The 62,309-nt window shown below is 43.9% G+C and overlaps 4 protein-coding genes across 14 annotated transcripts; 2 read left to right on the forward strand and 2 right to left on the reverse strand.

Moving 5' to 3' along the window:
- The first annotated feature begins 1,312 nt into the window (after positions 1 to 1,312).
- Positions 1,313 to 16,545, forward strand: LOC126981876 (uncharacterized). The gene is made up of 13 exons (XM_050833470.1): positions 1,313 to 1,945; positions 2,424 to 2,638; positions 3,557 to 3,717; positions 4,638 to 4,774; positions 6,857 to 7,080; positions 7,477 to 7,545; positions 8,891 to 9,200; positions 9,755 to 10,167; positions 10,463 to 10,745; positions 12,460 to 12,518; positions 13,038 to 13,328; positions 13,443 to 13,853; positions 13,992 to 16,545. The coding sequence occupies exons 1-13, from the start codon at positions 1,936 to 1,938 to the stop codon at positions 15,882 to 15,884; spliced, it is 4,476 nt and encodes a 1,491-aa protein (XP_050689427.1). The 5' UTR covers positions 1,313 to 1,935; the 3' UTR covers positions 15,885 to 16,545.
- Positions 16,546 to 17,330: 785 nt separating this feature from the next.
- LOC126981877 (flap endonuclease 1-like) lies at positions 17,331 to 25,096 on the reverse strand. Its single transcript, XM_050833471.1, has 8 exons — positions 24,918 to 25,096; positions 23,631 to 23,733; positions 23,112 to 23,278; positions 22,368 to 22,528; positions 20,310 to 20,462; positions 19,535 to 19,753; positions 18,516 to 18,713; positions 17,331 to 17,969 (listed from the first exon to the last, which is right to left on the reverse strand). The coding sequence occupies exons 1-8, from the start codon at positions 25,084 to 25,086 to the stop codon at positions 17,895 to 17,897; spliced, it is 1,245 nt and encodes a 414-aa protein (XP_050689428.1). The 5' UTR covers positions 25,087 to 25,096; the 3' UTR covers positions 17,331 to 17,894.
- A 1,063-nt stretch (positions 25,097 to 26,159) lies between these two features.
- Positions 26,160 to 36,577, reverse strand: LOC126981878 (cysteine-rich protein 2-binding protein-like). 8 transcript variants are annotated; one of them, XM_050833479.1, is made up of 13 exons: positions 36,432 to 36,577; positions 34,649 to 34,721; positions 33,941 to 34,167; positions 33,176 to 33,313; positions 31,812 to 32,016; positions 31,380 to 31,673; positions 30,982 to 31,274; positions 30,646 to 30,771; positions 29,340 to 29,517; positions 28,588 to 28,697; positions 27,799 to 28,004; positions 27,155 to 27,336; positions 26,160 to 26,710 (listed from the first exon to the last, which is right to left on the reverse strand). In XM_050833479.1, the coding sequence occupies exons 2-13, from the start codon at positions 34,661 to 34,663 to the stop codon at positions 26,537 to 26,539; spliced, it is 2,148 nt and encodes a 715-aa protein (XP_050689436.1). In that variant the 5' UTR covers positions 34,664 to 34,721; positions 36,432 to 36,577; the 3' UTR covers positions 26,160 to 26,536. The 8 variants fall into 8 exon arrangements, with proteins under 8 accessions (XP_050689436.1, XP_050689429.1, XP_050689432.1 ...); XM_050833472.1 differs by having other exon boundaries at positions 31,806 to 32,016; XM_050833475.1 differs by lacking the exon at positions 36,432 to 36,577 and adding an exon at positions 36,255 to 36,356 and having other exon boundaries at positions 31,806 to 32,016.
- Positions 36,578 to 38,436: 1,859 nt separating this feature from the next.
- Positions 38,437 to 56,274, forward strand: LOC126981879 (polycomb protein suz12-A-like). Of its 4 annotated transcripts, XM_050833483.1 has the most exons (14): positions 38,570 to 38,623; positions 41,397 to 41,443; positions 41,940 to 42,055; positions 43,967 to 44,065; positions 44,724 to 44,805; positions 45,092 to 45,186; positions 47,438 to 47,618; positions 47,889 to 48,401; positions 49,391 to 49,575; positions 51,042 to 51,292; positions 51,851 to 52,036; positions 52,647 to 52,823; positions 54,138 to 54,397; positions 55,793 to 56,272. In XM_050833483.1, exons 3-14 carry the CDS (start codon positions 41,957 to 41,959, stop codon positions 55,822 to 55,824), a joined length of 2,160 nt encoding a protein of 719 aa, XP_050689440.1. In that variant the 5' UTR covers positions 38,570 to 38,623; positions 41,397 to 41,443; positions 41,940 to 41,956; the 3' UTR covers positions 55,825 to 56,272. The 4 variants fall into 4 exon arrangements, with proteins under 4 accessions (XP_050689438.1, XP_050689437.1, XP_050689439.1 ...); XM_050833481.1 differs by lacking the exon at positions 41,397 to 41,443 and having other exon boundaries at positions 38,437 to 38,623; positions 54,138 to 54,401; positions 55,793 to 56,274; XM_050833480.1 differs by lacking the exon at positions 41,397 to 41,443 and having other exon boundaries at positions 38,437 to 38,623; positions 55,793 to 56,274.
- Positions 56,275 to 62,309: the final 6,035 nt, after the last annotated feature.

Below are 62,309 nucleotides of genomic sequence, written 5' to 3' on the forward strand. Positions count from 1 at the left end.
GTGGTGGTGGTGGTGGTGGTTACAAACATAACAAACTTTTGGGTCCGGGTCGGCGGCGGTGGTGACCCGTCCAGTGATGTCGAATACTCTACATATCATGAAAATATGAAATGGAAGTACTTAAATACAAAACAACATACATACATTTCAATATAATAATAATTTACATACATTTGCATTATGTACATCTATTTCGTTTGGCGATAAATATCTTTCGTTGGGAACTTGATTGATAGTTTATTGTTGCAGGTAAACAACAAGGGAGAAGGGAGGAACATGCCATCCCAACCCCCAGGCAGGACAGAGTGTGATTATACAACTATTAATACATGTGTAGGTAGCACCATAAAGTGTGGCACCAAAATTTGATGGGGCAGTGCGTTGGTGTGTTTACATTTAATCTAAACACACCCACAGCTGAAGTGTTCGCCTCCCCAGCTGAGTTCACACCTTCACACTGCCCAGGTATCCACGTCCAGACACAATTGCCCTCCAGACTGTATCAGGTATGTTACTACATTTCATATAGGATTCTGGTATTAATAATTGAGAAACCTAAGGACTGTGTAGCCTTTGCATAATAAACTTCATTTGAGGCCCGTATACAAATATTTATCAATAAGTGTTTATTAAGCTAGCTAGCTGGCCTCTCTTCTCCAGCAGCAAGCAAAGCGACAGCAATCAAGAAGTCGCTGTGGTTATAGGCCCTGATAATATTATCTAAATTCGCGTCTTAAGCTTTTCACCTCCCACCAGCATCAGTTTGTGTGTGATCAGCGGTCCGTGAGGTGCCATCCCGAAGCGGTCCCAAAGCTCCCTCGTGGCTGACATCGCCGCTCGCTGACCACTCGGCCACCGCCTCCCCTAGTGAATGGATTGATTGATTGATTGATTGATAGTTTATTGTTGGTTGAGTGTGTTATTGTACCAGTTTTACAGTCCAATTCAGCAAGTTTGTAAGCTCCCCAACCAAACACAAAATACTATGAACATTCTTTGTATAATGTTGAAGGAAACTAGAATACCGTAACCATACAGGAAATATCTTTAGTGTCTAGTAGGTACTGAGTAGAGATAAGGGATCATTGTGGTGAATATAATTTGGTTTCGACGCTTACAATGACTGTGTTGGACTGTCGAACTGCCCCATTGTACCTAAAGATACATAGAGAGAAACGCATAAAGACGAAAAGCCCCTCGTGTCCTTTACGGGTCTGGCAAGCACGAGTCCAGTACATGATCAGACCAATGGTGAACTGCACTCTCTGTAACTTGACGCGTGTGTGTGTAGGCGCATAATGAACCTTGTGTGGCAGTGTATGACTCAATTTCCGGCAGTTATCGAATCAAAACGTCTTAGAACACACGTCTTGCACATCAACATTTGTCAAGGCTTAAATTTTTCGTCCAGGTTGTGTGAAAATTTCCATGGTAGTGTTATAGGCCTAGTGATAGTTTGGGATATAGTTATCGAATCAAAACGTCTGAAAACACACGTCTTGCACATCAATATTTGTCAAGGCTTAAATTTTTCGTTGAGGTTGTGTTAGAATTTTCCATGGTAGTGTTATAGGCCTAGTGATAGTTTGACAAGGCTTCTGCTGCACCATTAACGTGAAAAGATACTCATAAGAATCTCTTCCTCATCTCCTTTGTGGCCCTTGTAAACAGTTATTGTGAGGGACGAAAGCACTTTTTTTTTTTACAGCAGAGGAGACAGCTAGTGCAAGGGCGTAAAAAAGAAAAGAAAATGTAAAAAAAAAAAAAAAAAGGCCCGCTACATGCACACAGCCTTCACTAGAGCCACCACCACCACCGCAACAACAACAACAACAATTAACAACAACAACAACAACAACAACAATTAACAACAACAACAACAACAACAACAACAACAACAACAACAACAATTAACAACAACAACAAGAAGTCAAAATGGAGAAAAGTAAGTTCAAACCCGAGCTCATTTCTTGATAGTGGAGCGGATTAGTTTATCAAATCCACGCTTACTGCTTTATCTTGATGGAGTTAGTGAGTGACTGATAAGGTTTATTGTTACGGCTATACAGTTAGTGACAATATAAGTTCTTCTCTGTATGTCTGTGTCTTTAGAACCTTTATATCCCAAGTTTTGATCTTTCGAAGCATGCAGTAATAGCAACAGCATAAATGATAGTGCCTAGTAGTAGTAGTAGTAGTAGTTGTAGTAGTAGTATTTTTTTTTTTTTTTTTTACAACCGAGGATTCAGTTCAAGGGCACAAAAAAGGTAACAAATGCTAAAAAAAAAAAAAGTCCGATACTCACTGCTTCTAAAAAGAGTTAGAGTACTAGAAGTAGTAGTAGTAGTAGTAGTCGTAGTAGTAGTAGTAGTAGTAGTAGTAGTAGTAATAGAGCTCTTATCTACAACGTAACCACCCTTCAGGCTATAACCACCACCCCCACCTACAACAACAACAACAACAACAACAACAACAACAACAACAAAAGCGGAAGTTTCTGGAGGACGCCGTAGCAGCCGCCGCCAAGAGTTTCGCCACCAAGTTTCGTCGCCGCTTCGGGAAACTCGGAGGTCCCCGTTTCAGTGAATATTCCTTATATGATATGAAGGAATGTTGTGAAAATTCTATGCAGCGGAAAGTACGTGTGTGTGTGTGTGTGTGTGTGTGTGTGTGTGTGTGTGTGTGTGTGTGTTCTTGTCATTTATCTAATTTTCGTTTTTTTTAAATATTGATGGAGGTGGTTGTTTTCCTATGCTTCTTCTTTCTCTTCTAGGTTCATTTTTTCATTTTTTCTCATTGTTTTCATTTTTTTCTTCTTTTTTTTCTTTTTTCATTTTTTCTTTCAGTTTCTTTCCTCTCTACTTTCTTCCCTTTCCTTCTTTTCTTTCCATTTCCTTCCTCCCTTATTTCCTACTGTCCTTCCTCTCTTTTCCTTCTTAATTTATCACACTTTCCTTTCTACTTCATTTCCTCCTCTCCTTTTCTATTCTATTCTTTTATTTTTACATATTTTCTCATATCTTCTCCTTTCCTCCCCTTCTTCCCGAGTTCCTTCCTTTCTTATTTTCCTTTCCTCCTCTTCCTCAGCTTCTTCCCTTCCATTCTTTCTCATTCCTTCTCTTCATCTTGACCCCAAATCCCTGACCGGCATTCCTTTCTTCCATATTGCATCATCATTTATTTATTTCCCTTTCTTCCCATCTTCCTTAATTAAATAGTCCTTCGTTCCTTCCCTCTCTATTTGATTTCCTCCTCATCTTTCTCTTTTCTATTCGCTTTTGTACTTTATTATTTTTATTTAGATTAAGCCCAAAATGCTTTCTTTTCTTTCTTTTCCTTTCCTAATTCACTATTCTTGTATCTATCTCTCCATTCCTTCCTCCCTTCCTTCAGGTTAAGATCAAACGCCTGACCTGCTTTCCTCTCTTTCCTTCCATATTTCACTATTCTTATTTAGTTATCTCTTCCTTCCTCCCCTTTGCTCCATCCTTTCCTTTCTGTACCTTCCTTCCTTTGTTCGTCAGCTTTAAATCTGTCCTTCCTTCCACCCCATCAGGTTAAGCCCAAAATGCTGACCCTGTTCCTGCACGCTGAGGACACCGACCGCTCGCACCGTTTCTCCGCTGACGTGCTGTGTCGTAAACCCGTCGCCGACTTCCTCAACGCGCACTGCAAACTCTTCGGTTGGGAGCTGGCCGACGAGCACCAGAGTAAAGGGTACGTATGCGTGTTAATTATAGTTACAGTAAAACCAAGGTAAAGAGACCCCCTTTGGCTCTCGACTCAACTCGATACAATCTTCCAAACACATATCCCCTATTCTTCACAACACTCAGCTGTCACCTTCTTCTACCCTAAACATCCCGGTCTATCGTTAACCCAAAATCTTAACTGGAAATTTTACATCTCTTCTCTTGCTAAATCAGCTTCCTCGAGGTTGGGCGTTCTGTATCGTCTCCGCCGGTTCTTCTCCCCCGAACAGATGCTGTCCATATACAGGGGTCTTGTCCGTCCTCGTATATGGCGTATGCATCTCACGTGTGGGGGGGCTCCACACATACAGCCTTACTAGAAGAGGAGCGAAAGGCTCTTCGTCTCATCAACTCTCGTCCTTTTACTTGCAGTTTTCTATCTCCTAAATTCCGTCGCAGTGTTGTATCTCTATTTTCCATCGGTATTTTCACGCTGACTGCTCTTTTGAACTTGCTAACTGCATGCCTCCCCATCCCGCGGGACCGTTGCACTCCACTTTCTACTCTTGCTCATCCCCATACTGTCCAAACCCCTTACGCAAGAGTTAACCAGCATCTCCATTCTTTCATCCCCTCCATTGGTAAACTCTGGAACAGCCTTCCTTCATCTGCATTTCCTCCCGTCTATGACATCACCTCTTTCAAGAGGAATCAAGACACCTCTCCACCCAAAACTGACCTCTCTTTACTTTTATCTTTTACAGGAGCAGGCTTTTTTCTACTTTTTTTTTCTTTGTTGCCCTTGAGTTGCTTTCTTTCCTGTAAAAAAAAAAAAGTCATCTTATTTGTAACCTCATCCTTTCTTGTTGATACATTTTCTTTCAACTTTTATGCTTCTTTTCTTCTCCACGAGCTACAGGCAACCAATATCCCGTTTTCTTTCAGTGTCTGGCAGGCGGTCGCGCATCTGGTGACACCTACGGTTGCCAGAAGCATGAGCTACCTTCCCCTCGAGGAGCTGCCGGTGCTGGTGGTGCTAACGCGGAATTGGTATGGCTGGGAGGTGCTGGCAATAATCAGAGGTAGGCTGCCGGTCCTGGTGAAAAACAGTATGTATGTATGAATTACTTTCCATGTAGTTATTTTTCTTATTCCCTTTTTCTCATTCTCTTGATAATCCTGTTTGGCATCTATTTTCTTAATTTCTTATGTATGAATCACTTTCGATGTAGTTATTTTTCTTACTCTTTTCTGCTCATTCTCTTGATAATCCTCTCTGGCATGTTCTGTCTCTTTACTGTCATCTATTTTCTTAATTTCTTATGTATGAATCACTTTCGATGTAGTTATTTTTCTTACTCCTTTTCTTCTCATTCTCTTGATAATCCTCTCTGGCATGTTCTGTCTCTTCACTGTCATCATTTTTCTTAATTTCTTATGTATGAATTACGTCCATTGTATATTTATAGTTTCCTGGTGCTACTTCCACATATATCCTTAGTTGTATAATCACACTCTACTGCCTGGGGGTTGGGATGGCATGCTCCTCCCTTCTCCTTTGTTGTTTACTTGCAACTATCAACTATCAATCAATCAATCAATACTTTCGTGGTAGTTATTTTTCTTACTTCCTTTCTTCTCATTCTCTTGATAATCCTGTTTGGCTTGTTCTATCTCTTCACTGTCTTTTTTTTTAATTTCTTCCATCTACTGCGTTTGCTTATCTTCATTCATGTTGGTTAGTGTTCTTTCTCTTCACTGATATCTTTTCTTTTACTTTGTTCATATGTGTTTGCCTGTATCCCTCATAACCGTTTTAAAGTCTTCTTCGTCAGGACACCTCTCCTCCCGAAATTGACCTCTCTTTCGGCCACCTCTTTTGATTCTTTTTTGGAGGAGCAGCGAGTAGCGGGCTTTTTTATTGTTTTCATTTTTGGTGCCCTTGAGCTGTCTCCTTTGTTGTTAAAAAAAAAAAGGTGAAAGCTGGGAGTGTGATGGACTGCTTGAAACTGTTTGAAGTGGAAGCCATCACCCTTTATTTGTTTTCATCAGCTTGCTTTCCTCACCTATTTTACTTATATTACGTAACCATTTTTCTTCGTCAAACAAGGTGAAAGCTGGGAGTGTGATGGATTGCTTGAAACTGTTTGAAGTGGAGGCCATCATCCTCTATTTGTTTTCATCAACTTGCTTTCCTCACCTATTTTACTTATATTACGTAACCATTTTTCTTCGTCAAACAAGGTGAAAGCTGGGAGTGTGCTGGATTGCTTGAAACTGTTTGAAGTGGAAGCCATCATCCTTTTTTTGTTTTTATCAGTTTGCTTTCCTCACCTATTTTACTTATATTACGTAACCATTTTTCTTCGTCAAACAAGGTGAAAGCTGGGAGTGTGCTGGATTGCTTGAAACTGTTTGAAGTGGAGGCCATCATCCTTTAATTGTTTTCATCAGTTTAATTGCTTTCCTCACCTATTTTACTTATATTACGTAACAATTTTTCTCCGTCAAACAAGGTAACAGGCGGAGGACTAACATAATAATCTGTTTACTTGTGATTTTCCTTTATCAATTTTGTTTCCATGTCTGCGTCTTTCATTTATCACAATATCATGTATCCATTTTCTTATTTTCTTCAACAAACAATTAAGGTGACAGCCGGCCAAGTGACATAACAATACTTTTTACGTGACTTTTCCTTAATTTCCTTTGTTGTTTCCATGTTTTTTTTACAATAAAGGAGACAGCTCAAGGGCACAAAAAAAGGAAACAATAACAAAAAAAAAAAAAAAAAGCCCGCTACTCGCTGCTCCTAAAAAAAAGAATCAAAAGAGGTGGCCGAAAGAGGGGTCAATTTCGGGAGGAGAGGTGTCCTGATACCCTCCTCTTGAAAGAGTTTAAGTCGTAGGCAGGAGGAAATACACATGAAGGAAGATTGTTCCAGAGTTTACCAGCGTGAGGGATGAAAGAGTGAAGATGCTGGTTAACTCTTGCATAAGGGGTTTGGACAGTATAGGGATGAGCATGAGTAGAAAGTCGTGTGCAGCGGGGCCGCGGGAGGAGGGAGGCATGCAGTTAGCAAGTTCAGAGGAGCAGTCAGCGTGAAAATGCTTCTCTGATCTATAATTTCCAGTATCTATGTTCTTTTTTCTTCCGCAAACAAGGTGACTGCCGAGAGAGTGAGGTAATGGACTGTTTACACGTGACCAAGAGGTTGTTTGAGGCGCAGGAGGCCATCAATGAACAGAGGGTGGAGGAGAGACAGGCGAGGGGAGAACTGAACCAATTGGACATGAGGCTGATGCAAATTGGAGCCACGACGCGCTTCAAGGGAGGGGCCGATCGGGTGTGGAGTTGCCCTCTTAGTCTGGAGCGTGAACATGAACAAGTAAGATTGAAGTTAACCCGGTAGCAGCGAGGTGTTTCATTTTGCGGGCGTACCAGCAACCAGCGCAGGCCAAATTTTGCCCCCAAAAAAAAGAAAAGCAAATGCTGATGACAAATGCGTTGATATATATTATGAAATGTTTTTCGTGAGTGATGATTTTTTCTCATTTTTTTCGTTTAGAGGAGCCTTAAGAAACATGATCCCCGCAGCTACCAGGTTAAAGTTCATTAGTTGATTGTTATTTTTCTCAATAGAAGTATCAATATGTTCTAATTTTTTTTCATCCAGTTTTTCAAAAATATATATATATAGTCTTCTAATGTACTCTTTTTCTGGCTTCATGTTTTATTTTAGTTTATGTTCACAAACTAAGGCAACTGTTATCCCGTCTTTCAGGATGCACTGTGGACAGAGATTCACGAGAAGAAGGAGGAGGAGAGTAAGAAAGAAAGGGAATGGGGCAAGGTGAGTGTATGTTGGGTGTGAAACTTAAATTTCCCGTATTCTTAAACATTTCTGCGCTCAAGTACACATATTTGACAAGGCTTTCCTAGGATATGTGGGTATTTGCAGGGGTACTTTTATGACCCTGGTGGTAGTTTGACCCTTATTCTGTACCATGAACCTAAAAAAAGACTTATTAGAACCAGACTGATTTTCCTTTTGGCCTCTAGAAATTGTTGATGTGAGAGCCGGAAGCGTCTGAAAATGCCGGCTTAAGGCCCAGAGAATATTTCAGGATTCACACCCACACACATTTGGCAAGGCTTTCGTAGAGGCCGTGGGTATTGCCATGGGTAAGAAGAAGAATGGGGCGAGGTGAGTGTATGCTGAGTGTGAAACTAAGGGCTGCATTATTAAACATTTCGACACCCAAGCACACACATTTGGCATGGCTTTCGTAAGAGTTGTGAGGCTTTCTAGGGGTAGTTTTTATTACCCTCGTAGGAGTTTGACAAGGTTTTTTGACCCTCGTAGGAGTTTGACAAGGTTTTTTGACCCTCGTAGGAGTTTGACAAGGTTTTTTGACCCTCGTAGGAGTTTGACAAGGTTTTTTGACCCTCGTAGGAGTTTGACAAGGTTTTTTGACCCTCTACGTAGGGGTTTGACAAGGTTTCTGTACGATGGGCTCAAAAAAATACTCATGATAACGCATTTTAGCTCTTTTTTTGGGCTGTAGAAGTAATTGAAGTGGGAAGCAGTAGCGTTTAAGAATACCACTATAAGGCCCAGAGAATATTTCGGAGCTCACACGCACATTTGGCAAGGCTTTCGTAGAGGCTGTGGGTATTGCCATAGGTAATTTTATGAGTCTAATGGATGTCAAAAACACTTATGAGAACCCAACTAATCTCCTTTGCGACCTTTGGATATAGTTATTGTGAGAGGCGAGACTACACACCATATTAACCCGGTAGCTGCGGGGATCATGTTTCTTAATGGTCCCTCTAAGTGAGAAAAATGAGAAAAAATCATCACTCACACAAACCACTTCATAATATATATCAACGCATTTGTGATCAGTTTAGGCATCATCTATTTTTAGGGGTTTATATCATGGGAAAAATTTGGCCCGTCGCTGCTACACGGTAAAGCCACAAATTTGGCCCGTCGCTGCTACACGGTAAAGCCACAAATTTGGCCCGTCGCTGCTACACGGTAAAGCCACAAATTTGGCCCGTCGCTGCTACCGGGTTAATATCCACATCAGGTGTTTTGGACAGGCGGATGGATGAATGGATGAGTGAATGAATGTTTCCTGCTAAGCAATGATCAACACTGTGAGTCAGCCAACCTTTGACCTCTACAGAAGGTCGGCAGTGCAGTGCTGAGCGGGGTAGAGGAAGCCATCACCCAAGCGCTGGCCTCGGGGGAAGGCGATTTGAAGGTGTGTGTGACGACGCCTTACAACAAACTGCAGACCCATAGCCTCCTGACCCTCGCTGCTCTAAAGGGACACGTCCACCTGCTGGCCCTCCTGTTGGATGCCGGCCTCAGCGTGGAGGGCCATGGCACCAGCAGTTGGACCCCGCTGATGGTGGCTGCCAAGGAGGGCCACTCGGATATGGTGAAGGCCCTGCTAGACCGTGGTGCCAAGATACATGCCAGGAATGATGAAGGTAATTAAGGGGCTATTACACTGGGCAAATTTTCCGTGGATCTTCAGTCAAACCACGATTTCCGCTGGCGTGGTTCTCATATTTCCGTGGTTTTCTGACGTGTCCACGATCTTCCAAGGCTGATTTCACTGAAGGACGACGGTATTACTCACCATCATCATCAGCAGCAATAACAAGAAACAACTGAGAACCACGACAGCGGAAATCGTGGTTTGACTGAAGATCCACGGAAGATTTGCCCAGTGTGATAGCCCCATTCAGTCAAACCACGATTTCCGCTGGCGTGGTTCTCATTTGTTTCTTGTTATTGCTGCTACTGATGATGGTGGTAATACCGTCGTCCTTCAGTGAAATCTACCGTAGCTTTGGAAGATCGTGGACACGTCAGAAAACCACGGAAATATGAGAACCACGCCAGCGGAAATCGTGGTTTGACTGAAGACCCACGGAAAATTTGCCCAGTGTAATAGCCCCTTTAATAAAAGTTTACGCATATGAGAGACAGAGTGAGAGACAGAGAGAGATAATAATTCACTGCTATGTATGTTTCGCAGGCCAGACAGCACTCCATCTTGCCTGCCAGGGTGGAAATGGGAGATGCGTCGTATTACTTATGGAAGGCACCCCAGTCGACGTCACAGACAATGAAGGCCGAACCCCAGTCCACGCCGCAAGCCTCGAGGGACATTATGCCTTGGTGAAAAAGCTCGGAGAGAAAGGGTGGAGCCTCAACGTGAAAGACAATGAAGGGAACTCACCTCTCCACGCGGCTGCTTGGGGTGGCAACAAGGAGCTGGTGCAGTATTTAGCGAAGGTGGATCCGAGTTTAAAGGTGAAGAATGAGATGGATATGACGCCCCAGGATCTGGCAGTGGCGCGCGGGAACCATGAGGTGGAGGAGTGGATCGTGAAGCAGCAGAGGAGAGTCCATCGCCCCAGCTCCCTGCAAGCCACCCTAGAGCTGATTGTGAGTTATTTTGGCTCTTCTTATGTTTAATTGGGGTTGTTTTCATTCTGGTTTCCTTTCATTTTAGTTCTTCAGTGAGGTACGTAATAGAGGTTCTTTCTCATCCTCCTCTTCGTGTTTTTTCCCTACAGAGACTGAGGTTCACCTTTCATCATCGTAGTTTTCCTCTTCCCTTCTTTATTTTTTTCTACTTCATCTTTTTCTTCTTTCGTTACCTTACTTTTCTTTCATTCTAGTTCTTCAGTGAGGTAATAAAAGTTCTTTCTCATCCTCCTCTTCGTTTCCTTCCCTACAGAGGCAGCAAAAAATAATCGACGAGAAAATATTTGAGCAGTACAGGATGGCGTATTTTGGGCATGACGTGAAAAGGATGAAAGACCTTTTGGAGGCGAACGACCCTCACCTGGTGGACAGCGAGGGCAGAACTATCTTTCACATCGTGGCCGTGAATGATATCGATAACCTCTTCCTCCGGCAGCTCCTCGGAACACATGTACACCCGCACACACAAACATACGACGGAAAAACACCTCTCGACTTAGTTCAAGACCTACTGAAACACCCCAATCGGCTACGGAGTATGTGTGTGTGTGTGTGTGTGTGTGTGTGGAGAGTAAAGAAAGGGACATTAGGAAGAGGGAAGGGAAGAAGGGGAAAAAGTAGAGAAGTTAAGGATAAAAATATAGGAAGTGGTGTGTGTGTGTGTGTGTGTGTGTGTGTGTGTGTGTGTGTGTGTGTGTGTGTGTGTGTGTGTCAGGAGAGTAAAGAAAGGGACATTAGGAAGAGGGAAGGGAAGAAGGGGAAAAAGTAGAGAAGTTAAGGATAAAAATAGGAAAAGGTGTGTGTGTGTATGTGTGTAATTTCCAAAGAACACCTCCATTTCCCAACCCCATTCTTTCCCGGCCAATGTTAGGCTTGTAACTCTAAATTTTCTTAACCATGAACCTCCTTATCTATCCTTCTGTGCAAAACAAGTGATGCAATATTCCAATTTCTTTGCCCCTCTTCACATAACATTCCCCCACACCTCCTTTGACCTCTATTCAGGAGCAGTAAGTAGCGGGCTTTTTTTTATATATTTTTTTCTTTACGCCCCTGAACTGTCTCCTTAGCTGTAAAAAAAAAAAAAAAAATCTCCCGAAACAGATTTCTCTTTTTGGCAACTCTACTCTATTTAGGAGCAGTAGGTAGCGGGCTTTTTTTTCATATTGTTTTCTTTTTTTACGTCTCCTCTGCTGTAAAAAAAAAAAAAAAAAATCCATGTCTCTACTCGTCTTTAATGTCTCTTCACACTAATTTCTGAACTTTTATCTACCTCTCTTCCCCTCTTTTATCTTGCCTGACTGAACACAACATTCTCCTGCCCTTTTCTACCTACCTTCCCTTCTTCACCTTCCTCTTCTAATCTATCGTATTTGACGGCTTATAAGACTCACCCCAATTTCGGCAGGCATTTGAAAAGAAAATATATAATAAGCGGGTTTGAACCATGAGTGTCAGATGAAGATTTTTCGTCCGACATTCGCATACCTGTCAAGCTACTGTGCGTCTTGCCGTAAGATTTTGCGTTAGAGACCATACGTTTGTGTATAAAAAACTAAGACTTTACACTTATGCATTCGCAGCCCTCTCCACTATCAGGTCATTATTAAAGTTTCACATGTATTCAGGTCCTTATCAAATCAGAATACTTTACATTTCAAACCCTTGATATTTGCTGGGACCTACCAGAATTGGTCCTTCTTAGAGACCCGAGGGTACTGCATTGAGATGTAAACAAACATGGCGGAGACAGCGGCATTCAGAGGGGTAACGGGTCTAAAGTTTGTGCATCATATTTCTTTGTTATTATTCTACATCACAAGTCTAGTTGTTGCAATGTTCCAGTACATTTTTAAAACATAAGGAAGTGTGAAATTTCAAACTTGAATATGCTGCAATGTTTGTTGAAATGTATGTAAAGTAAGAATGTTCCTTTTTTGTCTACTTCTCTTCCCCTCTTCATCTTTCCACCCTTCACACCATTCTCCCCTTTTTTTCATCTTCCCCTTCACATCACATTTTCACCCTCTTTATCTGCTTCCCTTCTTTACATCTCCTCACACATTTTTTTTACTATTCATTCTGTTTACATTCTCTCACCCTCTTTATCTGTCTCTCTCTTCAAGCCAGATTCCCCTCCCTATCCACCTCTCTTCCCTTCTTTAACTCCCTTCTTCAGTGTAAAATTAAGTTGGCAACACTGACCAAACAAAGACTGAAACCACACCTTCATCTCCACTTAATCAACAGGTGGAAAAGAAGATACTGAGAGGTCGCTTGCCATCCTGGAAAGTCACAGGTGTCGCCAGGTAAGAAAACAACTCCCGTCACCAGTAATTTGTTAGGAAAGTAAATGAGTAAGTTAACAGGTATTAGAAGTAACACCTGTCCCAAAGGCGTTAGTAAAGCAGTTTCCGGTTCTCCACTACAAATAGGTCAGTCAGTTAGGCAATCAGCTAGCAAGTCAGGTAGTCAGTTAGCTAGTAGAGTGATGGCCCATGCTCTCCGAAGTTCATGGAAAATGGGAAATCTCAACACACAGAAATTAATCAACGTACGAATGGGGAGCCGTGTAGTGCAGCGAGTTGCCTGATGGGCGAGCCTCCAATAACTCACTCTGCAAGGGGGGTACCTCTTTGGCCGACTGGTTAAGGAGTGGCTCTCCCGTCTCGCTGGTCGCGGGTTCGATCCCCGGCGCCGGCAAAACCTTTCCTTGTCTGGATTAATTTCTCAAGTGTTTCGCAACACGCAGTGGTCGTGTGGGAGTGTAGTAAAGACAAAATTCTGGCGTTTCACAAGCTCATGTAGTAAGTCTTCTCCCTTTACAGGAAGAAGGATCCCCGGAGAAGCTTTACCAGGAGCTCCTCAGCATCATCAGTCGAGGGGATGACTGGAAGGCTGTTTCCAGGCTGCTGTGTGCCGGAGTGCCCCTGGAGTTGGCTGGGGACCTCCCTGGGTCGGCCCTGCAGCAGGCCATCACCAGCGACAGACCCCGCATCACTACTCTTCTCCTGGCATGTGGCGCCCCCCTCACTCACAGCTCCCAGGGCCTTAACCTCCTGCAGCAGGCGTGGTACTCCCCCAACACCACCAGCAGGGTCCACAGCGCCATCCTGACGGTGGGTTGGGGAGGGGCTGGACAGGGACTCAGGTTGCTGTTGCTGTTGTTGACTCTGGGTTAATGTGGTCTACTTTCTTGTAGTGGTGTTACACTGGTATTTACTCTCTCTCAGGCATTCTCGCGCCAGCTCAAGAGAGAGAGGAAACGGCTGCCCCACGGCGCTACCAAGGGCCTGCGTAAAGACTTGGCTCAAGTGACGGAGGCCATGGACGGGCAAGAGCCATGGGCCGGCTGGCCTGAACAACGCTCCATGGCCACCTTGACGACCTACATGACTGCCGCTGCCCGGGCCAACTGTCCCCTCGTGGTCAGCTTCCTGCGGTGGGCCGGTGCCTGGCCCTTCTTCAGTGTGGGCAGCAGCGGTGCCACACCCTTGCACGCCGCCATCAAGGCCGGCAACGTCACCCTGGTGGAGGCCATGGTGCGGGACCTAGGCGCCTCCCTCTACACCCCTGACACCAAGGGCAAACTCCCCCGGGACATGGAGCAGCTGCCCTCAGGCCTCCGCGCACAGCTGGAGGAGGTGAGGTCGGCGTGGTTGAGTGGGGGCGGGGTGGGGGGGTGCATATGGGGGCAGCTACACTTGACGGTTTATCATGCCAGACTTTACCCCCCTCCCCCAAGATGCTGGCAACAAAGGTTAAACTGTCCCCCCTAACAGCTGATGTACCGGCGGGAGCGTGGCCGCCTGGAGGCCCTGGAGGAGAGGCAGAAGGACGAAAGCGAGAAGAAGAAGGTGGCAGAGGTGGTGGCTCTGCAGGAGACCCTCTTCATGCGGTACAAGGCGGGGCACCTGGCTGCAGCAGGGGAGGTGGCTGAGGCGGTGGGGGTGCAGGCCATGCTGGTGGCCTGCCGCAATGGCCTGCTGCAGATGCTGCACTTGCTGCTGGCGGTGGGGGGGCTGCCCCCCGACACTGTGCTGGACGCTGTGTGTGGCACCACCGCTTTGCACGAGGCCGCCGCCCACGGCAAGTCTGGCTCCGTGGCTCACCTCCTCCGTGCCCTGCAGGCCGCTGCTGCTGCCAATGCAAGTAAGGTGGCCGCCATTGCCACTGCTGCCGCCGCCACCAGTGTGAGGCCCCGGCATCTGGACAGGTACAGTCCACTGCAGCCAGACAGGTACGGCCACACGGCCCTACACCTGGCAGCCATGTTTGGCCACGGCCACACGCTGGAGCTGCTGCAGCACAGCGTGGGGGAGGACCCCCCCTGCAGAGCCGGCACCACGGCCCGGGAGGTGCAGAACAACTTTGTGGGGTACCTGCGGCGCTACCTGCGCTACGACGACTCCCTGCAGCAGGTGGCCTCCCCCCCAGTCCAGTGGGAGGCCCAAGATACCCTGAAGCGGCTGCTGCATGGCGTGGACCTGCGCAGGCTGCCTAGCAATGCACGGCGCGCCAATGTGGACTTCAGCGACGAGGCGGGCGAGGCGGCGCGAGTGCGGCGGGCGGTGCTGCGGGCGGCGGGCCTCGTGGTGGGTGGGGCGGCGTACATGCCGGGGCGGCGGGTCAGGCTGCGGCTGGTGGGAAGCAGCAGGGACGGCTCCAAGCTGTTTGCCCCGGATGAATTTGACATCAACGTGGTGGTGGCGGCGCGGGGCTGCGTGAAGGTGACGGTGCAGGAGGCAGACCCACTACGGGGCCACCCCTGCCTGCTGGAGGTGGAGACGGAGGCGCCGGAGCTCCAGGGGCTGGGGCTGGCGGAGGGGCTGCAGCAGGCTGTGGGCCGGGCCCTGGCAAGCGCCGTGCTGGATGAGCCAAGGCTGAGCGTGGTGCCGCCCGGCCTCACCCCCACCCAGGTGGGCGTGGCGCTGAGCCTGGCCTGGCAGGGGGAGCAGTACCCCCTGCTGCTGGTGGGCGTGGACCTGGTGCCGGTGCTGGAGGTGGACTGGCACCAGGACATAGAGCGGCCGTCCCTCACCCCCCCGGGCACCGCCGCCATGCACCTCAGCGCCGCCAGGGACGGCTCGTGGCGCTGCAGCTTCGCCCAGCTGGAGGCGGAGGTGCTGGCCGGCATGGCCCCTGGGCAGCGGCTCGTGCAGCTGTGTGCCAAGCTTCTGCTGGCCAGCCTCAAGGCGGAGCGCTGGATGCCACGGCGTGTCAAGGCGCTCAGCACCTGGTGGAGCGGCCGGGCCTGGACGGTGCCCGTGCCTGGCGGCTTCTGCCTCAAGAGCTGCATCTTCCGCCTGCTGGAGAGGTGGCGGGCGGACGGCTGCCTCTGGGGAGAAGACGACGCCATGCTGGGGGTGATGGATGTGCTGGAGGAAATGTGCCAAGACAGGGCGACAGGCACGCTGGGGCAGATCAAGGCCTACTTTGGGGGGGACTTTGAGAAGGCCAAGGACTCGCCCAACGCCCTCCTCATCCTGCAGCACCTCCAGCGTGCTGCCACACCACACAAGCGCTCACTCCTGGGCCTCAGCACCCTCAAGCGCTGGTGGTGGCGGTGGATGGCTGGGGTGTGGCGGGGGCTGCAGCGGTGGCGGGCCAGGACATGGCATGGGGTGCAGCAGCTGTGGCTGAGAGAGCTGCCACCACCGCCACCACCACATTGACACCCTCCTCCCTGCTGGCTGAGTGTTGGTCGTGGCTTTAACGACTCACTGTACTTGTGGTGTCTGCTACCCCCCCCCCCCCCTTTAACATTCATGGGGGGAAGGCCTTCATACAACCATCTTGTACTGGCCTCTCAAAATGGCCAAAAAAATACCCAAAGATGCAAAAACATACTGGAAAGTGCAAGAAAATGACGAAAAACACCAAAACTTGCCTTAGAAATTCCAAAAGGTGCCAGAGAACAAAAAGTCAGAAAATATATTTTCACTGAATGACTTACTGACCGGATGACTGACTGAGTATCAGAAACTCTACTTAAGTAAGGAAAAAGAAAAGATTCTGACTTATTTCTTGACTGAACCACTGACTAACCGACTGATTGAATGCTTAACTGACTGACCAACTGACTGCCTGGCTTGGAATGGTCTTTGGTGGTACAGAACCTATTTATTTGACTTTATCCTAAAAAAAAAAAAAATAAATAAAAATAAAAAAATAAATACAATTAAGAGGCCAAATTAGCTGAATACTGTAAAGTTTTCAGAAAGGATAAATGTGCTTAAACTGAATAACACTGAATGTTTTGTTGGTCATAATTTCATTCCATCCTGTGTTAACATGAATCGAATGATATTAAATGCTAAAACAAAAGAAAAAAAGTGTTAACCCTGTAGCAGCGACAGGCCAAATTTGCGGCTTTACCGTGTAGTAGCAACAGGCCAAATTTAAGGCTTTACCATGTAGCAGCGACAGGCCAAATTTGCGGCTTTACCGTGTAGTAGCAACAGGCCAAATTTAAGGCTTTACCATGTAGCAGCGACAGGGCAAATTTGTGGCTTTACCGTGTAGTAGCAACGGGCCAAATTTAAGGCTTTACCATGTAGCAGCGACGGGGCAAATTTGTGGCTTTACCGTGTAGTAGCAATGGGCCAAATTTAAGGCTTTACCGTGTAGCAGCGACGGGCCAAATTTGTGGCTTTACCGTGTAGTAGCAACAGGCCAAATTTAAGGCTTTACCGTGTAGCAGCGACGGGGCAAATTTGTGCCATAATATAACCTCCCCCCGAAATAGATGATACATAATTTGATCACAAATGCTTTGATATATGTTATGAGATGGTTTGTGTGAGGGGTGATTTTTTCTCATTTTTCTCGCTTGGAGGGACCATTAAGAAACATGATCCTCGCTGCTACCTGGTTAAAAGCTCCCCCAAAAAAATTTAAGATGCCAAAACTGAATGAAAACACGCCAGATATATATATAAAAAAAAAAAAGCCAGAACAGCAAAAAATATCAGAAAATCCCAAAAATGTCAACAAATACAAAAAAATGTTAAAAAAGCAAACACAGAAGAAATATCATAAAACAACATAATAGCATAAAACCACTTGCATTGTTCCTCTGTGTTCTCTCAGGGTACACAAAAATGACAGACAGACGGACAAATATTTTACCTTTAATAATATAATAATTAAACAATGAGAAAAACGTCTTAATAATAACGTTGAGGGTAGTTATGAACGACAAAAGCTTTCGCTAACCTCTGAATGATGATACAATGGCTTCCTGACAAACTGGGTGGCTGTTGTGTGTTCGTGTGTGTGTGTGTATTTACCTAGTTGTATTTACCTAGTTGTATTTACCTAGTTGTATTTACCTAGTTGTAGTTTCACAGGGCCTGGGATTTACGCTCGTGTGGTCCCGTCTCCATATCTACATTTATCCAACTTTTCCTTAAAGCTTTGCACACTCCTCGCCGATACTACATCCTCACTTAGTCTGTTCCAAACCTCTATATTTCTTTGCAGGAAGCTATATTTCTTTGTCTCTCAAGCATCTTCCCTTCCTCAAATTTTTACTATGTCCTCTTGTGTTCCTAGTGGTATTTTTTTTCTTTTAGTAGTAACTTCTTCTTGTCTACTTCTTCCATTTTGCTCAATAATTTGTAGAATAGTATTAGGTGTGTGTGTGTGTGTGTGTGTGTGTGTGTGTGTGTGCCCCCACCTACCTATCTACCCTTGCTGAACTTCCCCTTACCACCTCCACCTCTGGTCTTCTTGGTGCTGCCAGCCTTTTCCTCAGCCTGTAAAGAAAAAATAAAATAAATAAATAAATAAATAAATAAATAAATAAATAAATAAAAATTGTCAGCTGTTTTGTCATTTTTCTCACTATTTTTTTACGTATTTGCCTTTTTTTTTTTTATACAGCAAAGGAGACAGCACAAGGGCACAAAAAATAAGGAAACAATAAAAAAAAGCCAGCTACTCGCTCCTCCTGTAAAGAATGGCACTGGTAGGCTCTCTTGATGGGGCCTGATGGTCGGCCCCAGCCCATCGTGGCACAGGCAAATGTTTATAGTGGCGCCATCTTGCACTGCCTCATGCTGCCCCCCGGAGCTCATCTTTAATCCAAGAATCTAGAGTCCGGGTTGATAGGTGGTCTTCTGGACAGCATGTGGGTAGTCTTAAGCCACTCGACGGTGACTGAAAATTCCTGGCTGGTGTCACGCGAAGCTATCCACTCAGCCTTCCTTTTGTTATTACCCTCCTCATCATTATAATCACCACCAGTATTTCTTTTAACCATCCTTTAAGTACCATCATTGTCACCATGTCCATCTACTCACCTTCCTTTTGTTGTTATTCGTGCCGTTGGTCTTGGGTGATGGCAAAACCTTGAAGAAAGAGTCGAGTCGGCCTTGCGTGCTGGCGTTGCGAGCCTTCACCAGCTTCTTCACGCCGTTACGAATGCGCTCCTCGGAAAAGCCCTTCTCCCCGCACATGTAGTCCACCAGCTTCTCCTCGTCGGGTTCATTCCACTTAAGCTGATGTGGCGTGAGAGGAAAGTGAGAGGAGGAGAAATCCGTCGCCTTCATAGCTACCGTTGTTGTGACCATCGTAAGTGTTGCCATTTAAACCATTACCGTCATATCAGAAGAAAGATTATAAATATCATCATTATCATTAGTAGTAAAAGTAGTAGTTATTTTGTATACCTATTTTTTTGTTATGTGATGTCATTTTATGCTTTCTTTACCATGACAAAATATGAATGAATAGATACATAAGAGATTTCAATATACGTACATTCATGAATAAACAAAATCATAAATAAGAATATAAAAGTAAGAGAAATTTACATAAAAATCAAATGCCTCATATATTTTCTTTTTTTGTATAACACATGTATTCATTCATATAGACTTTTTTTACATCCACATATTTAGAGTGTCTGTGTATTCATATATACAAACCTTAATTTCCTACCTTTCCCTTATAATACTTCTATCTCTTACTTGAACCCTAATCCGTTGTTTTGTTGTTTCTCATCCTTTCTCCCACCCACACCCCTTCCTTCCCATACCTCCCACCTCTCTCTCCTTAACATCGTAACCTCAACACACCTCAATCTCCTTCACAGCCGAGAGAGCCCGGGTTCGATTCCTGGGCGGAGTGGAAAAATTTGGGCGGCTTTTCCGATACCCTACGCCCCTGTCCACCCAGCAGTGAATGGGTACCAGGTATTAGTCGGGGGCTGTGTCCCGTCTCCTGGGATCTGCTCCCTTCTATAATTCCTTCCCCTTCTGTCTGTCTCCGGCACATGACCACAGATGTTGCGCCGACTAAACGAAACTTTCCAACTTACCTCAATCTCCTTGGGGTCGGCCACCTCCGGCTCGACAAACAGCTGCCGGGCCTGGGAGAACGGCCACTCCTCTGGGACGGGGTACTTCTTGCCGTCCAGCTGCTTCACCACCGCATCAATCTTCCGGTGTTGGCGAATCAGCTCGATGGCACGCTTGGGACCGACGCCCTTGATGCTGTCACAGTAGTCACAGCCCAGCAGGATGCACAGGTCAATGAACTGTGGGGTATTAACATTAAGGGGTGGTTAGGTTAGGTTAGGGGTTAGGTTAAATTAGGTTAGGTTAGATTTGGGTTGGGTTAGATTAGGTTAGGTTAGGGGTTAGGTAAAATTAGTTTAGGTTAAGTTTTGGTTAGGTTAGGGGTTAGGTTAAGTTTTGGTTAGGTTAGATTTGGGTTGGGTTAGGGGTTAGGTTAAATTAGTTTAGGTTAAGTTTTGGTTAGGTTAGATTTGGGCTGGGTTAGATTAGGTTAGGTTAAGTTAGATTAGATTTGTGTTGGGTTAGATTAGGTTAAGTTAGGTTAAATTACGTTAGGTTAAGTTAGGTTAGATTTGGGTTGGGTTAGATTAGGTTAAGTTAGGTTAAATTAGTTTAGGTTAGGTTAGATTTGGGCTGGGTTAGATTAGGTTAGATTAGGTTAGGTTAAATTAGGTTAGGTTAAGTTAGGTTAGATTTGTGTTGGGTTAGATTAGGTTATTAGGTTTGGACAATTAGGTAAAAAATCAAAGTAAAAGCAAAAGAAAACTAGATAAGAACACACACACACACACACACCTCTTCCTGGCTCAGCTCAAGTCCATCCAGCACTTTAGACAGGTGGAACTCCTTGATTGGCATCTTGCGCGCCTCACTGAAGGTCATGTGACGCAGCAGGATAGGTGTGCCAAAGGTGAGTGCGTCCATGTCCTCCGTGGCCACCCCATACACCTGCAACACACACACGTACACACACACACACGTTATTTATCTCTACACACACACACATGTATATCTATCTACACATTATTATTATTATTTTTTTTTTACAGCAAAGGACACAAAAAAAGGAAACAATAAAAAAAAGCCCGCTACTCGCTGCTCCTGTACAGAATCCAAAGAGGTGGCCGAAAGAACAGCCAATTAAGTGAGAAGAGGGGTCCTGATACCTCCCTCTTATACATTATTTTTTTGCATCATTCACATATATTCATTCGTACAGACTGTTTTTTACATGGACATACTTATACTATCTGCATATTCATATGTAAAAACCTTAATTTCCAACCTACCTCTTTCCCTTTTAGATCCTTTACCAGCCTTATAATACTGCTATCTCTTTCTTGCATATATATACTAAGCACTAATTTCCTACCTCACTCCCTTTTAGATCCTTTACCACACTAATTTCCTACCTCTCTCCCTTTTAGATCCTTTACCAGCCTTACAATTCTTCTATCTCTTTCTTGAACCCTAATCCATTGTCTTGTTGTTTCACCCTTCCTCCCTCCGACACCCTTCCTTCCCATCTCTCTCTTCTCTTTCTCCTTAAATTCTAACCCATTCTTACCTTTCCTTTCCATCCTCCCTTCCCTCTAGCACCCTTTTCATCTCATACTCTCTCTCTTTCTCTTTTTCTAACATCCCAGACCATTCTTTCCCTTCCTTTCCCTCCTCTTTTCCCTCCCACACCCTTTCTCCTCTTAACCCACGAAGTGCCAGCTATTTTTAACTATGACCTCTTCGTAGTGCCTGCCGATTTTCTTTTTTTCATTCGCTCAAAACATCATATATATAAAATGGAAATAATGGGCAAAGAAGTAATATGTGATTTGGCAAAGTGAAACAATTTTAAACTCACCTTCAGATTGTGTCGTGTGGCTACGTAACCTGCGAAATGGCGATGCTGGCAGTGAGTGTGTGGGTACCCGCTAGTGGCCCTTAGGATGCGGCCACACCACGCGGTTTGCTGGGAGGGTAGAGGGTAGCGGGATGCCTAGCGGGTCAGAGGCAAGAACAAGCACATTATCTAATAGGAGTGGCCATACAGGATGCGGGTAGCGGGTAAGCTTGGAGGGAACCTGCTATCCGCGTCCGGTATGGCCATTCGTATTAGATAACGTGTTTGTTCTTGCCTCTGACCCGCGAGGCATTCCACTACCCTCTACCCTCCCAGCAAACCCCATGCAGTGTGGTCGCACCCTTCATGTTGCTGAATGTCGCCTTGGTAATGGTTTCCACACCGCCGATACGCGCGTGTTTCCTAGGCTACTCATAGTGACCGAGAGAGCAGCAAGAATTGTGCCGATTCACGAGAGGGGGTATATTTTCTTTGTTCACATTACTGTCGTTGGGTTGCATGTAATCATTATGTGTGTGTGTGTGTGTGTGTGTGTGTGTGTGTGTGTGTGTGTGTGTGTTTATAAACCCTCTCTCCCTCTTTCTAACATCCCCCCTTCTCCCTTCCTCCCAACGTTGCCAAACTGTCGTACACTGAACATTGCATTCATCATTTTTAGGCTCCAAGGCTGTCGCAACCACACAAATAACGTAACGAAATTAAGGTTAGCGTTAAAACTGTTAAATATCGATGGGTTGCGTTCTCTTTTCCTGTAGTTATCGACCAAAAAGTACAAAAATGAGATGCGCTAAGTACGATAATTTGACAACGCTTTTTTCTTTTTTTTTACAGCCGAGACAGTTCAAGGGCGAAAAAAGAAAAAAAAAGAGAAAAAAAAAAAAAGACCACTACTCACTGCTCCTGAATAGAGGTCAAAGGAGTGTCCAAAAAGAGAGGTCAATTTCAGGACGAGAGGTGTCCTGAACCCTCCGTCACATCCAGTCGCACACACTTACCTTACCAGCCTTGGCCAGGGCCGCACACTGAGCCTCTGCCTCACAAGGGGCCTCCACGTAAGGGATGCCCATCAGTTCCAGCAGCTTCTTGGCCTCTTCCGTGTGGGTTTTCGTGACCTTGACGAGGCGACGGCTGAATTTCTCCACGTCCTCCACATTGCCTGTTGGGTGTTTGATGTTAACCCGGTAGCAGCGGGGGTCATGTTTGTTAGGTTAGGTCAGGCTAGGTTAGGTTAGGTTAAGTTAGGTTAGGTTAAAGGCCCCTCTAAGCAAAATAAAGAGAAAAAATAATCACTCACGCAAACCATTTCATAATATATATCAACGCATATGTGATCAGTTTATGCATGGCAGAAATTTGGCCCATCGTTGGTACACGGAAAAGCCACAAATTTGGCCCGTCGCTGCTACCGGGTTAATTAGGTTAGGTTAGGTAAAGTTAACATAATGGGACAAGATGAAAAAAATGGGATAAAGGATGTATGTAATGAAACAGTATGAAAAAATGAAGATTAAAAAAAATAAATAAATAAATAATAAAAAAAAATGGTGTATCTGTGTATAAATTAGATAAAAAAAGTTAAAAAGGGTATATATAAAAATGAAAATAAGGATAAAAAAATCAATAGCAAGGGAATGGATATATATAGTAACGATTAAAAAGCTGACATAATGAAAAATAATTCCAACAAAAACAATAACAATAGAAATGCTAACAATAATAACAACAGCACCAGCACTCACCCGCCTCCTCGGCCTGCTCCAGCGCCTTCTGAGCCTCATCGCGCCGCTCCTTCCGCTTGGCCAGCTCGCCGCCCTTCATGGTGGGGGGCTTGCCGTCAAACACATACACGGGCTTGATGCCGTTGTCCACCATACGGATCGTGCGGTAGAAAAAGCCCATCAAGTGACTGTCGGAAATAGGGAAATAAACATAACCATTAAACTTACTGAGAGAAATATACATGCATTATCAAGTGTCATAAACTCATAATGTAGCTTTTATGCATATTTTCTGCCTAACCAATGCTACAACTGACCATACCATAATTTTTTTTATTTTTTATTTTTTACAGCAAAGGAGACAGCTCAAGGGCACAAAAAAAGTAAACATTAATAAAAAAAAGCCTGCTACTCGCTGCTCCTAAAAAGAATCCAAAGAGGTGGCCGAAAGATAGGTCAGTTTCGGGAGGAGAGGTGTCCTGATACCCTCCTCTTGAAAGAGTTCAAGTCGCCTGTATAGTTATCAATACACTTCTATACCTGGTGGTCTCGCCGTCCGCAGTGGTCAGCATCTGTCCCTCCTGCCGCACCGCCACCAGGAACTGATACAGACTCATGGAGGCATCCACAGCAACCTTACGGCCTGCAGAAGGGAAACACACGGCGGTAAATAACTAGTGGATGTGAATGGGAAAAATACACCTTTACTGGACACCTTAACCCAGCAGCAGCGAGGATCATGTTTCTTAATGGTCCCTCTAAGCGAGGAAATTGAGAAAAAATCATCACTCACACAAACCATTTCATAATATATATCAAAGTATTTGTGATCAGTTTATGTATCATTAATTTTTTTGGGGTTATATCATGGCACAAATTTGGCCCGTCGCTGCTACACGGTAAAGCCACAAATTTGGCCCGTTGCTGCTACACGGTAAAGCCACAAGTGTTTTGAATCCAACCAGCAAATAAGATATTACTCAGTCGTAATAATGTTAAGTTCTTTCGAATACTGGTGTCCTTGTCCGCTTTTATCGCCCGGTTAGTGGTAGCAGTAATGGTAGTTCTTTCCTCTTTCCTACATAATTTCCAAGCAGTTTTTCCAAGCCTTTGCCTTTGCTATCCTTCATCTTCCACCTTTGATTAGATAGTTAGTGTAGCTTGTCACAAACAGCCTCGTAAGGACAAGCAGGTCTGCTGTTGTTTGTTCTTCCTCTGTGTCCTTATCTCTGTACCTTTGAGCCTGTGGTGGGAGAGAACCCATTACCTCGGGACACAGGGCCGGTGAGACATCTGGGTTTATCACAGTTTGCAAGGAGAGAGATACCCGCGGAGAGAAAGATGATTATTGCCTAGAAGATAAAGACAACTGTACCATGATCTTAACTAAGGAAATAGCTAGGCACCCCCATTACCACATAACCATATTTTCCCTCTGAATAAGCCGTGACACCCACTTAATATCAAAGACGAGAGTGAGATACCCGCGGAAAGAAAGATGATTATTACCGAGAAGATAAAGACAACTAACACGATCTTAACCATGGAGATAACTACAGTAGGCGCGCTAACCACTCCCCAATTGCCACATAACCCTTTATCTCTTTCCTTATACCATGACACTAACTTAATATCACCTACGAGAGAGATATAATGGTGGAAACACGAATGGTTACTGAATATCACCTACGAGAGAGATATAATGGTGGAAACACGAATGGTTACTGCAGAGAAGATAAAGACAACTGACATACGATAATTAGAGAGACAAAAAAACCAGGAGCTTAAAGAAAGGCCATAACGAGCTACTATATGTCGACGCCTCACCAAAGTAATTCTTCATCTCGTTCTCCTTGACGGCTGCAGGGGCCACGTCGGCGATCAGCTTGGAAAGGCCCGTAATTCCCATGGCGGCGTGTAATTGTAAGGCGGGGAGGAGCACTGGGAGGAGGCCGCCGCGGAAGGTAAACAAACGCCGGGAAAGCGCGCCAACCATGGAGGAAGAATTAGTGGAGTCGACCAGCGTTACCAGATTATCGTACTCAGAACATCGTATTTTCCTGTTTCTGATCTACAAGAAAAAAATCGATAATTAACCATTTGAACTCTAATTGTAAGTGTATATCGTTATCAGTGTAGGCTCGACAGTACGACAATGCCAACCATGGAGGAATCATATTTTCCTGTTTCTGATCCATAACAATTGCAGAAAAACATCGATAAATAACCACCTGAACTCTAATTGTAAATGTATATCGTTATCAGTGTAGGCTCGACAGTTTTGGCCTCAAGCAGACGAAAACATTATGCCTAGTACGACAATCTGGTAACGCTGCCATGGAGGAAGTGAATTGAGTGGAGTCGACCAGCGTTACGGCAGGGATTATTACTTATTTAATCTGATTTACATGCGTTTTTGTGATTGTGTTTAGCCTTTTTATTGTATTTTGAATGTGATGCTTGATTACTACTTATTTCATCTGATTTACATGTTTTTTTAACAAATGGAAAAGCGCGCCAAAAAAAAACATTCGATTCTGGGATTGTTATTTATTTTATCTGATTTACTTGTGTTTTTGTGGGTGTGTTTAGTCTTTTTATCGTATTTTGAATGTGATGCTTATGTGTTATATGTCTTACTGCTTAAATCGCGCATATACTTTTTTTTTTTTTTTATCTAGTAGGTCCTTAACCCTTTCAAAATCACCATATTTCAACTAGCTCCATGTCAATAGCTAAATACTTCGCTTAATCTATTGGTTTATTAAGTTTATTCAGAAATCTCTTTAATGTATTTGTGAACTTTTTTATTTAGCGCCCACTTTTGAATTCCAAACCGCGGGAAAATCAAATCATACTAGCAAATGCAGATTGCTATGCCTAGACAATATAGATGATTTATGTAACTCACGTATTTCATTTTCCTTTTATACACACCATTTTCCTTTATTTCATTTATTTGCTCAAGAAAATTTGGCCGTAGAAGTAGCATGAATTTGAGAGTAAAAAGTAAGATTTGTATTTGGCAACTTACTCTTTCCAATACAGGGACAAACACAACTATTGAACTTACATCAGACTTTATTTACAGGTATCTAACAAATGAACAAACATCAATTATTCTTCACGTTGCAACTAAACGATGACACACACACACACACACACACACACACATAGGGCCAAAAAACATACACATGACTTCTAGCCCAACCTGTAGAAGAAGTAAATTGGGCGATAGGACAAAACGATACCTTTCCTCCGTGCATTTATTTACTTGGCTACAAACAACACACACACACACACACACACACACACACACACACACACAATGAAGGAAAGGCTAGATAAATGCCGATATGGAGACGGGACTATTAGAATTTGGGCTCGGTAGACTACAAATAGGTAAACACACACACACACACACACACACACACACACATACATCATCACCTACCTAGCCGCATATACATGGCATGCTTACACTCAGGGCTGTCGTCTGGGAGGTACTTGTCGTAGAAGTTCGAGAGAAACTCCTCCACCTTGAATCCGAAACGCTGGTACAGGATCAGAGCCGGGTTGGTCGCCGAGACATGCAGGGTCACGTCCTTCCCCTGGCAGCTCTGTGGGGGGCAGGGGGTCAAGCCAGGTCAGGTCAGGTCATACTGCGTCTCTCTCTCTCTCTCTCTGACACCCTAAAGCACCCAAACACCCTCATCCACACACCCAAACACAAAACAAACACCCACACCCAGCCACACACACACACACAAAAAAAAAAAAAAAAAAAAAAAAACTCCCTCCAATCTTCAATCTTCCTTTCATTTTTTCTGTTTTTTCTACTTCTATCTCTTTCACTCTCTCTCTCTCTCTCTGACACCCATGCACTCCCACACCCACCCACACACTCATACCCCCCACACCCACCCACACAAGTAAACACACACCCACACACACAAACAACAAAAAAAAAAAAACACCCTTCCTCCTTCACACACACAAACGCAAGCAAAAAAACACCTATGCCAATCGCCCCCCACCCACCCCTACACCCACCCTCTACGCACCTGTATCAAATGGTAGAGGAGGAAGGTCGCAATGCCCGCCCGGCGCCACTCGGGATGCACCAGCAGGAAGGAGAGATAGGCCTCGTTGTAGCTCGTATCCGGCACCAGCACGCCAAACCCGACCACCAGGTGACGGTACAGCACGACGCAGGTGTGATCGGGGTACTGCAGGACCTCGGACACTGCGGGAAAGGGTGGTATAGGTTGGGTTAGGTTAGGTTAGGTTAGGTTAGGTTTGGTTAGGTTAGGTTAGGTTAGGTTAGGTTTGGTTAGGTTAGGTTTGGTTAGGTTAGGTTAGGTTAGGTTAGGTTTGGTTAGGTTAGGTTTGGTTAGGTTAGGTTTGGTTAGGTTAGGTTTGGTTAGGTTAGGTTAGGTTAGGTTTGGTTAGGTTTGGTTAGGTTTGGTTAGGTTAGGTTGTAAAAGATGATGAAAAATAAATAATGTAAATAAGATAGAAAGTAAGACAGAGAAATACATAGCAAAGATAATACAATAGATAAATAGCAGAGAGAGAGAGAGAGAGAGAGAGAGAGAGAGAGTCAGAATTAAAGGAGAAAAAGAAGAAAATAAAAGAAAGAGATAAAAAAAAGTTGTGAAAAAGTAAAAGAAGAAAAAACTCTACAATCACACCCAAGTCCACTCACAGTCCACCCCAGGCCAGAAGAAGTGATGCGCCAGCTGGTTCATGGCGGGGATGTGCCGAGGGGTGACATAGCAGTAGTCTATGGGGGGCGGGGGGGATGGGCGCCACCCCTCCTCCCCTCGGTGGTGGTGCGCGACAATCTCCCGCAACAGCTGTAGCTTAGGGGGGGTGCAGCTGTGGTCTCGGAGAATGTAGGGCTTGAGGTACCTGTGGTGGTGGTGGTGGTGGTAGGAAGAAATGGATTAGTGGTAGTAGTAGTAGTAGTAGTAGTAGTAGTAGTAGTAGTAGTAGTAGTAGTAGTAGTAGTAGTAGGAATAATGCTGATAGTAATAATAATAATAATAATAATAATAATAATAATAATAATAATAATAATAATAGTCATAATAATAGTAAGAAAACAACAACAACAACAATAACAATACAAAGATGCAGAAGTAGAAGAAGAAAAAGAAATAAAAAGAAAAACAACAACAATAATAATAATTAGTTTACATATATTTACATTTTAACCTCAATATCACTTTTCTTTCCCTCTCTCTGTGCCTGTTTTTCTCTCATGTCTGTATCTATCTATCTACTTCTACTACTGTCTCTCACACATCTACTACTCTATCTACATCTATCTACTACATATACTCTCATACATCTACCCTATTTACAGCTATCTACATCTACTATGCTTTCTCATATATTTACGACGCTATCTACATCTCTATCATACTCAATCTACATATATCTACAACATCTACTCTCCCTCATACACCCCCTCACACCACCCCATACCTACCTGAGGGTGTATGGGCTGCGTATGACAGCTGGCGTGGCATCGCTCCCGCCCAGACGAGCCGCAAAGCTGATGTTGTGATCCTCCCTGTGTTCCTTGTACTGCCGGGCCACCTGGCGACGCGGCAACACAAGAGCGTCAATAGAGGTGTTGCGGGATACTCAGACACACGTACATGTATATAACTTAACCCGGTAGCCGCGGGGATCGTGTTTCTTTAGGGCCCCACTAAGCGAGAAAAATGAGAAGAAATCATCACTCATGCAAACCATTTCGTAATATATATCAACGCTTTTGTGATCAGTTTATGCATCATCTGTTTTTGGGGGTTTATATCATGGCAAAAATTTGGCTCGTCGCTGCTACACGGTAAAGCCACAAATTTGGCCCGTCGCTGGTACACGGTAAAGCCACAAATTTGGGCCGTCGCTGCTACACGGTAAAGCCACAAATTTGGCCGTCGCTGCTACACGGTAAAGCCACAAATTTGGCCCGTCGCTGCTACACGGTAAAGCCACAAATTTGTCCCGTCGCTGCTACTGGGTTAAACATTATAAGCACATACATACATATATTTTTTTAATACATACACAGACACACACATATATAAGCATACATATACATATATACACATTCAAATACAGACATATATACATAAAAATTATGCACAACACACATGTATATTTCAATACAATACTAACTACTACTACTACTACTACTACTACTACTACTACTACTACTACAATTACACCCACCTGGAACCTATCAAGTATCCTAACACCAGAAGCGGATGAGTGTTGGTGGATGGCGTCCCTGGCAATCCCCTGCTGGGTCATCCGCTCCCTCTTGGTCCTCATCCGCCCATACCTCCGCCAGTGCTCCATCTCCTCATCCAGGTTAAAGAGTGGAAGGCCGTGCTCCACCTTCTGCCGTCTGAATATGTGGATGAGAAAGTGGATGAGCATGTGGATGAGGTGGATGAAGAAGGGATAAAAAGGTGGATGAGGGTGGATGACAATGTGAATGAGGTGGATGGAGAGGATAAAATATGTGGATGAGAAAAAGCTTAGGTGGTGGATGAGAAAGTGGATGAAATCATGGATGAGGTGGATGAAGAATGGAGGAAAAGATGGATGATGGTGGATGAGTATAGATGTGGATGGAATTGTGGAAGATGGATGAAGGAATATAAAGATGTATGGATGAGGAAAAGCTTAAGTGGTGGATGAGAAAGTGGATGAAATCATGGATGAGGCGGATGGAGAAGGGAGGAAAAGGTGGATGAGTATAGGGGAAAATGTGGATGAGATTGTAAATGAGGTGGATGAAGAGAGGAAGAAAAGATATGTGGATGAGAAAAAGGTAAAGTGGTGGATGCAAGAGCGGATGACAACATGGATGAGGTGGATGAAGGAATTAAAAAAAAGATGTGTGAATGAGGAAGAGGTGGAGCAGTGCATGGATGAGGGTTGATGGATGAATGATGGATGAAGGATAAAAAAAAATTGAAAAATAAGAAAAAATAAGATATTAAGTAAAAAAAACAAAAAAAAACATTGAAGTATATAAATATTAATTAAACTTTGCCTCCTCCTCCTCCTCCTCCTCCTCCTCCTCCTTCTTCCTCTCTCTAGAAGAAGAAGAAGAAGAGGAAGAAGAAGACAAAGAAGAGGAAGAAGAAAGAAGAAGAGGAAGAAGCAGAAAAAGAAGAAGAAAAAGAAAAAGAGGAAGAAGGAGAAAAAGAGGATGAAGAAAGAAGAAGAGGAAGAAGCAGAAGAAGAAGAAGAAAAAGAGGAAGGAGAAAAAGAAGAAGAGGAAGAAGAAAAAAAAGAAAAAAAAGAAGGAGAAGAAGAGGAAGAAAAAGAAGAAGGTGACGATGATGTATAAAGAAAAAAAAAAATAAAGAAAAAATAAAAATAAAAACAATTAGGCCTACATACAAAATAAACACTAAATCACAAAAACAAAAACAAGCAAAACAAGAACAAGACCATAAAACACACACACACACACACACACACACACACACACACACACACACACACAAACGGCTCATCTCACCTGACCGCCAGCTTGCGCCGGAGTCGGTACAGGTGAGGGGGGAGGGGGCGACCGGGGGCGGCTGTGGCCTTCCTCTCGAGATGACGCAACAGGATCTTCTCTTCATAGCAGTTCATCCGCCGCAGACTGGTGAAGGTGGTAGTAGTAGTAGTAGCAGTAGAAGTAGTAGTAGTAGTAGTAGTAGTGGTGGTGATGGGTGATATAAGAGGAGGAGGAGGAGGAGAGAACTTTCAGAATAGGAGGAAAATACTCACTTTTGTAAGAGGGAGTGGAGGAGGAAACTTTGAAGGAGAGGTTGAAGAAGAGGAGGAGGAGGAGGAGGAGGAACATACTCACTTTTTGTAGGAATGAGTGGAGGGCGGAGAACCAGAGTGGAGGAAGAGAGGCGGAACGGAAGAGGAGGAGGAGGAAGGGAAGAGAGAGAGATTTTTGGATAAATATTTAATCTCTCCTCCTCCTCCTCCTCCGTCATCCTCTTCCTTGATATTTCCGAGTCCTCCTTCCTCTTCCATGCCCTCCTCGACATCACACTCTTCCTCCTCTTCCTTTTCTTCTCTCTGCGCGGTATTTTCAAACCCTTCAAATGTTGCTTCTTCCTCTTTTATTGTAATTTCCTGCTTCATTTCTGCCTGTGGAGGGAAAGAGAGAGAGAGGGTGAGAGAGAGAACACACACACACACACACACACACACACACACACACACACGCACACACACACACACACACAAACTTACCAATCTTTTATGGAAATCAGTAACACTTTCGCTCTCTCCTCCTGGTCCTGGTCCTCCTCCTCCTCCTCCACCTCCTCCTCCTCCTGTCCTCTCTTCCTCCTCCTCCTCCTCGTCCTCCTCACACCGCTCTTCCCCCTCAAAAAGAGCCTTGGGGGGGAGCGAGTTCGGGGTGAGAATGCCACGCTCGGTGAACCAGTTGGATGCGGAGGGGTCGGGGTAAGTCCATTCATCCGCCTCCTGTGGTTCACTCTTTATCGTGGATGGCGGCGGTGGAGGTTGGTGCACGGATGAGGGCTGGAGTGGAGGGGAGAACGGGCGGATGAGTAATGGGAAGAAGGGAAAAACAAACAAACATACACAACACATTAGCTACCCACCGCAACACACACACACACACACACACACACACAAACAACCACAACACACCTCTACCTCTCCCGGCATATCTTCCGTTCCCGCTTCCTTGCCCCCAAGCCCCGACGTGACCCCGAGTAGAGCCCGGGCGGGAGGCACCACTCGGACCAACTTGTACCAGCCCCCTTCATCCAACAAGGACTGCCCGCTGACGAAGAACTTGGTGTAGTGTGAGAGCTGGCCACTAAGGGAGTTCTGAATCAGCTTCTTCCTCTTGCGCGGCCTGGAGATAGGGGGAGAGAGGCTTATAGGGTGTGGGGAGGAGGATAGGGAGGGGATAGAGAAGACATGGGAAGGATAGGGAAGGGATAGAGAGGTAGATTTATGTGAATGATTAAGTAGGTTGTCCATTTAGTGAACTGTCTGAAGGGTGTGAGGGAGGGGATAGGCAGGATAGGGAGGAGATAGGGGAGCGATAGGGTGACAGATTTATGGCTTAAGGGTGAGAGAGTTGTCTGTATCACATCCTCCCTCTTGCACTGCCTGGAAATAGGGAGAAAAGTTAATAGGGTGAGGGAGGAGAATAGAGAGGATAGGGAGGAGATAGGGAAGGGATAGGGTGACAGATTTATGGTTTAAGGGTGAGAGAGTTGTCTGTATCAATATCCTCCTCTTGCACTAACTGGAAATAGGGAGAAAGGTTAATAGGGTGAGGGAGGAGAATAGAGAGGATAGGGAGGAGATAGGGAAGGGATAGGGTGACAGATTTATGGTTTAAGGGTGAGAGAGTTGTCTGTATCAATATGTTCCTCTTGCACTGCTTGGAAATAGGGAGAAAGGTTAATAGGGTGAGGGAGGAGAATAGAGAGGATAGGGAGGAGATAGGGAAGGGATAGGGTGACAGATTTATGGTTTAAGGGTGAGAGAGTTGTCTGTATCACATCCTCCCTCTTGCACTGCTTGGAAATAGGGAGAAAAGTTAATAGGGTGAGGGAGGAGAATAGAGAGGATAGGGAGGAGATAGGGAAGGGATAGATAGAGTTGTCTGTATCAATATCTTCCTCTTGCACTGCCTGGAAATAGGGAGAAAAGTTAATAGGGTGAGGGAGGAGAATAGGGAGGATAAAGGGAGGGTATAGGGAGAATAGAGAGACCAGTTTGTGTATGTTATAGAAGTAGTTGTCTATTTAGTGAACTGTATTAACTTCTTCCTACTTTTTGCTGCCTGGGAATAGGGAGAAAGATTTATAGGGTGTAAGGGAGGAGAATAGGGTTGACAGGGAGGATATAGGGATGGGATAGGGGGACTAATTTATGCTTTAAGGGTGAGAGACTTGTGGGAGAGCTGTCTGTACCAATTGTCTATATCCTTTCCTTCACCCTTGAGTTGTCTCCTCTGTAAAAAAAAAAAAAAAAAAAAAAAAAAAAAAAAAAAAAATTACATCTCGGGACTCTCAAACTCCTTCCAGTGGTTCGTAAGGAAGCGGATGACGTGGACTTTCCAGTGGAAGAAGCCGACCTTGGAGGAGTCCGCCTGTGTCTGGTGGATGTTGTAGAGGATCAGGAGCAGGATGTGGAGGCTGTGGAGGAGGAGGAAGAGGAGGAGAAATAATAAATAAAAGCAATAAAAATGATAATCTCTCTTTTGGCCGCTCCTCTACTTTATTTTTTAGGAGCATAGGTAGAATTTTTTATTTATTATTTTTTTTTCCCTTGAGCTACTTCCTTTACTGTAAAATAATAATAATAATAATAATAATAATAATAATAATAATAATAATATATAAACAAGTAAAGATCTTTGATTTTAATAAGGAATGTACATGAAATAAAAACCAGGACAAAATAATATTAATGAAAAGACTATTAGTATTAAGATATTTTTCTTTATCAATAAACTCCTAGACTGAGGTGAAGCTAAATTAAGATAAGAATGTAAGTAACTAAAAAAACATTGATAAAAAATAGGGCATTGATAGAACACACACACACACACAAACACACTCATACATACACACACACACACACACACACACACAATAGTATAATATGATCAACCAAACTAATAAAACAAACACACATACACGCACACACACATACACTAAAACAAAAAAAAACATACACAAACCAAACCAAACCTCTCTCTCTCTCTCTCTCTCACACACACACACACACACACACACACACACCCTCCACCCCATACTCACCTGCTCAAATTCGGCCTCACAACACGCTCCTTTCCGTCAAGAGAACAAGCCATGCAGGTCACCCGGAAGAAGTTGTCCCCTAAGAGCGACGTCTGAGGCAGGCCATCACGCAGGCAGGCTATGTGTAACGGCCGCCTACACAGCTCGCAGGCCAGCAGCTCCTCCGGCCGCCCCTCAGAGCTCCGGCCACAGTAGAGACATGGCCCGCAGCTGGTGTTTGGGGTGAACTGTGGGGTTTAAGGAGGGTGAGAGGGGGGGATGTGGGGGGGTATTGGTGGTAGTGTGGTGATGTGTATGGTGCTTTAGATGTTGTTGTTGTTGTACGAGTAGGAGAATTGATAGTAGTAGTAGTAATAGTAGTAGTAGTAGAAGTAGTAGTAGTAGTAGTAGAAGTAGTAGTAGTAGTAGTAGGAGGGTATGAATTAGTGGTGGGGCAGTGTGTATGTTGTTATAGTTGAGGTGTTGTGGTTGTAGTGGTAGTAGTAGTAGTAGTAGTTGTGGTCATGATAGTAGAAGTTTTAGCTTGAATTTTGGGCACCATTAAAAAATTACCATTACATTATTAACATTATATATCATTATCATTACTGTTACTAATATTAAAATCTTTGAACTTGACTAAGCTGAGCTGCTTTTTGGATTAGAATTAGACAGAGAGAGAGAGAGAGAGAGAGAGAGAGAGAGAGAGAGAGAGAGAGAGAGACTTACATTATGCGGTGCCATTGCGGAAGCTGCAGCGACAAAAAGCGGGGCATCAGAATCACATCACGGACTTTTCACACTGTAGACAAAACAATAACCAGGAAATATGGAGATGATGGTTGCCTTCTCTGCTGCCATTGACAACAACAAGAGTGCAGCATGTAACATAACTCTTGTATTTATCATAAACATTCAAACTAAACTAAATCTGACCTAATATAAACTAACCTAACCCAACCTAACTATAACCTAACCTACCCCAACCTGACCTAACCTATTAACTATAACTAACCTACTCCAGCCTGACCTAACCTACTAACTGTAACTAACCTAACCTAACCTGACCTACCTAAGATAACACAGTAGCTTAACTAACATTCCTGACAGGTGATAGAGATTGCTGATTTACTGTTTTATACGCCTTCATTTGGCCGTTTGAGTGTTTCACTAAAATTACTAGAAGCTAAAAACTTGCAAGTACCTTTAAAACTTACCTTTATTTCACTGTTTTCTCTTAGTTTATCCATTTACACTACATCACAAGCATACCTTATCTTCTCCCTTGCTTTTGCGCTTTTCCTTACACTATATCAAGCAATAAACACTCTATTTCAAGGCTTTTTCAATAATGTTTCCCTACATATTGGTCTCAGGCATACGCCCAAACTAGCCATTATTTCACCGTTTCCTCTTAATTTATCCATCTACACTACATCACAACCTTACCTTATCTTCTCCCTTGCTTTTTCGCTTTTCCTTACACTATATCAAGCAATAAACACCATATTTCAACGATTTTTCTATAATATTTCCCTTCATATTGGCCCCAGGCATACGCCCAAACTAGCCATTATTTCACCGTTTCCTCTTAATTTATCCATTTCCACTACATCACAAGCTTACCTTATCTTTTCCCTTGCTTTTGCGCTTTTCCTTACGCTATATCAAGCAATAAACACTCTATTTCAAGGCTTTTTCTATAATATTTCCCTACATATTGGGCCCAGGCATACGCCCAAAGTAGCCATTATTTCACCGTTTCCTCTTAATTTATCCATCTACACTACATCACAAGCTTACCTTATCTTTTCCCTTGCTTTTGCGCTTTTCCTTACACTATATCAAGCAATAAACACTCTATTTCAAGGTCTTTTTCAATAATATTTCCTTACATATTGGCCCCAGGCATACGCCCAAACTAGCCATTATTTCACTGTTTCCTCTTAATTTATCCATTTCCACTACATCACAAGCTTACCTTATCTTCTCCCTTGCTTTTGCGCTTTTCCTTACACTATATCAAGCAATAAACACCATATTTCAAGGCTTTTTCTGTAATATTTCCTTACAGATTGGTCTCAGGCATACGCCCAAACTAGCCATTATTTCACCGTTTCCTCTTAATTTATCCATCTACACTACATCACAACCTTACCTTATCTTTTCCCTTGCTTTTGCGCTTTTCCTTACACTACATCAAGCAATAAACACAATATTTCAAGGCTTTTTCTATAATATTTCCCTACATATTGGCCCCAGACATACGCCCAAACTAGCCATTATTTCACTGTTTCCTCTTAATTTATCCATTTCCACTACATCACAAGCTTACCTTATCTTCTCCCTTGCTTTTGCGCTTTTCCTTACACTATATCAAGCAATAAACACTCTATTTCAAGGCTTTTTCTATAATATTTCCCTTCATATTGGCCTCAGGCATACTCCCAAACTAGCCATTATTTCACCGTTTCCTCTTAATTTATCCATTTACACTACATCACAAGCTTACCTTATCTTCTCCCTTGCTTTTGCGCTTTTCCTTACACTATATCAAGCAATAAACACAATATTTCAAGGCTTTTTCTGTAATATTTCCCTTCGCGGCGGCCTCGTGCAGAAGAGCGAGTCGAGGAACCAAAACAATAACAAGGTAAACAAATACCTCAAAGGGGATACGAGCACAAAAAATACCTGCAAATAACCCAAAAACTAACATAAAACTCAATAATTACCACATATTGCATTTATTTACTCCTCTCTGATATTTGTTGTAAGCCTGAAAGCATATTACGACACTAAAGTAACATGCTAACACTCCCAAAACCAACATTACTGCTACATATTTCATTTATTCACTTATTTTCATGTTTCTTATAAGCTTAAAGATAAATATTCTCATGTAGTTAAATCAGTAAACTCCTCCCTGATGTTTGTTATAAATCATGACACCTAAATATACATGCAGGCAATCTCAAAACGAATATAAAACTCAACTTCTACTATATTTTCTTATTTATTCACCTCTCTTCATGTCTGTTATAAGTTTAAAGGCATATCTTCTGATTTAATAAGTCAGTGAACTCGAAGGAGGAAGTAGAGGGAAGATGTTATGAAAATTCTCCCTTACTCGCTATGTCTGTGGTGTTTACGCTTATCAGAGACATATGTAGCTTTTTTAATAATAGGACAAGTTGATATTTAAATGCCATGGTCGCTAAATATGAGATGTATTTGATTATTTCGAGGGAGGAGGAAGCGCGGGAAGCTTGCGCCCCGCGACCGTCATTTTCTAACCGCGGGGCGCGAGGACACATCTCAAACTTGGCACCAATAATAAATAAAAATACAAATAATACAAGAAAATACATGACAGCGCCACACATTGGGACCTTTTTAACCACATATAGAGGTCAAAATAGTTAATAGACCAACATACTAATAGGTCAACATAGGTAATAACAGCAGAATATGCGGATAGATAGGAAGTTAGGTGTAAATTATGGATACTGTTTAATTATTATTGTTTTCTCAACCACATATGTAGATCTAAATAACTAATAGACCAACATATTAATAGGTCAACATAGGTAATAACAGCAGAATATGCGGATAGATAGGAAGTTAGGTGTAAATTATGGATACTGTACACTTTATTATTGTTTTCTCAACCACATATGTAGATCTAAATAACTAATAGACCAACATATTAATAGCTCAACATAGGTAATAACAGCAGAATATGAGGATATATAAGGAAGTGAGGTGTAAATTATGGATACTGTTTAATTATTATTGTTTTCTCAACCACATATGTAGATCTAAATAACTAATAGACCAACATATTAATAGGTCAACATAGGTAATAACAGCAGAATATGCGGATAGATAAGGAAGTGAGGTGTAAATTATGGATACTGTTTAATTATTGTTTTCTCAACCACATATGTAGATCTAAATAACTAATAGACCAACATATTAATAGGTCAACATAGGTAATAACAGTAGAATATGAGGATAGATAAGGGAGTGAGGTGTAAAATGATAATTACCATACATTATTATTTTATTAACCACATATATAGATAGAGATAATTAATATAGCGACAATTATGAGATCTTTCTGACCACATATACAGCTCAAAATGATTAATAGCGGCAGAATGAGATAGTAAATAATGGAATAAAAGCCAAAATAAGACAAAGATAAGGTAGTGGAAACGAATATATGATGAAACTCACATAAACACCACACACTGATACATTTCTAACCGTATTTAAACCCCAAAATACCTAAAAACACCAGAAAAGGAGAGCAAATAAGGGAATAAGGAGTAAAATATGGAAACAAACACAGAATATAGCGGTAAATAACTATAATCTAAGAAACCACGCATAAATAACCAACACAAACACATTCCACCCCACCAAAACCCCTAAAATAATCAATAAAAGCAGAATTAGATAAGAAATAAGTGAGTAAAGGGTAAAATAGGAGAAGGCGAACAGTCCCGGGGGGTGGTTGTCATGGCGGCGGGTCTGCGCGGTAAATAACGTAAACAAAGGCAGAGAAGGCGACGTTGCGAGCGTTCTTCCGAGGCGCAGGAGCCAAGATGCCGCAGAAGAAGAAGGAGTCACTCGGAGGGGAAAAACCGGGCCAGGAAGTGCACGCAGACCACGAACTTTTCCTCCAGGCCTTTGAGAGTGGGTTGAGCTCCACTGTCCCTCCCTCCCACCTCTCCATTTTACCTCCATTTCCTCTTTCCTCCACTCTCTTTCTCTCTCTTCCTCCTCTTCTCCATTGCCTCTCTTTCTCCCTCTCTCCTTTTGTCTCCCTTTCCTTCCCTCCTCTGTCTCCTCCCTCCTTCCTCCTCTCCATTCTTCCTCCATTTCCTCTTTTTCTCTCCTCTCGTTTCTCTTCCTCCTCCTCTTCTCCATTGCCTCTCCTCCCCTCTCTTTTTTCTCCTCTTGTTTCTCTTCCTTTCCTCCATTTCCTTTCCCTCCTCTTTCTCTCCCTCCCTCCATTTCCTCTTTCCTCCATTCTCTTTCTCCTCGTTTCTCTTCCTCCTCCTCTTCTCCATTGCCTCTCTTTCTCCCTCTCTCCTTTTGTCTCCCTTTCCTCTTTCCTCCCCTTATCTCCCTCTCCTCCCCTCTTTCTCCCTCCCTCCTCTCCATTTTTCCTCCATTTCCTCTTTCTCCTCTCGTCTCTCTTCCTCCTCTTCTTCATTGCCTCTCTCCTTTTGTCTCCCTTTCCTCTTTCCTCCCTTTCCTTCTCCCCTCCCCTCTTACTCCTCCTCTCATTTCCCTCTTTTTCTGTTTGTGTCCTTCTCTTCCTCTCCCTACTTCTTTTTCCTCTCTACCTCATCTCTTTCTCCCCCTTCTCTATTCCCTCTCTTCTCCTCCTCATAACCCTCTATTCTTTAAATTTTTGGTGTCTTTAATGTGTGTTGATAATTACTGAAATGCTGATAATCCTGTTGGTGTAATGACTTTGTATTTCCATGATAATTAGTTTAATGGTTTCTGAATGGTTTAATTAATCATATGTGCTGGGTAGGTAATAATTGATAGGTAGGGTTTAATGAAGGTAAGTTGAGGTTATATCATGAGGTGTAGGAACGGAATATTAATGTTTCTTGAAGTTGAATTTGAATGTTGTTTGTCTCCTCTTAACCCTCCCCTCTCTTCCTCATCTTCCCCCTTTCCTCTTCATCAATTCACATCCTTTCTCCCCTCTCTTCCTTAATTCCCATCCCTTCTCCTCTCTCTCCCTCTTTTCATCAATTCTCGTCCCTTCTCCCCTTTCTTTCTCTTCCTCTTTCCTTCACCCCTCTCTTCATCAATTCTCGTCCCTTCTCTCCTCTCTCTCTCTCTCTCTCTCTCTCTCTCTCTCTCTCTCTCTCTCTCTCTCCCTTTTCATCAGTTCTCGTCCCTTCCCCCTCTCTCTCCCTCTCTTCATCAATTCTCGTCCCTTCTCCCCTCTCTCTCGCATCTCTTTCCTCTCCCTCTCTTCTTCTTTCCTCCACCCCCACCCTCATTCCCTCTCCTCCCCACTCGTCCCCTCCTATCCCCAATCTTCCCCTCTTTTTCCCCTCCCTCTCCCCTCTCTTTCCTTCACCCCCCTCTCGTTCCCTCTCCTCCTCGCTCATCCCCTCTTATCCCTGATCTTCCCCTCTCCCCTCTGTTATTGGTTATTTCAGACACTGACTATTAATTTCTGGGTAACATGTGATGCTTACGTTAAATGTTGATGAGTTAAATTTCACCGTGAAACAGATATGGAAGCACTGGAGTTAATGCATCACAGTAATCTCCACTCGAAATTGATCTCTCATTTTGGCCGCTCTTTACTTTTGTCCATTATGGGAGCGGTGAGTAGCGGGCTTTTTTTTTCTATACTTTTTGTTGCCCTTGAGCCGTCTCCTTTATTGTAAAAAAAATTAGCTATGTTTGGGGCTGTACTGTTTGTTTATTTGGTTTATGAGTTAAATTATCGTACCACTATTTGTGTTTGGAGCGGCACGGTTAATTTATATATTGCCCAGTTAGTATTTTAGCGTGAAAAAGCATCATATTGAACCCCAAAGTTTATAGTTAGTGTTTGAATAGATCACTCCAGTCACCTAAAATATAAATGATGACTAATTTTTATGTTCTGAAATATACCTTATTAACTCGCATTTTACATCATTATTATTTTACATTTCAATTTAATTCTACTATGTGTCATTACTTACTTTTTATCCAACCATTATCCTGTATGTGTATTGCTTAACCTGGTAGCTGCGGGGATCATGTTTCTTACAGGCCCCTCTGAGCGAGAATAATGAGAAAAAATCATCACTTACTCAAACCATTTCATAATATATATCAACGTATTTGTGATCAGTTTATGCATCATCTATTTTTTTGGGGGTTTATATCATGGCAAAAATTTGGCCTGTCGCAAGTACACGGTAAAGCCACAAATTTGGCCCGTCGCTGCTACCAGGTTAAAAATATAGATTAGGTTTAAACTCTCCAGCTCAAAAAATCAATATCTTTCGGAAGTCTAATAAGTGCTAGTATGATTCTTTACTGTACATGTTTACTCCTCAGCTTGTCGTCACTCAACAAAAGTAGATAATATAGAAAAAAGATATATATAACTGCTCCAGCTGATTTCATACATAAGAGGAAGAAAAATGAATATATACCAGATAAGTAGAAAAAAACAAAACAAGGATGCTAATGGTAGAGTTCAGAAAAATATATATACCAGATAAGAAGATAAACCTATAAGGATAGTGTATTGAAGAATGAAGCATGTACCAGCTGAGGAAAAGTCACAAGGAATATCAGGATAGCGTAAAGAAACAGGTATATGAGGATAGCGTGTAAGTTTCCATATGACACCGCCGGGCAACACTCACCCGGCCAAGACTGAAGTGACGGCACTGCTAAACTAACCCCTTTTTTGCGGTATTTTGTTTTCCAGAGCCGACCCAGATCTATCGCTATCTCAGGTCGCGGAATGTGCTGAGCGTAAGTATTTTCTCCCTCTCTCTCGCTCTCTCTCTCTCCGGCAAGACACGCCAGAATCCAGTCATGGAGCCCAACTTGACGTCATTCCTTGGTCCTTCATAACAATAGACCGTTTTCCATAGTAGTTCACTCACTCGCCACTAGAGGACTTTCTTGCGTTGGCCTGTAGGGTGAGAAAGCTTGGCCCTCCTTCCAGCAGACACTCCATAATTGTTTGTAATGTTATAAAATGGGAAATGACATCGCAAGCTCATTTCACATCTATTTCTACTACTACAATCTCGACTGCCACTATTACTTCTACTACTATCACTACCATTGTTGCTATTGCCCATCCCTCACTACCATGTTAAGGCGAAATAGCAAGTCTTAGGGGAGTAGCTATACCCATTTCTAGCTGACTGCAGTCCTTGGTTGTGATGTTACTGTGCTTGATGTGCGTTGATGCTGCTGGTGAAGTTGAAGCACACTTTCAGCCTTGCATCTCTCATTGCAGTGAACACCCCTTCCGAGATGCTTGAACTTGAGGAGAGGGATGTTCTGTGCCAGTCTCAACAGTGTACTAGTCAGCCAATGCCCCCTGACACACACAGAGTTGCTTACATAAAACAGGTGCCATTGTGTTTGACTTCTGCCGAAACAACCCTAAACTTTCCTGGATGTGAAAGCAAAACTACACTGATAAACAATGACTACATAAAAATTGCTAACCAAAAACATTTCTGGCAACACAAAACTTCAGTCATCCCTCAAATCGTACGGTTTTCAATAGTTCGGTTTCGGTTTTATACAGATTGTCATTGAGGATATTTTAAGGATTGTAAAATTTCCTTCTCGTCGGGAAATTCAAAAATCCTAAAAAATCTTCTATGGAAATCCACATAAAACCGAAACCAGACTATTTGAGGGATGACTGTATTATTAATTATGTACAGGACTGGATTCAGACCTTTAGAGGCCCTAAGCACTGGAAAGATTACGGCACACGAGGGGTTCCATAATCTTTTCATTTATTTATTGTCAGCCTCCTTCTGTGGCCCTCGGCTCAGCTGCTACATTTCCACCTTGCTCCATTGTAAATCTGGCACTGGAAAAAAGCTTCTCATGCATATATTTTCACATTCCGTTCCTGGTTATCATATCAAAATCTATATGTGGATTGGTCACTAGTAATACAGCTGGGAAAATTACATACACTGAAATTCGTACAAAGGAGAAACTACTTGAATGACTAATAACCTACTTGTCATGCCTACATTTTCACATTCCGTTCCTGGTTATCATATCAAAATCTATGTGTGTATTGGTCACTAGTAATACAGCTGGGAAAATTACAGACACTGAAATTCGTATAAAGGAGAAACTACTTGAATGACTAATAACCTACTTGTCATGCCTACATTTTCACATTCCGTTCCTGGTTATCATATCAAAATCTATACGTGGATTGGTCACCAGTAATACAGCTGGGAAAATTACATGCACTGAAATTCGTATAAAGGAGAAACTTCACAAATCTACGTCACCCTGAATGACTAATAACTTCTCATGCCTACATTTTCACATTCCGTTCCTGGTTATCATATCAAAATCTATATGTCGATTGGTCACTAGTAATACAGAGGAGAAAATTACGTACATTAATTGTTAGAAAGTCTTATCCATTGTACCTTGAAAGTTCTCTAGGAGGTCGTGGGTAACTCTGCCTATGTATGGGATGTGGTCTATTTTCTTCCTTAGTTAGTTTTTTTCAGTAACTTTTCTTCTCTAAGGATGTTTTACCTTTCCCTTAAGTATATATTCACACACTGACACTAGAGAAAAAGTTTGTAGTCCTAAATTATTTGAATGGTTGGAATTAACATAGTAACTTGTTCATTTGTATTGCTGTTATGATTGGAGCATAAAAAAAAAGAATATAAAATTTCAACTTATTTTACCAGTTATATCTCTCAGCACCAACACACACACACACACACACACACACACACACACACACACACACACACACTAAGGGGGATGGGGTGTCTGGTGTGTGAGGTTCCAGCAGTACCCAGAAATCAACTTTAATGAGCTTGCTCTTGGTGGGAGGGCATTTGCTGGAGATTGTAAGTCCAACTCGTGATCAGGCTTGGTAAAATACACACACACACACACACACAACACATAGACACACATAGCATCCACCTCACTGCCCCCTTACTGGAGAAATATAGATTGGGAGACAGGACTGACCGAGCCTTACCTTGGGCCCTGTATACTATAAATGGGTAAATACACACACACACACACACACACACACACACACACACAAGTTTATCCATCTAAACAGGGTATAGAGAGGAGCAGGGCACAAACATAAAAGACAAAGAAAAATATTGACAAAAGGAATAGGAAATGGATTGAAGAATTTTGATATGACAAGCAGATTAGAACACACACACACACACAACACACACACACACTCCTTCACCTCTCCCTTTGCCACATCACACGAGGGGACTAATGAGGATGTGTTTGCAGCCCATCTTTCTGCAAAGGACGCTCTACTACATGCGAGGTCGGATGAGCCGAAGCCACAAGAACCGGATGACCTTCAAGCTGGATGGACTCTTGGAGAAGGTAATGGTGGCCGATGGTGCCTCCTGTGCAGTGTTCCAAATTATCATACTCATCAGAACGCATGTGAACGGAGCTGAAGACTAAATGAATGAATTGTATCTGCAGGATGAAGAAAAGAGTAAATATGATCAGTTATTAATTAAAGTGTCCCTCCTTCACCCTTGGGCAAGTTTGGGACACTGCGGCGTTGTGATTTTAATTCTAGTGTGCCGGGGAACGAAGCAGAACCCTAAATTAAGCAGTTGTGTGATTGCAGGATGAACAATCGCATTTGATTTTCGTAGCTGCTGCCCGATAACTCGTAACATCAAAGAACGGAAAGCATCGATATTCAACAGTTTTTGCACTAACCTTGATTTTCTCACGTCACTTGTGTCGGGACGAGAGTTTGAGGCATAAAAATGATAGATACGAGATGTGGTTAATACGATGATTTAGCGACGTAGCTCCTGTGGGGTCCTGTTCTTGCCGCTGGTATCCTTTGCTTATGTGTTGATTGCGGTGTTGATGGGTGTGTTGATTGTTGTGTTAATGGGTGTGTTGCGGTGTTGACGGGTATGTTAATGGATGTGTTGCTTGTTGTGTTAATGGGTGTGTTAATTGGTGTGTTGACGGGTGTGTTGTTTGTTGTGTTGACGAGTGTATTGCCGTGTTCCAGGTGACGCAGAAGAGTGAGAGGCAGGGGGACAGGCCGGCCAGCTACCTCAACATTGCCTTCACCGGTTTCCACGACGACAAGTGTGAGTGTGTTCGTGCGTGCGTGTTCCTGCGTTATTTTTTAATATTTTTTTTTACGGCAGAGGAGACAGTGCAAGGGCGTAAAAAAAGGGAAAATAAGAACGGGGAAAAAAAAGCCCACTACTTACTGCTCCTTTCTAATTGCTCGGAAGTTATTGTTCCTCCGATTATTTTAACTTGTGTGTTCCAAAGTAATGTTTTTTTATTATTATTATCTCTGCTGCAAGTCACTGTTTTACATATATATTTATTTATTTATTTGATTTGATTATTTTCTCTCCCTTACAGTGGAGGGCATGTCCGGGGATGTCGCTCGTGTCGAAACCTTCATAGTCAAGATGTGCCACAAGAAGCGTAAGGAGTCGTCGGCCCCTCTCATGCAGGTGCGATGTGTGTGTGTGTGTGTGTATTTACCTAGTTATAGTTTTATGGGGCCTGGGATTTACGCTCATGTGGTCCCGTCTCCGTATCTACATTTATCCAACTTTTCCTTAAAGCTTTGCACACTCCTCGCCGATACTACATCCTCACTCAGTCTGTTCCGAACCTCTATTTTTCTTTGCGGGAAGCTATATTTCTATTTATGTGTGTGTGTGTGTGTGTGTGTGTGTGTGTGTGTGTGTGTGGAGTGTTTTGTCATAAGCTGCAACCATTTTTATTAGTTTAGTTATGGGCAAAAAAATTATGATGTTTTCTTTAGTTCTTTAAATTGAGTGATTCAACCTTGTCTTATTTATTTATTTAGCTAGTTATGAATTACTGTTTCTTTTAAATTTTTTTTTTTGTTGTTGTTGTTTTCTGCCCTCGAGATGCCTCCCTTGCTGTAAAAAAACAATCATCAGTCCCTCACAAAACATCGCAAACAACTTCACCACCTCACAAAACATAGCAAGCAACTTCACCACCTCACAAAACATAGCAAACAACTTCACCACCTCACAAAACATAGCAAGCAACTTCACCACCTCACAAAACATAGCAGGCAACTTCACCACCTCACAAAACATAGCAGGCAACTTCACCACCTCACAAAACATCGCAAGCAACTTCACCACCTCACAAAACATAGCAAGCAACTTCACCACCTCACAAAACATAGCAAGCAACTTCACCACCTCACAAAACATAGCAAGCAACTTCACCACCTCACAAAACATAGCAAGCAACTTCACCACCTCACAAAACATAGCAAGCAACTTCACCACCTCACAAAACATAGCAAACAACTTCACCACCTCACAAAACATAGCAAGCAACTTCATCACCACCTCACAAAACATAGCAAGCAACTTCATCAATCACTCAAAACATAGCAAGCAACTTCACCTCACAAAACATAGCAAGCAACTTCACCACCTCACAAAACATAGCAAGCAACTTCATCACCTCACAAAACATAGCAAGCAACTTCACTGCCTCACAAAACATAGCAAGCAACTTCACCACCTCACAAAACATAGCAAGCAACTTCATCACCTCACAAAACATAGCAAGCAACTTCACTGCCTCACAAAACATAGCAAGCAACTTCACCACCTCACAAAACATAGCAAGCAACTTCACCACCTCACAAAACATAGCAGGCAACTTCACCACCTCACAAAACATAGCAAGCAACTTCACCACCTCACAAAACATAGCAAGCAACTTCACCACCTCACAAAACATAGCAAGCAACTTCACCACCTCACAAAACATAGCAAGCAACTTCACCACCTCACAAAACATAGCAAGCAACTTCACCACCTCACAAAACATAGCAAGCAACTTCATCACCTCACAAAACATAGCAAGCAACTTCACCACCTCACAAAACATAGCAAGCAACTTCACCACCTCACAAAACATAGCAAGCAACTTCACCACCTCACAAAACATAGCAAGCAACTCCATCACCTCACAAAACATAGCAAGCAACTTCATCACCTCACAAAACATAGCAAGCAACTTCACTGCCTCACAAAACATAGCAAGCAACTTCACCACCTCACAAAACATAGCAAGCAACTTCACCACCTCACAAAACATAGCAGGCAACTTCACCACCTCACAAAACATAGCAAGCAACTTCACCACCTCACAAAACATAGCAAGCAACTTCACCACCTCACAAAACATAGCAAGCAACTTCACCTCACAAAACATAGCAAGCAACTTCACCACCTCACAAAACATAGCAAGCAACTTCATCACCTCACAAAACATAGCAAGCAACTTCATCACCTCACAAAACATAGCAAGCAACTTCACCACCTCACAAAACATAAACAACTTCACCACCTCACAAAACACAGCAAGCAACTTCACCACCTCACAAAACATAGCAAACAACTTCACCACCTCACAAAACATAGCAAGCAACTTCACCACCTCACAAAACATAGCAAGCAACTTCACCACCTCACAAAACATAGCAAGCAACTTCACCACCTCACAAAACATAGCAAACAACTTCACCACCTCACAAAACATAGCAAGCAACTTCACCACCTCACAAAACATAGCAAGCAACTTCACCACCTCACAAGTCACCTCTATCCCAAAATCATCATTCCCAAAAGTCATCAGCCCCTCACGAAACCACAAACAACCTCATAACCTCACCACCTCACAAGCCGCCTCTATCCCCGTAAGGTGTCGGTGGGTACGCAGGACGTCAGCATCAACCCCATGGACACCAGCGGAGGCGGCAGCGGGGGGCGGTGTCCAGCGAGCCTAAGCATTCCGACCCATAACTTCACCTGGAGCAATGGACACCAAGTCAAGTCTTACGTCCTGGTGTTCAGAGTCACCCTCGTACATGACCAGGAGAATGGTGAGAGGGGGAGAGAGAGAGAGAGAGGCGGGAATTGGTTTACTAATAGAGTGGGGGATGAGTGGAACAGACTTGGGTGTCATGTTGTGGGCTCCAATACCATAGATACATTCAGGAAGAGGTTGGATAAATTCATGGATGGTGAGGTTTGGTGGGGTTAGGTTTACAGGAGCTGTCTTGTATAGGCCGACCAGCCTCATCCAGATTCCTTACGTTCTTATAACCTTCTTATGTCCCAATTCTCACTCCTCTTCCTTCTCCTTTCTGCAGCCGGCGAGCCTCTGATGAAACGTCGCCGCGTCAGTCGCAGCTCCTCACAGGACGCACAGGAAGCCAACATTGCCAACAACAACACCAGCCACACCCCAAACAACAACAACAACAACACCAACAACGCCACAACACCCACGCAGAACGGAGACGCGCAGAACGGTGGCATGGGCTCAACCTACTGCGGAGAGCTTGTGATGTTCGACCGCCACGGACGTTCGCTGCTCACCCCAGGCCATTACGAACTCATGCTAGAACTCCAGGCCCCAGGGGAGGAAGGGGAGGGGGACGCGTTACCCCTGTGCCGATCTAGCCCCAAGAAAGCCGCAGGGTGGGAGACGATCAACACCCTAAAGCTGGACGGGATTTTTAACCACATGCCGATGCTAAAATTCACGTTGACTTGGACCAGTGAGACGTCCAGCCCCGCCCCGGAACGCCCCCGCCTCCAGCCCCTGAAGCCCCTGGATGTGGTGCTTGCGAACAGTACCTCCACCAAGCCCCGACCTCAGGGTAAGCCAGGGGGAAGGTTCTTTAGGATTAGAGTAAGAACAAAGGGAAAAAGCTTCTAATTCTTTTTCTTTTTTGTTTTTCATTTATTTTGTCTTTTTTGTCTTCCTTTTCTTTTTCGCCCACCATTAAATATCCCGCCACAAATACGACACCACATTGTTTTCTCCCCGGTCACACGCCCATTTTAATCTTCCCATCAATAACTCAACTTCATCGCCCACCATTAAATATCCCATCACAAATACGACACCACATTTTTTTCTCCCCGGTCACACGCCCATTTTAATCTTCCCATCACTAATTCAACTCCATCGCCCACCATTAAATATCCCGTCACAAATACGACACCGCATTTTTTTCTCCCCGGTCACACGCCCATTTTAATCTTCCCATCAATAACTCAACTCCATCGTCCACCATTAAATATCCCATCACAAACACGACCACATTTTTTTCTCCCCGGTCACACGCCCATTTTAATCTTCCCATCAATAACTCAACTCCATCGTCCACCATTAAATATCCCATCACAAATACGACACCACATTTTTTTCTCCCCGGTCACACGCCCATTTTAATCTTCCCATCAATAATTCAACTCCATCGTCCACCATTAAATATCCCATCACAAATACGACACCGCATTTTTTTCTCCCCGGTCACACGCCCATTTTAATCTTCCCATCAATAACTCAACTCCATCGCCCACCATTAAATATCCCGTCACAAATACGACACCGCATTTTTTTCTCCCCGGTCACACGCCCATTTTAATCTTCCCATCAATAACTCAACTCCATCGCCCACCATTAAATATCCCATCACAAATACGACCACATTTTTTTCTCCCCGGTCACACGCCCATTTTAATCTTCCCATCAATAACTCAACTCCATCGCCCACCATTAAATATCCCATCACAAATACGACCACATTCTTTTTCACCCCAGTCTATAAACGCATTAACCGCTCCGTCTTCCCTTCCGCAGGAGTGGCCAGTCCCGAGGCCCCGCAGCTTGTGTTATATCAGTTCGTCTACAACAACAACAGCCGGCAACAGACCGAGGCCCGCCGAGACTTCCACTGCCCCTGGTGCTCGCTCAACTGCATGGCACTCTACTCCCTCCTCAAGCACCTCAAGCTCTGCCATGCCCGCTTCTCCTTCACCTACGTTGTGAGTGTGCCGGGATGCTGCGTCGGTGTCTGTGTTTCACCTCCTGTTTTCTCTCTCTTGGGTACATACTCTCAAAGATTTCAGGACTTCATTCTTCTCCTTCACCTTTGTTGTGAGTGTGCCAGGATGCTGCGTCGGTATCTGCGTTTCACCTCCTGTTTTCTCTCTCTTGGGTACATACTCTCAAAGATTTCAGGACTTCATTCTTCTCCTTCACCTTCGTTGTGAGTGTGCCGGGATGCTGCGTCGGTGTCTGTGTTTCACCTCCTGTTTTCTCTCTCTTGGGTACATACTCTCAAAGATTTCAGGACTTCAATCTTCTCCTTCACCTTCGTTGTGAGTGTGCCGGGATGCTGTGTCAGTGTCTGCGTTTCACCTGCCGTTTTCTCTCTCTCTGTGTGTCTCTGTTTCTCTCTTTGGTCCATATTCTCAAAGATTTCAGGACTTCATTCTTCTCCTTCACCTTCGTTGTGAGTTTGCCGGGACGCTGCGTCAATGTCTGTGTTTCCTTGTCTGCCATTTTCTCTCTCTGTGTCTCTCTGTCTCTCTCTTTGGTACATACTCTCAAACATTTCAGGGCTTAGGGCCATATTTTCAAACATTTCTGCGCCCAAGAACACGTAATTTACAAGTCTTTCGTGGGAGTTTAGGGTATTTCCTGGGGTACTTTTATGACCCTGGTGGTAGTCTGAGCCGCCTTCTGTACCGTGAACCTAAAAGAACACTTATTAGAACCCGATTAACCTTCTTTTTGGCCTTTGGAAATAGTTGGTGTGATGGGCGGGAGCATCGGACAATACCAACCTTACTTCATTCTCATTTCCTTCCCAGTAAATAGTAACAAATTTCTTTTTCTACTCTTATTATACTGTTTATGTTTTCCTCTTTCATCTCGTTTTACATACACATCAAGAATTTCACCAGTAAGAACGTATGAGACTAAAGATCAATGTTGCCAGATTGTCGTACTCAGCCTCTTATATTTACCGACATCCGACCCAAAAACTGTCTCGTGGACCCCAATAAGGAGATTCACTTATAATTATCGCTAAAATAGTTAATTCCTGATGTTTCTTGGCAATAGTTAGGCGTCAGAAACCGGTAAATACTATGCTCTGAGTACGATAATCTGGCAACCGTGCTAAAGATAAACTGATACAATTTGGATTAAAGAAAAGAAAGCTAAATAAAATAGTTACACAGACGCCACTCGTAAACTCTAATAATTTCGCCATTAAGAATATATAAGACCAAATAAACACCACAATTTGAGTTAAAAAAAATAAATAAAAGCAAATAGTCGATAGTTAAGTGGCTGCTCTTTACACTTATCTTTTACAGGAGCGTCAACTGGCTTTTTTTTTCCCCTACACTTTTTCCATGTTGCCCTTGAGCTGCTTCCTTAACTGTAAAAAAATAATAATACCAATACCACACACCATCATCATCATCATTATCTTCCGCAGCCACACCACAAGGGCGCTCGCATCGATGTCGCCCTCAATGAGTGCTACGACGGATCCTACGCCGGCAACCCCCAGGACCTCGTGGCTCTCCCGGCGGGCTGTGCGTTCTCCCGGTCCGGCCCCACGCGACGCACCCCCACAACCTCGGTCCTGGTGTGCCGCCCGAAGAGACCGAAGCCTTCCCTCTCGGAGTTCTTGGAGCAGGACGATGATTTTGACCTCCCGCGCTCCTACATCCTGGGTCACAATAGGTGGGTTTTGGTTTTTTTTTGGGGGGTTGGTTTATGTCATGAGTAGGTTGGTCTGGGTTGGTTTAGGTCATTATAGGTTGGGGTGTGGTCTGGGGTTGGTTTGGGTTGTGATATGTATGTGTTGGGTTTGGTTTAGGGCATTAAAGGTTGGTCTGGGGTTTGGGTTGGGTCATTATTGGGCTTGAGTTGGGCCATTAGAGGTTGGGTCTTGGTCTGGGGTGGGTCTGGGGTTTGGGTTGGGTCATAATGAGTAGGTCTGGGGCTTGGTTTGGTTAGGTTATGAAAGCCAGTGTTTGCTGTAAATATTTAAGTATCTTCGAGGAGATGTCTGTGGATCCTCAACATTTATGGGTATGTCTATTACCTAACTCCGCAGAAACACTTGAAACACTTTATCATGCTTACAAAAAAAAAAAAAAAAAGTTTTATAATAAGGAGATGTTAAGGTGTGACTGTCCTTTATTGGTTTTTATTTTTCATTTCTTTATTTATTTTATTTTCCACGCTCTCGATGTCACCCACTCACTATTTTTTCTCGCCCTCTGCCCCCCCCCCCAGGCTGTACCACCACACCATGACCTGCCTGCCCATTCAGCCGCACGAGTTGGACGAGGACAGCGAGGGCGAACACGACTCTGAGTGGGTGCGGACCAAGACGCAGATGATGATTGACGAGTTCTCCGACGTCAACGAGGGCGAGAAGGAGCTGATGAAGATGTGGAACCTGCACGTCATGAAGTACAAGTGAGTGTGTGGGTGTGTCGAGGGATGTGGTGGTTTGGTAGGGTGCGTTCGTCACCTTCCACGCACCCTTTCAAAATTATCTCCCTTCATCTAACCCTTAACCACCCTTCCCCCCTACACACTCTTCCCTGTAACCACCCCCTCGCCCCCACACGCCCCTCTAAGCACCTCTCGCCCCCCACAAGATGCAGGACCCCTCAGTATAGAAGCATCTGGCATCCGGTTGAGAGGGACAGAGACGCTTGTCCAATTATCTCCACTCCGCAGAAACAAATATAGATGTCCCTGTCGTGTACCTGTTTTCCCACTTAACACAGACTAATGGCAGCTCTTTCCTCCTCCTCACAGCTTCAAATAACAACCTCTCATCCACAACCAGAGCTTTTATTTTTCACTATTTCACAGGTTAATTTTCACAGCAGCTCTTTCCTCCTCCTCACAGCTTAAAATAATGGCCTTTCAACCTTATACTTACCATCCACAGCTTATATTTTCCACTATTTCACAGCTTGATTTTCACAGCAGCTGTTTCTCCCTCCCACAGCTTAAAACAACAACCTCTCAACCTTATACATACCATCCACAGCTTATATTTTTCACTGTTCCGCAGCTTCGTCGGGGACAGTCAGATCCCGTTGGCGTGCAGCATGTTCCTGGAGACTCACGGGGCCGAGCTGCTGCGGAAGAACCTCTATCGCAATTTCGTGCTCCACATGATCTCGCTGCACGACTTTGGCCTCATCGGAACGGGAGTCGTGTACCGCTGTGTCCTGCAACTGCAACGCATGTAAGGCTGCTGCTGGGGTGCTCTCTGTGTGTGTGTGTGTGTGTGTGTGTGTGTGTGTGTGTGTGTGTGTGTGTGTGTGTGTGTTCTTACCTGTGTGTTGTGTCCTGTCCTTTCAAATTGTTTTAACGTATTTCTCTCTAAAAGTATGTGTTTGTGTGTGTTTATGTGTGTGTGTGTGTGTGTTTACCTAATTGCCATGTTCTATCCTGTCAAACTGTTTTATTGTATTTCTCTCTAAAAGTATGTGTTTGTGTGTGTGTAATAATAATAATAATAATAATAATAATAATAATAAACGGTTTATTTCATGAAGTACCAGGCAGCCCTAGAGCTGAAAATATACATCAATGGAAGATGAAATGAAATGAATGAGACAAATGAACAAAGTAGTATGATTGAAAATAAAAAGGAAAATAGAAATAACAATAATAGCAATAATCATAGTAAAGATAATAATAATAATCATAATAATCACGATAATAATAATGATAATAATAATAGTAATCATAATAATAATAATAATCATAATAACAACAACAATAAGTGTGTGTGTGTGTGTGTGTGTGTGTGTGTCAGTCAGTCAGGTTTAGAACTACGTAGGGAAGATTAGTGTCACTCAGTCAGTCAGTCAGTCAGGGTTAACCAGCCAGTCAGTCAGTTGAACAGATACACAGGCTAAATTTTGAGCGATAGTGTCAGTTAATCAGTCACTCACTCACTCACTCACTCACTCCCCCTCACCCTTACACACCCACACCTCTACACAAACTCACTCCTAACCACCACTTACCCTTAACCACCTTCACCCCTTCACCCCCATGCCCCTTAGGTTAGGTTAGGTTAGGCTAGTTCAAGTTAGGTTACATTGGGGAGGTTAGGTTAGGTTAGGCTTGGTTTGGTTTGCTATGGTTAGGTTAAGTTTGGTTGGGTTAGGTTTGGTTAGGTTAGGTTAGGTTAGGCTTGGTTTGGTTTGCTATGGTTAGGTTAAGTTTGGTTGGGTTAGGTTTGGTTAGGTTAGGTTAGGTTAGGCTAGGTTTGGTTTGCTATGGTTAGGTTAAGTTTGGTTGGGTTAGGTTTGGTTAGGTTAGGTTTGGTTAGGTTAGGTTAGGTTTGCTGTGGTATGGTTAGGTTAGGTTAAGTTAGGTAAGATTAGGTTAGGTTAGGTAAACAAAACATCTAATCATCCAACACACACACACACTCACACACACACACACACACACACACACACACACACACACCATAATATCAGTAACACAAGACCACTCATACACCACCCCACACACCCCTCTAAGCACCCCTCGCCCCCCACAGGATGCAGGACCCCTCAATACAGAAGCAGCTGGCGGCCGGGTGGGAGGAACAGCGACGCTCAGCCAAGAAGCTTTTCGCAGCGCACTTGGGACGAGGCAGAGGTGGAGCGGCAGCAGTGGTCAAACAAGAGTCCTCCCATAGCTCCGCCTGCTCCTCACCTTCCTCCTCTTCCTCCTCCTCCTCCTCCTCTTCCTCCTCCTCCTCCTCTCTCTCAGTCAACGGTGCCTGGCTGTCGGAGAACAAAGGATATTCCGGCAAAAGCAAGTGAGAGGAATTTTTGTACTTATGGTATCCTGTTGTTTAGGCTGATGCTGCCTCTGCTACTGATGATGATGATGATGATGATGATGGTCTCTCTCTCTCTCCCACTCTCTCTTTCACAATCTCTTCTCCTTTTCCTCCTCCTTTTGTTTTTCTTGTTAATTATTGCTCGCCCTTAGTTGCCCTCTTTCTTTGTTTTTCTTAATTTCCTTCCTTCTTTCATTTTTTTTTTCTTTATTTCTCTTCTCTTTCTCTTTCTTCTTTTCCTCCTCCTCTTCTGCGTCTTCCTGTAATTGCTTTTCTTTCTGTTTTCGTTCGTTCTCCTTCTTCCTCCTCCTCCTCCCCCTCCTCCTCCTCCTCCTCTTCTCCGGTCAGTGTGTTGCTCTAAATCCATTAGTGTTGTGTGTAGCGGAATGTGTTGATTGATTGATTTGATTTCGTACTGAAGTTGTGAATGTTTTGTGTTGCATGATGATTATAAACAGACACAAAACACACACACAAACACACAAACACACACACAGAGGAGGAGGAGGAGGAGGAGAAGTTGTAGTAGTATTTCTTGAAGCATTGTGATCTTACGTAATTGTTTGTTCTTCCCTAATCGCATTTTTGCAGGGCTGGGTCAAGCTCGTAGTGTCCTGTCTTTCGCATTTGTGTGTGTGTGTGTGTGTGTGTGTGTGTGTGTGTGTGTGTTAGATGGAAGAGGAGGAGGAGGAAGAGGAAGGAAGAAAAAGATGAGGTACAAAATGACTTCTTCCTGAAATTATGTGGGAGTGTCAAATAAAAGAGTTTGGAGGAGGAGGAAGAAAAGGAGGAGGAGGAGAAGGAAGGAAGGAAGGAAGGAGGAGAAGGAAGAGGAAGAAGAAGGAGGAGAAGGACGGAAGGAATGAATGAACGAGGAGGAGGAGGAGGAAGAAGAAGAAGAAGAAGAAAAAGGAGAAGGAAGGAAGGAAGGAGGAGGAGGAGGAGGAGGAGGAGGAAGAAGGAGGAGGAGAAGGTAAAGGAAGAAGACAAAAGAGGAGGAGAAGAAAGGAAGGAACAAACAAGGAGGAGGAAGAGGGAGAAAGGAAGGAAGAGGAGGAGGAGAAGGAAGAAGAAGAAGAAAAAGGAGAAGGAAGGAAGGAAGGAACAAACAAGGAGGAGGAAGAGGGAGAAAGGAAGGAGGAGGAAGAAGAAGAAGAAGAAGAAAAAGGAGAAGGAAAGAAGGAAGGAACGAACAAGGAGGAGGAGGAGGAAGAAGAAGAAAAAGGAGAAGGAAAGAAGGAAGGAACAAACAAGGAGGAGGAGGAGGAGGAAGAAGGAGAAGGAAGGAAGGAAGGAAGGAACGAACAAGGAGGAGGAGGAGGAGGAGGAGGAGAAGTAACTAACCTCATCCAATGTTTGCGTTACAGATGACATGGACACCAAATGTACCGTTCAGTGAGGACACTCAGGATAGCCCAGTACAAACGCCTTCTAGTGAGCCCCGCAGACCAGGCACGGAGCGGCCCCCCCACCCCCCGCCCTGCTCCAGCCCCCTGCCCCATGCCCCCTCTCTCCTGCCAACACCCCGACCCTCCCCCATGACTACTGCCAGTAAGCAACAACACCGAGGAGTTGTGACGGTGTTGTGGGGTGTTGGCGCCCTTTTGTAGTGTTGCAGTGTTGGCCGGTGTAAGTCTTGTGTGTAAGTGGGTGGTGTAAGTAGACTGTGTAAGTGGTGTGTGAGTGGTCTTGTGTTACTGACAAGGTGTGTGTGTGTGTGTGTGTGTGTGTTTGTGTGTGTCTTGTTTACCAACCTAACCTAGCCTTACTGTACCTTACCTTACCTTGCCTAACCTAACCTTACCTTGTGTAACCTTACCTAATCTAACCTTACCTTACCTAACATTACCTTACCCAACCTTACCTAATCTAACCTAACCTAACCTTACCTAATCTAACCTAACATTACCTAACCCAACCTTACCTAATCTTACCTAACCTAACCTTACATAACCTAACCTTACCTAACCTAACCTTACATAACCTTACCTAATCTTACCTAACCTAACCTTACCTAATCTAACCTTATCTTATCTTACCTAACCTTACCTTGCCTTACCTAATCTAACCTTACCTTACCTTATCTCACCTAACCTAATCTAACCTTACCTTACTTAACCTAACCTTACCTAACCTAACCTAATCTTCTCTAATCTAACCTTCCCTTACCTTACCTAACCTAACCTTACCTAACCTAACCTAACCTAACCTAACCTTACCTAACCTAACCTAACCTAACCTAACCTAACCTAACCTTACCTAACCTAACCTAACCTTATCTAACCTTACCTAACCTAACCTTACCTTACCTAACCTAACCTTATCTAACCTTACCTTACCTAATCTAACCTTACCTAACCTAATCTTACCTAACCTTACCTAACCTAACCTTACCTAACCTAACCTTACCTAACCTACCAATACTACTAAGGTTCACCCTCTCTATAATGAATGAATTTAGGGGACCACTCAAGACATTACACATCCAAAAGTTTGCTTGTTCCGTCATGAAGGATAACGGATTAGGATATGATAGCGCGTCAAAGGCTTTTATTTATTTATTTATTGTCATTATTTGGACGGTAGAAGGCGCTGTGTTTTATATCGAGTGAATTATGGTGTTTTTAATCATAGTAGCTGTTTGGATTATTTTTTGGGGTCTGGTCCAGCGATAAAACGGAAGGTGTCGTGAGAGATAAAAATGTATTGGGGTAGTCAGCGTCATATGTGGTGGGCTGACTGACTGACTGACTGACTGATGGAATGACTGACTGACTGACTGACTGGTGGAATGACTGACTGACTGACTGGTGGAATGACTGACTGACTGACTGACTGATGGAATGACTGACTGACTGACTGACTGATGGAATGACTGACTGACTGGTGGAATGACTGACTGACTGACTGACTGATGGAATGACTGACTGACTGACTGATGGAATGACTGACTGACTGATGGAATGACTGACTGACTGGTGGAATGACTGACTGACTGACTGACTGACTGGTGGAATGACTGACTGACTGGTGGAATGACTGACTGACTGACTAACTGGTGGAATGACTGGTGGAATGACTGACTGACTGACTGACTGGTGGAATGACTGACCGACTGACTAACTGGTGGAATGACTGACTGACTGACTAACTCACACAGATTGACTGACGATATATGGATTTGCAGACTCGTGTAAGTGTTTTGACGAGCGTATGATTGGGCCTGACTGACTGACTGGGTGGAAATGATGAATGACAGATGAGGTTGTATGTGTGTGTGTGTGTGTGTATGTGTGTGTGTGTGTGCGCGGCCATGCTCAAACTCACATGTGTATGCCGGAAAGGATACACATGTCCGCTGAGGGAGTCCAGTCACTGCCGACTAAGGAAGTTAATAGCTACTTCTACTGCCATCGCTGCATGTTATTATTATTATTATTATTATTACTACTACTACTACTACTACTACTACTACTACTACTACTACTTCCACTGCTACTACTGTTACTATTATTGGCAGTAGGTGTTCATAGTCACAAGTTGGAGGCGCTGTCCCCCCCCCCTCTCCCCCACCCCACCCCTTACGACAGCCAACCCGCACGGCGTAACAACCACAGCGACGCAGCATGCAGACGACCGCTGACCTGTTCCGCCGGAGCTGTGGTTTGTGTTACGCCGCGATTATTTTAGTGTTGCGTGTGAGTCTGGTTCATCCCTGAGTCCCTTTACCCCCCCACCTCCCACCTCCCCTGTGCCTATAGCCTCCCTCCTCCCCTGTGTGTGTGTGTGTGTGTGCGTATGTGTGTGTGGGGTTGTGCATGGCCTTACAGCCTCACGCGATTTTCCCGTTCTGGTTTAGTCTCAGATGCTGCGCTGCTCTTTTTAATCTTAGTTATTTATTATTAGTGTTATTATTATTATTATTATTATTTTCACCTTCTGGGCGGTGGTGTCGCCTTGCACCCTCGTACGAACTTGCCTTTCTTTTATTTTTTATTTATTTATTTATTTATTTTTTTCTCGTGTGTGCTTGGCAGTTGCCGTCTCTTTTTATTACTAATTTTCATCAGTAATGTGTATTGAATTTTACGTCTGTGTATTTTTAAGCCCCCTTTTTTTTTTTTTTTCGCTCTTTTTTTTTCCATGCCGAGGAAGTACGCCGATTGCTGCACGTGAATTTTGTACATGCCGACATTTCTTCCTTTCTCCGATGTGTTTTTTATCCTTGGAGCAATTTGTCATGTTCTTGGTCAGTTGTTCGTAATTTAAGTCTTAATCTACGTACCTGTCTCTTAGCATTGTATTAAAACCCACTTATTTCACTTTATTTTTTTTTCCATCAAGCTATGCCTCTTCGTTCCCCCCTTGACCTGTAGCCCCCCCCCGTGGATGTTCATGTGAGTTGTGAGTGCAGCGGAACATTCTGCCAGCCATCGATGTGAGATTCCTAAGCCTGGCATGATGAACTCCCTCCGTAAGATATAGTAAGACATCAATGGGAGATTTTTTAACCCGGTAGCAGCGGGGATCATGTTTCTTAATGGTCCCTCTAAGCGAGAAAAATGAGAAAAAATCATCACTCACAAACCATTTCATAATATATATTGAAGCATTTGTGATCAGTTTATGCATCATCTATTTTGGGGGGTTTAAATCATGGCACAAATTTGGCCCGTCGCTGCTACATGGTAAAGCCTCAAATTTGGCCCGTCGCTGCTACACGGTAAAGCCACAAATTTGGCCCGTCGCTGCTACACGGTAAAGCCACAAATTTGGCCCGTCGCTGCTACACGGTAAAGCCACAAATTTGGCCCGTCACTGCTACACGGTAAAGCCACAAATATGGCCCATCGCTGCTACACAGTAAAGCCACAAATTTGGCCCGTCACTGCTACACGGTAAAGCCACAAATATGGCCCATCGCTGCTACACAGTAAAGCCACAAATTTGGCCCGTCACTGCTACTGAGTTAAGTTAAGAGCACAAAGAGATTACGTAGGAGTGTAGACAGTATTGGCTTGCTTGGAGGGGGAGTCAACCCAGTCTCTGGATGTATTAAGGGAGGGCTTAGATAAGTTATGAACATTGCCGGAAATTCCAAGAGCGTAAGTTCAGAATGCGGCAGGTTACGTAGGTTAGCCATCAGTATTGACTCGCTGTGTTAGAAACCAAGTGCATGTTTGTTGCATGAGCGCATAGATTCACTTCTGGGAGAGATACGCGGAAGTGGGGAGCAGGTTCACTCTGAGGAGTAAGCTAAGATTTTTTAATTTTTTTTTTATTTTATTTATTTATTTATTTTTTTTACAGCTAAGGAGACAAGTTCAAGGGCGTAAATCAAAAAGATAAAAAAAGGCCCGCTACTCACTGCTCCCGAACTGACCTGACAAAGTATGAAGTCACTTAGCAGGAAGCCGAGCATGTCTCTTGTCTCTGTTCATTATAGGTTATCGCAAAGGTCGGTATTGTCAAACGCTTCCACCTCCCACATCAACTGCTTCCAAAGGCCAAACAGGAGACCAACCGAATTTTAACAACTGTGTTTTTAGGTTCATGGTACAGAAGAAGGGTCAAACTACCACCAGGGTCATAAAACTACCCAAGGAAATGACCCAAGCTCTCATGAAAGCCTCGTCAAATATGTGAGATTGGGCGCTGAAATGTTTAAAAATATGTCCCATACTACCACCAGGGTCATAAAACTACCCCTGGAGATACCCAAAACTCCTATGAAAGCCTTGTCAAATATGTGAGATTGGGCGCTGAAATGTTTAAAAATATGGCCCATACTACCACCAGGGTCATAAAACTACCCCTGGAGATACCCAAAACTCCTATGAAAGCCTTGTCAAATATGTGAGATTGGGCGCTGAAATGTTTAAAAATATGGCCCATACTACCACCAGGGTCATAAAACTACCCCTGGAGATACCCAAAACTCCTATGAAAGCCTTGTCAAATATGTGAGATTGGGCACTGAAATGTTTAAAAATATGGCCCATACTACCACCAGGGTCATAAAACTACCCAAGGAAATGACCCAAGCTCTCATGAACGCCTCGTCAAATATTTGAGATTGGGCGCTGAAATGTTTAAAAATGTGGCCCATACTACCACCAGGGTCATAAAACTACCCAAGGAAATGACCCAAGCTCTCGTGAAAGCCTCGTCAAATATGTGAGATTGGGCGCTGAAATGTTTAAAAATGTGGCCCTAGGCTTCTTCCCTCTACTTCCTCCCTAAGTTGAGCACTCCAGCCTGTTGTCCATGGCTCTGTAGTCATATCCGCATGGTGAGGTCACGCCTAGCTGTGCATATGCCTCCCCTGTGTTCCATTGTGTACTGTTATATTAATCCCTCCTGGTGTTTGATATAGGGAGGAATTGCTTCTTGGTTCCCTCTTTGTTGATGCTGCTCAGTGTCTTACTATGGAAGCGTGAGAACGTAATGCCTGAAGGTGTGTGTGTGTGTGTGTGTGTGTGTGTGTGTGTGTGTGTCCGATGAGGCTTGTTTGCAGGATGTGATTCATGAGTCGTTTTCGATGATGAGTTCAGGGTGTGCTGGGCTGGGTAGACGCCTGTGTGTGTGTCTTGGTCAGCTGTCGCCACACAATTCCACGATGAGGCTGCGTCCAGTAAAGGTTCATTTCATCTCCTCGGATCCAGAGTTGTGTTATTGATCGAGTCATTGCGAGAGGGAATTAGACAGAGCGTGTGTGGGCTAGAACGGTTGAGGGGGAATGCCTGGAGACTGTGGCGCAAGGAAACGTGTGTGTGTGCGTATGTGTGTGTGTACCTGGCAAGCAGCCCTGTAGTATCAATTGAGTCATTGCGAGAGGGAATTAGACAGAGCGTGTGTGGGCTAGAACGGTCGAGGGGGAATGCCTGGAGACTGTGGCGCAAGGGAACGTGTGTGTGTGCGTATGTGTGTACCTGGCAAGCAGCCCTGTGGTATCAATTGAGTCATTGCGAGAGGGAATTAGACAGAGCGTGTGTGGGCTAGAATGGTCGAGGGGGAATGCCTGGAGACTGTGGCGCAAGGAAACGTGTGTGTGTGCGTATGTGTGTGTGTGTACCTGGCAAGCAGCCCTGTGGTTTGGTTCCCCTGTGGGCACTGTGCTGGCCTGGGAACACTTCACACCGACCAGACTGTTGTCCTTGATGGAATGAGACTTTCCCCGACTAGTCCAGTAACATAAGGCCTTACCATATTGATATACTGAAGCACCTTCCTCAAAACCTTCCTCCACCGTCGCTCTTCTATGGTTTTAGTAGTCCACCACGGCGCAGTTTTCCAGGAGCAGCGCTGCGGAAACGTCAAGCTTCTCTTTAAGTTTCTGAGTGTTAACCCAAAGATGAGGGAGACCAACGTTGCCAGATTGTTGTACTCAGCAGATTATATTTCCCGACTTCCTACCCCTAAACTGTCTTCTGGGCACCAATAACGAAACTCATTTATAGTTATCGATAAAAGAGTTCGATCCTGATGTTTCCTGGCAATAGTTAGGCGTCAGAAACCGGCAAATACTATGCTCTGAGTACGGTAATCTGGCAAGGTTGAGGGAGAGTTGGTCCTGCACCGAGGCGAGGTGTTGCAGCGGCGGCGGCCTGGCGTGGCGCACCGTGTGTGTGCGTCACTCCCCGGCAGCCAAGACTATTTTTGTACCGACGCTGTACTGGCCTCCTCCTCCCCCAGCTCCAGGCGCACTCTTGGCCAAGACTTTTCGGTGTATAATAAGTTACTCTTATGAACTCTTGATATGTAGGACTTGATATGTCTATATAGATTTATTTATCCGAAAGTGTTTGTCATACTTTACTGATGAATATTTACAGTAAACACCTTTTGTACCACTTCTTGTTTGATTCTCTCCCCGGGTGAGAG

Source organism: Eriocheir sinensis, chromosome 49 (genome assembly GCF_024679095.1).
Source record: "Eriocheir sinensis breed Jianghai 21 chromosome 49, ASM2467909v1, whole genome shotgun sequence".
Taxonomy (NCBI): domain Eukaryota; kingdom Metazoa; phylum Arthropoda; class Malacostraca; order Decapoda; family Varunidae; genus Eriocheir; species Eriocheir sinensis.

Excerpts from the sequence above, each read along its gene's own strand:
- LOC126981879 (XM_050833480.1), top strand. The coding sequence starts at position 38,533 with ATGCCGCAGAAGAAGAAGGAGTCACTCGGAGGGGAAAAACCGGGCCAG. Across the intron at positions 52,037-52,646 it reads CTGCACGTCATGAAGTACAA|CTTCGTCGGGGACAGTCAGA; the intron begins GTGAGTGTGTGG and ends ACTGTTCCGCAG. Across the intron at positions 52,824-54,137 it reads GTCCTGCAACTGCAACGCAT|GATGCAGGACCCCTCAATAC; the intron begins GTAAGGCTGCTG and ends CGCCCCCCACAG.
- LOC126981877 (XM_050833471.1), bottom strand. The coding sequence starts at position 25,086 with ATGGTTGGCGCGCTTTCCCGGCGTTTGTTTACCTTCCGCGGCGGCCTC. Across the intron at positions 23,279-23,630 it reads GCGGACGGCGAGACCACCAG|TCACTTGATGGGCTTTTTCT; the intron begins GTATAGAAGTGT and ends TATTTCCGACAG. Across the intron at positions 17,970-18,515 it reads CGAATAACAACAAAAGGAAG|GCTGAGGAAAAGGCTGGCAG; the intron begins GTGAGTAGATGG and ends TTTTCTTTACAG.
- LOC126981876 (XM_050833470.1), top strand. Across the intron at positions 10,746-12,459 it reads ACACCCCAATCGGCTACGGA|GTGGAAAAGAAGATACTGAG; the intron begins GTATGTGTGTGT and ends CTTAATCAACAG. Across the intron at positions 12,519-13,037 it reads AAAGTCACAGGTGTCGCCAG|GAAGAAGGATCCCCGGAGAA; the intron begins GTAAGAAAACAA and ends CTCCCTTTACAG.
- LOC126981878 (XM_050833472.1), bottom strand. Across the intron at positions 31,674-31,805 it reads ATATGCCGGGAGAGGTAGAG|CCCTCATCCGTGCACCAACC; the intron begins GTGTGTTGTGGT and ends CCTCCACTCCAG. Across the intron at positions 30,772-30,981 it reads TCCACTCATTCCTACAAAAA|TCTGCGGCGGATGAACTGCT; the intron begins GTGAGTATGTTC and ends CACCTTCACCAG.